Genomic DNA, 72,089 nt, shown 5'->3' with positions numbered 1-72,089 from the left:
CCCTAAATATGGTGAAGTGACATGTAGTCGATGTTCACATGACACCACTAAGGGAATCACAATATACATACTATCAAATTATCGAACACATATCAAGCTCACATGATTTCTCCCTTGGCCTCAGGAACAAGTAACTAGTCACAAGTGATAAACATGCTCAAGATCATAGGGGTATTAAATAGCATAATGGATCTGAAAATATAATATTCCACCAAATAAACCATATAGTAATCAACTATAAGATGTAATCAACACTACTAGTCATCCACAAGCACCAATCTATAGTTCCGGTACAAAGATTGAACACAAGAGATGAACTATGGTTTGAGAGGAGATGGTGTTGTTGAAGACGTTGATGGATATTGCCCTCCCCAAGATGGGAGGGTTGTTGGTGATGATGATGACGATGATTTCTCCCTCCGGGAGGGAAGTTCCCCCGGCAGAATCGCTCCACCGGAGGGCAAAAGTCCTCCTGCCCTAGTTCCGCCTTGAGACGGCGGGTCACCATCCCGAAAGTCCTCTCCTCATTTTTTCTAGGTGAAAATGACTTATATACCAGAATATGGGCACCGGAGGTGGGCCAAGGGGAGCACAACCCACTAGGGCGCACCTGGGCTCCCTGGTGCGCCCAGGTGGGTTGTGCCCACCTGGTGGGCCCCCTCTGGTACTTATTGGCTCCAATATTCCTCATATATTCCATAAAATCTCTGTAAAGTTTCAGCTTGCTTGGAGTTGTGCAGAATAGGTGGCCTGACGTAGCTTTTCCAGGTCCAGATTTCCAGCTGCCGGAATTCTCCCTTTTTGTGTATACCTTGCATATTATGAGAGAAAAGACATTATAATTACTCCAAAAAGCATTATTATGCATAAAAACATCATAAATAACAGTAGGAAAACATGATGCAAAATGGATGTATCACACTTGTGGATGCCTTCATGTCTACTTTGTTTCACCCCGATGTGAAGTAGAGGCTTCCACTTGAATGGACGAAGTACTCTCCTTCACCTCCGTTGGACGGATCTTGCTAATAGACAAATCCTAAATTGCTTCCAAGGGGTCTTTGTCTCCTACATCCATTGGCAGTTGCTCTACTTGCGAGCTGTTAGATTCATCAAACTTCACATCTACCGTCTCTTCAAACTTTTAGGTGAAATTGTTGTAGACACGGTAAGTGTGAGAGTTTGAGCCATAACCGAGTAGAAAACCTTCATGAGATTTAGGAGCAAATTTTGAACGACGATGCTTATCAGGAATGTAACACTTTGAACCAAATACTCGAAAGTATCCAACTTGAGGTTTGTTACGGTGAGTAGCTCGTATGTCATTTTACCGAGAAGCTTGTGAAGATATAGTCGATTTGTAGCATGACAAGTTGTCTGAACCGCTTCCGCCCAAAAGTGTCTGGGTGTCTTGTATTCATCAAGCATCGTTCTTGCCATCTCAATAAGAGTCCGGCTCTTCCTCTCAACAACTCCATTTTGTTTAGGTGTGTACGTAGCCTATAACTCATGTGAAATGCCTTATTCGTCAAGAAAGGTATCCACATTGGCATTCTTGAACTCCGTTGCATTATCGCTCTGAATCTTCTTGATCTTCATTTCAAATTAATTTTGGGCCTTCCTAGCGAAGTTCTTGAAGATCTTTTGAACCCGCGACTTGTCATAAAGAAAGAATACCCACATAAATCTGAAAAAATCATCAACAATGACCAAACCAAAAGAGTTACCTCCAAGGCTCTTATAAGCACTGGGACCAAAGAGATCCATTTGAAGTAGCTGAAGTGGTCATGATGTTCTTCACGGGATGACTTTCTCCAACTTGTTTTCCTACTTGGCAAGCATTACAAAGTCTATCCTGATCAAATATAACATCTTTAACACCAAGGATACGATCACCTTTAATGAGTTTATCAAGATTTCATATGCCAACATGTCCTAAACTTCTATGCCATAAAAAACCTTTGGAAGATTTTGCAATTAAACAAGTACAAGGTTGGGCGCTTCTAGCGAAATCAACAATGTTATGATTTTCTCGACGGAACACTTGGCAATCTACTTTGGTAAATAGAACATCGAAACCAAAATCGGCTAGTCTAGATACGGAAAGAAGATTGTAACCAAGAGATTCAACAAGCATAAAATTTTGTATAGAGCTATCATTGGATATGTCCACCTTACCGAGGCCAAGTACCTTACCCTTGGAGTAATCTCCAAAAGTCACATACTTGCGTGGACCATCATTTTTAGCAAGCTCACGAAACATGTCTTTATCTCTGGTCATGTGATCGGTACATCCACTATCAAGAATCCACTCTTTTCCCCCAGATATGTAATTTTGAAGATTTGCCATGAAACTAAGATTCCTTATAGTCCTCTCACATTCGATGTCGAATTCTTCGTCCTCATCATAATAGCCATGCTCAATATCATCATCAGGCGTGTGACATCACCTAGTTCAAGTGATTCTTTAGATTTATGACTATGAGAATGTGCAAGTTTATAAATTCTGTTAGTTTCCGTGATAATGTTGCTAATGGTTCCAACATCACCCTTAGCACGCATAAGGTCACTGAGCTCAAATAGACATTCATCAAACTTGGGATCATTAGGCTTCACTTAATGAAAGGCAATGGACTTATGAAGAATTTTGTTCAGATTTTTCAAGGAATAATTTGGAAAGTGTTCCTCAAGTTAATTCCATATAGTGTATGCGCATTCAAAGTTTTGCAAGCAAACAAGTACATTTCTAGGCAATCCTCTAATGGTATGATTAACAGTCCTAAGGTTGCGAACCATGTCAAGATACTCATCGGGGGTAGGATGCAAGGGATCAATGGGAGGCACATAAGGGCTAAGAATATACTTGCTCAAATTATATTCATTGAAGATCTCAAGCATTTCATTTTTCCAAGAACCATAAAACTCCCCATCAAGAATAGGCACTCTATGTCTAATACTCCCAAACATAGACTCATCCATCTTCCTCCAATGGTGATTAAACCAAAGCAATGGATACCAAAGCTCTGATACCAATTGAAAGATCGAGAAGAGGGGTCTAGATGGAGATGATTAGATCCTTAACAAGTAAAAGTGGTAGTTTTTAACATTCTTCAGGTTAAGTTTGAGTTTAGCATATGTTAATAGGCACGCAATACATTTTACATAAGCATAGCAAGAGTATGGGCAGCAAAAAGAGTAAATCATGCAAGAGCAAGAATGTAAAGGGATGGGAATTGGAAAGTGCAACGCAATGGAGACACGAAGATTTTTGGCGTGGTACGGATAGGTGGTGCTATCGCACGTCCACGTTGATGGAGACTTCAAAGTCCATGGAGGGCTCCACCCACGAAGGGTTCACCAAGAAGCAACCTTGTCTATCCCACCATGGCCATCATCCACGAAGGACTGACTCACTCGGGTAGATCTTCACGAAGTAGGCGATCTCCTTGCCCTTACAAACTTCTTGGTTCAACTCCACATCATGTCGGAGGCTCCCAAGTGACACCTAACCAATCTAGGAGAAATGACTCTCCAAAAGGTAATAGATGGTGTGTTGATGATTTAATCCTTGCTCTTGTGCTTCAAATGATAGTCTACCCAACACTTAACTCTCTCACGTAGATTTGGCTATAGTGGAAGAGGGATTTGAGTGGAAAGCAACTTGGGGAAGGCTAGAAATCAATGTTCAAATGGTAGGAATGGAAACCCTTGATCTGAACACATGAGTAGGTGGTTCTCTCTTAGAAAATGGGTAGTGGAAGTGTAGGCACGTTCTGATGGGTCTCTTACTTAGTAAGAGGGTGCTGGAGGGGTATATATATATCCTCTACAAGAAATCCAACCGTTACACACTTTTAACCCAACTCGGTGGCACCGATCAGAAATCTCAGTGGCATCGACCTGTGTAAAATATATGAATGTTGGAGGTCTCGGTGGGACTGAATGGAGACAACTCAGAGCGACGGATGTGCAATGGTAGGGTAAAACCTCGCTTCGGTGGTACCAATTGCATCATCTTGGCGAGACTGAAGTAAGTGCAATAAGTAACAGAAGGTTGGCAAGCCATTCCGGTAGCACCGATTGCAAAAGTCGGTAAGACCGAAATAATTGCAATGGGTTACAAAGAGTTGGCAAGGTCATCTCAGTGGGACCGAGATCCATATTGGTGGATCCTATTTGTTAGGGTTTGGTTGTGGCTATGTCTAGATGAACTCGGTGGGTCTGGATGGAGAAGTTTCGGTGGAGCCGAGTTCGAATGTAGGGTTTTGGACTGATTTGGATGGAGAAAGTGGTTGAGGGTTTTGGAGCAATATCACTAAGCACTTGAGCAAATAGATCATAATCAAAATATCATCCCCTTGTAATGGTATTAGCTTTCCTATGGACTCAATCTTAGATCACTTAACCAAAAATGTAGTCTTGAGCTTTTGCCAATCCATGTCCTTAGCATTTTGAAGGGGGTCCACATCCTCTTGTCCTTGCCATGCCACCGTTGAACTTGTCTGAAATATACTAGATACAACTATTAGTCTAACAAAATACATGTTGACATTAATTACCAAAACCGCCAATGGAACACTTGTGATTTCAAATAGTAGCGGCACCGTGACCACCAGGACTAGCAACTCCATACCGTCCCCCGCCTTCTCCCTTCCTCTCCTTTCTGTCTCTCTTTCTCTCACCGGTCTCTCTCTCTCTCTCTCTCTCTCTCTCTTTCGGTGTTCACAGGAAGCCCCGAGGAGATCCATCATCCCCAAGTAGCTCGTCTTCACTGCCCGTACCTCCCTGCCTCGACCTAGTGGCCGCTCGAGTTCGTCAGCAAGCACCCCGACCATGTCAGCCGCTACCTTGCGAGATCGTCCGTCTTGCCTCCTTCCTTTCCCTCGGTCCTATGATCAACCTCCCCTGTTCATCTCCATGAACCTCTCTTTTCCTATTTGTCCCGCCTCACCGCCAAGAGCCTCATGCCGCCCTGTGCCATGGAGTGTCGTCCCATGCCCGGATCTGCCGCGAGCCGCCTCTCCTCGCGGTTGATCTGTGCCAAGCAGCCGCTGCCGCCCGACGTGCCTCTCCAGCGCCGTTTGTTTGATCCTGGCGAGGATCAAGCAATGAAGCGCTCATTGATCCGTGCCGACCACATGGGCCGCACCCACATCCCCCCGAAGCCGCCTAGACTGCCTAGAACCAGCTAGTTCATGCGAATCGGCCCGAAGCATGGCTGGACCGCCCTGGACCGGGCCACAATTCTTCTCAGAACCGTCATCGAGCTGGCCAGTAGACCGCGAGGTGAGTAGCACCGTTATACCCCCGCCCGGGCGTCTTTTTGCTGTGCTGCGCCCGCTGCTATTGGCCTGATCGCCTCAGATTCATCCCATTAGTGTTTTTTCCTCATGTAAATTTGCCTAGTTATCCAGAAAAACAGTTTTACAAAAAAACCCTAATCTTCATGCATATAATAACTAAATAACCGTGCATGAGATTAAAATGAGTTATACATGTAAAATTATTAGAATCTTGTGTAGATTAATAATATGCAACTTTCATCCATGATAAAAATGTTTAAATGTTTCGTTTGCATTAACCGTAGATGACGAGGACATCAGTACCATTCTTACACCCACAACCCCTACTACTACATATACTGGACCAATTAGTAGAGCCCATGAATGCCAATTAAATTATCAGGTACTTTCGTTTCATGGTAATGATTCTAATGTTCATGAGAATATGATGCTGCCTAAATTGGCTACATTTGTTTTGCTTATAAATGAAGGGCCTGGCATGGATAAGAGGGATGAACACTGGAGCAAGACCAAGCATGGAGATGATGGCATGCACAAGGGGAACAAGAACGGAGTTACAAGTGATGATTTCAGGACTTTGAAGCCACCATAAGGATTGCATGAAGCCTTGGACGAAATATACAAGATGCCACTTCATAAATTTCGCCCAGAGGCTACTCTAGGTGCTGTGTCACCTTATTATTGGGCTAGGCCCCTGTAATTTCGAAATACTTAAGTATAGGCTGTTTTTAGAGTCCGTATGTGTGGGGAAACAAGAGTTAGGGTTGGTTTCAGACCCCTCCTCCAAGGGCCACGAAATTCCCCCCTCTTCCTCCATATATACAACCCTTAGGGAATCGTTTACACTTTGGCTTTTGTTTAGATTAAAAGTTTGCCATAGTTGCAACTTCCCGTACTTCGTTTGTGTTCAATGACCAGACAAAGGCGTCATAGAACCCCACCTTCATTAATAAAACCTTCCTCTTATATTCGCAATATCCAGATTGCAATCTCAGTTTTTTGCTTGTTCCTTGTTTGCTCCCAGGAAACAGACCCTCGTGGTCAGGTTGATCGTGCTCCGGCGTGATCAGTAACCCCTCGGAGTTGGTTTAGCGATTGCTAAGGCGTGACGTCCTCACACGTTCGTAGTCAGATCGTGAAGGTCTACTGCTCCAAAACGATAATCACCATCTCATCGAAAGACGAGACACCTTTGCCTCTATCAAGTGGTATTATATTTCCAGTTTGCTCGGTGAGATTTTACAGTTTTTGTAGTTTAGATTGAGTCTGTTCTTCATACCTACAGTCCACGAAAAAGCCACAAAAAATTTAGGGTTAGTTCATCATATCCAAATTAGTCTGAGCCTTTGCATAATCTTTTTAGGGTTTTTGCTTTGTTGAATTTGGGGTTGCATCGTCGTGTCTAGTTGCTGGTTTTAGCGTCTAATCATTTAGAGTTTTGAGTTCTGGTCATAAGTTGTCACGCCGCCGCCGCACCATCATCATCGCCCCTGCCATCTACCACCACTGCTTATCCGTCACCGATCTGTATCCATATACCATCACCAATCCGTATCCATATACCACCACCAATCTGTATCCATACCACCACCACCATCGCTACCATATACCACCACCGCTGCCATATACCACAACCGCTGCTATGTCTTACCATCATATATCACCAATCCGAGTTCTTTTCATACTAGGTTTGTTTTCGAGATCCATCTTTTTTCCGATTCGTGTTTCCTTGCCTTAGTAGGTTTCATATTAGGTTTGTTCTGGAGACCCCCGGGAAGTTTTTAGGCCAAAATTTTGGCAGCCGAAAATATTTTTTCCCTATCCTGTTTTTAGGCTTTTCTGAGTCTTTTGAGACACTCGCCATCATATTGATTTTTTGTCGTACTTTTTCGTCGCCACTGCCCTGATTTCCAAAAAAAATTAGTCAAAAAAATTTCATGCCTATCTTGTCAATTTGACTTGGGAAGAGTTTTGAGACACTCGCCATTATAGTGATTTTTCGCAAAAAAAGAGGAGCACAACAGAAAGAGCGATTTTTTTCCAGAGTAGGATTTTCCCTTGTTTCTGGTGTTCTAGGCTCGCGTCTCTAGTATGGTCTAGCCTAGGACCAGCACAGTACCATCGTTGAGCATTTATACAACTTTGCATCTCTGAATTGATTATTGCTGACCCTTTTTGCTACCATATTATAAGCCTTCCCAGCTCCACATACATCTACATCACGCGTTTGACTCTCCCTGGTAATCTCTCTATCCAAGCTTTGAGAGTTTTGACTACAATGGTTGCCAATCACCAACTGCCGCTTGGTAAGAACTAGTAAGAATTTGAGATTTGGTTGACGGATTTGTGACACACTGCCACTTTCTAGTAGTCTGTAGGATCATATTCTTGTGTGTTTCTATTGCTGCTAACCATGGCAGGACCACAAGCCGACGAGATTGACTAGGAGAACATGACGAAGAAGGAGCTTCATGATAAATTTCAGCAAATGTTGAGTCAACAAGTGGAAGACGTCAAGTCCACTTTCGGAAAGGCACTGGAGAGGATTGATGATGTTGAGAAGACAATTGACACCAAGTTGGACGCCAAGTTCGATGAAGTAATCGCGCGTCTTCCACAACCACCGCCTGCTGCACCTGTCACACCTCTACATCATCATCATCATCATCATCATCATCATCATCATCAACAACAACAACATAACCTTCCAAATCAAGTGGGACGAGCATTGCGCGTTCCCCTTGAGCCTGGTCAAACTTTTGGTGCCAATGTACCTACTGTTGATGCTTCTGTAGCTCCTTCTCCTACTGCAGAGGTGGGGGACCATTACGAGGATGAGGTTGATCAAAATCAGAACTATGTGCAACCACCAGCACCACCACCACCAGGTCGTCCTCATGCATATGATCGCAATGGTAGGGCTGCACCACCACCTGAGATATGAGATCATGACCAGCTTCCTAAACTGAAATTGAATATTCCACCATTTCAGGGTAGATATGTTCCTGATATATATATCTTACTTGGGAGTTAGAAACTGAACAATGTTTTACATGTTTACAATATCCTGAGGAGAGACGTGTTCCTATTGCTGTTTGTGCTTTCACTAGTTTTGCATGTGTTTGGTGGTCTGAACATTGTAGATTATATCCTATTCCAGCTACTTGGGCTGCTTTGAAAAATGCTATGCATACTCGCTGGGTTCCTCCATATTATCAACGTGAATTGCTTCAAAAATTGCCGTGTTTGAGACAAGGAAAAAATTATGTAGAAGAATATTATCAGCAATTACAAACTGGTATGATTAGATGTGGTATTGTTGAGGATAATGAAGCTATGCTTGCACGTTTTATGGGTGGATTAAATAAAGAGATTCACACCATTCTAGAGTATAAGGAATATAATAATATCACTCATTTATTCCATCTTGCTTGCAAAGCTGAACATGAAGTGCAAGATCGACATGCATTGGCACGAACTAACTTTTCTGCAGGTCGACCTTCATCATGGGCACCGCGTGCATCCTCTACTTCCACATGTTCTGCTACATCGTCACCTCCGTCAGCTACCACCTCCAACCGTGATACAAGAAAGCAGGAGCAACAACCACTATCTGCCAAGAGCACACCTTCTGGGCATGCATAGAGCTCTTCTTCATCCATGGCATCAACAGGGCAAACGGATGATATTATTTGTCATCGTTGTAAGGGTGGAGGTCATTATGCGAGAGGATGCCCATCTAAGCATGTGATGATTGTTACTGAGGATGGTGGGTATGAGTCCGCTAGTGACTATGATGAGGAGACTTTGGCTCTTATTACAAGTGAAGAACATGGTGGAGATGATCTGATCATGATACGCAATAGATGGATGCTAAAGATCTTGACATGTATGAATGTTTAGTTGCTCAACGTGTTTTCAGTGTGCAGGTTACACAAGCTGAGCAAAATCAAAGGCATAATTTGTTCCATACAAAGGGAGTTGTGAAGGAATGTTCTGATCGCATCACCATAGATGGAGGGAGCTGCAACAACTTGGCTAGCATGGAGATGGTGGAGAAGCTATCTCTCACCACAAGACCACATCCACATCCTTACTACATCCAATGGTTCAACAAAAGTGGCAAGGTTAAGGTAACACGTACTATTCGTGTGCATTTTAGTATCTCTACATATGTTGATTATGTTGATTGTCATGTGGTATCTACACAAGCATGTTCCTTATTACTTGGTAGACCATGGCAATTTGATAAAAATCATGTACACCATGGTAGAAACAATCAATATACTCTTGTTCATCAGGATAAAAATATTACTTTGCTTCCTATGACTCTTGATTCCATTTTGAAAGATGATATTAATAGAGCTAATAAAGCAAAACACGAGAAAAATAAGAGTGAAAATCAGATTGTGGCAAAAGAATTTGAGCAACAAATGAAGCCTAATAATAAACCATCTAGTGTTGCTTCTGAAATTAAATTGAAAAGTGCATGTTTACTTGCCCCGAAATCTGATATTGATGATCTAGATTTCAGCAAATCTGCTTGCTATGCTTGTGTGTGCAAAGAAGCATTATTTTCTTTCGAGGATGTACCTTCCTCTTTGCCTCCTGCTTTCACTAACATTTTGCAGGAGTTCGCTGACGTCTTTCCACAAGACGTGCCACGGGGATTACCACCTATTCGAGGGATTGAGCATCAAATTGATTTAATTCCCGGTTCTTCGCAGCCTAACCATGCGCCATACCGTACCAATCCAGAGGAGACGAAGGAGATTATGCATCAAGTACAGGAGCTGCTCGACAAAGGTTATATACGCGAATCTCTTAGTCCTTGTGTTGTTCCTATCATACTAGTGCCAAAAAAGGATGGTACGTCACGTATGTGTGTTGATTGTAGAGGCATTAATAATATTACTATTCGTTATCATCATCCTATTCCTAGGCTAGATGATGTGCTTGATGAATTGAGTGGCTCTACAATATTCTCCAAAGTTGATTGCGTAGTGGATACCATCAAATTCATATGAAATTGGGGGATGAATGGAAAACAACATTTGAGTGGTTAGTCATGCCTTTTGGGTTAACTAATTCACCTAGTACTTTCATGAGATTAATGAACAAATTTTTACGTGCTTACATTGGACAATTTGTGGTAGTCTATTTTGATGATATACTGATTTATAGCAGATCTTTGGAGGAACATTTAGAACATTTACGTGCTGTTTTTATTGCTTTACGTGATGCACGTTTGTTTGGTAACCTTGGGAAGTGCACCTATTGCACCGACCGAGTATCTTTTCTTGGCTATGTTGTTACTCCACACGGAATTGAAGTTGATAAAGCCAAGATTGAAGCTACTGAGAGCTGGCCGCAACCCAAAACGGTCACACAAGTGAGGAGTTTTCTTGGCCTGGCTGGATTCTATAGGCGTTTTGTGAGAGATTTCAACACCATTGCTGCACCTCTCAATGAGCTTACAAAGAAGGATGCGCCTTTTGCTTGGGGTACCGCACATGAAGAAAACTCCTCACTTGTGTGTTATTACAAGATGGCAAACCTGTTGCACACTTTTCTAAAAAATTGAGTGCGCCTTGTCCAAATTATTCTACTTATGATAAAGAATTATATGGTCTTGTTCGGACTTTAGAAACATGGCAACATTATTTATGGCCCAAATAATTTGTTATATATTCTAATCATGAATCTTTGAAACATATTAGAAGTCAAGCTAAACTGAATCATAGACATGTGATACGTCTCCAAAGTATCTATAATTTTTGATTGTTCCATGCTATTATGTTATCTGTTTTGGATGTTAATGGGATTTATTTTACACTTTTATATTATTTTGGGACTAACCTATTAACCCAAGGCCCAGTGCAAATTGCTGTTTTTTTGACTATTTCAGTGTTTCGCAGAAAAGGAATATCAAACGGAGTCCAAACGGAATGAAACCTTCGGGGACGTGATTTTTGGAACAAACATGATCCAGAGGACTTGGAGTGGATGCCAAGAAACGGACGAGCAGTCCACGAGGTGAGGGGGTGCCCTCCCCCCTCGTGGGCACCTCGTGGCTCAACCTACCTACTTCTTCCTCCTATATATGTTCACATACCCCGAAAACATCGAGGAGCACCACGAAACCCTATTTCCACCGTCACAACCTTCTGTACCCAAGAGATCCCATCTTGGGGCCTTTTCCGGAGCTCCGCCGGAGCGGGCATTGATCACGGAGGGCCTGTATATCAACTCCATGGACCCTCCGATGATGTGTGAGTAGTATACTTCAGACCTTTGGGTCCATAGTTAGTAGCTAGATGGCTTCTTCTCTCTCTTTGGATCTCAATACAAAGTTCTCCTCGATCTTCTTGGAGACCTATTCGATGTAACTCTTTTTGCGGTGTGTTTGTCGAGATCCGATGAATTGTGGGTTTATGATCAAGTCTATCTATGAACAATATTTGATTCTTCTCTGAAATCTTTTATGCATGATTGGTTATCTTTGCAAGTCTCTTCGAATTATCAGTTTGGTTTGGCCTACTAGATTGATCTTTCTTGCAATGGGAGAAGTGCTTAGCTTTGGTTGAATCTTGCGGTGCTCGATCCCAGTGACAGAAAGGGAAATGACACGTATTGTATTGTTGCCATCGAGGATAAAAAGACGGGGTTTATATCATATTGCTTGAGCTTATCCCTCTACATCATGTCATCTTACCTAAGGCGTTACTCTATTCTTATGAACTTAATACTCTAGATGCATGCTGGATAGCGGTCGATGTGTGGAGTAATAGTAGTAGATGCAGGCAGGAGTCAGTCTACTTGTCACGGACGTGATGCCTATATACATGATCATGCCTAGATATTCTCATAATTATTCTCTTTTCTGTCAATTGCTCGACATTAATTCATTCACCCACCGTAATACTTATGCTATTTTGTGAGAAGCCACTAGTGAAACCTATGGCCCCCGGGTCTATTCTCCATCATATAAGTTTACAATCTATTTTTACTTTGCAATCTTTACTTTCAATTTATATCATAAAAATACCAAAAATATTTATCTTATCATTATTATCTCTATCAGATCTCACTCTCGTAAGTGACCGTGAAGGGATTGACAACCCCTTTATCACGTTGGTTGCAAGGTTCTTATTTGTTTGTGTAGGTACGACGGACTTGCGTGTGGCCTCCTACTGGATTGATAACTTGGTTCTCAAAAACTGAGGGAAATACTTACGCTACTTTGTTGCATCACCCTTGCCTCTTCAAGGGAAAACCAACGCAGTGCTCAAGAGGTAGCAAGAAGGATTTCTGGCGCCGTTGCCGGGGAGTCTACGCACAAGTCAAGACATACAAAGTACCATCACAAACTTTTATCCCTCACATTACATTATTTTCCATTTGCCTCTCGTTTTCCTCTGCCCCACTTCACCCTTGCCATTTTATTCGCCCTGTTTTCCGTCCCCCTTCTCTTTTCCAGTCTGCCTCTTTTTGCTTGTTTCTTGTTTGCTTGTGTGTTGGATTGCTTGCTCGTCACGATGGCTCAAGACAATACTAAATTGTGTGACTTTTCCATTACCAACAATAATGATTTTATTACCACTCTGATTGCTCCTCTTACCGATGCGGAATCTTGTGAAATTAATGCTACTTTGCTGAATCTTGTCATGAAAGATCCGTTTTCCAGCCTTCCTAGTGAAGATGCCGGTACCCATCTAAACAACTTTGTTGATTTCTGTGATATGCAAAAGAAGAAAGATGTGGATAATGATATTGTTAAACTGAAGCTATTCCCATTTTCCCTTAGAGATCGTGCTAAAACTTGGTTTCCGTCTTTGCCTAAAAATAGTATTGATTCATGGAATAAGTGCAAAGATGCTTTTATCTCTAAGTATTTTCCTCCCGCTAAGATCATCACTCTTAGGAACGATATTATGAATTTTAAGAAACTTGATCATGAACATGTTGCACAAGCTTGGGAGAGGATGAAATTAATGATACGTAATTGCCCTACACATGGTTTGAATCTTTGGATGATTATACAAAAAAAATTATGCCAGATTGAACTTTGCTTCTAGAAATCTTTTAGATTCGGCCGCGGGAGGCACTTTTATGGAAATCACTTTAGGAGAAGCTACTAAACTCCTAGATAATATTATGGTTAATTATTCTCAATGGCATACTGAAAGATCTACTAATAAAAAGGTGCATGCTATAGAAGAAATCAATGTTTTGAGTGGAAAGATGGATGAACTTATGAAATTGTTTGCTAATAAAAGTGTTTATTATGATCCTAATGATATGCCTTTGTCTACTTTGATTAAGAATAATAATGAATCTATGGATGTGAATTTTGTTGGTAGGAACAATTTTGGTAATAACGCATATAGAGGTAATTTTAATCCTAGGCCGTTTCCTAGTAATTCCTCTAATAATTATGGTAATTCCTACAACAATTCTTATTGAAATTATAATAATATGCCCTCTGATTTTGAATCTAATATTAAAGAATTTATTAGTTTGCAATCGAGTTTCAATTCTTTGATTGAAGAAAAATTGTCTAAGATTGATGAGTTGGCTAGGAACGTGGATAGAATTTCTCTTGATGTTGATTCTTTGAAACTTAGATCTATTCCACCTAAGCATGATATCAATGAGTCTTTCAAAGCTATGAGAATTTCCATTGATGAGTGCAAAGAAAGAACTGCTAGGATGCGTGCTAAAAAAGATTGCTTCATAAAAGCATGTTCTTCTAGTTTCCATGATAATAAGGATGAAGATCTTGATAATGATGGGATTGGAGATGAGTCAACTTTAGTTAGAAGGCGTCCCAATGATTCGGAGTTTTTAGATCTTGATGCAAAAATTGATAAAAGTGGGATTGGAGAGGTCAAAACATTAAATAGCAATGAACCCACTATCTTGGATTTCAAGGAATTTAATTATGATAATTGTTTTAATAGATTGTATTTCCTTGTTGCAATCCGTGCTAAATTCTCTGCATGCTTATAGTCAAAATAAAGCTTTTACTAAACATATCTTTGATGCTTTAATGCAATCTAATGAAGAAAAGCTTGAATTGGAAGTTTCTATCCCTAGAAAACTTCATGATGAGTGGGAAACTACTATTAAAATTAAGATTAAAGATCATGAATGCTTTGCTTTATGTGATTTGGGTGCTAATGTTTCCACGATTCCTAAAACTTTGTGCGATTTGCTAGGTTTCCGTGAATTTGATGATTGTTCTTTAAACTTGCATCTTGCGGATTCCACCATTAAGAAACCTATGGGAAGAATTAATAATGTTCTTATTGTTGCAAATAGGAATTATGTGCCCGTAGATTTCATTGTCCTTGATATAGATTGCAATCCTACATGTCCTATTATTCTTGGTAGACCTTTCCTTAGAACAATTGGTGCAATTATTGATATGAAGGAAGGGAATATTAGATTCCAATTTCCATTAAGGAAGTGCATGGAACACTTTCCAAGAAAGAAAATTAAATTACCTTATGAATCTATTATGAGAGCCACTTATGTATTGCATACCAAAGATGATAATATCTATATCTATCATTGCTTTTATGCCTAGCTAGGGGCGTTAAACGATAGCGCTTGTTGGGAGGCAACCCAATTTTACTTTTGTTTCTTGATTTTTGATTCTGTTTAGTAATAAATAATTCATATAGCCTCTGTTTAGATGTGGTTTTATGCTTTTAATTAGTGTTTGTGCGAAGTAGAACCTTTGGGAAGACTTGGGAAAGTCTTTGCGATCTTGCTGTAAAAAACAGAAACTTTAGCGCTCACGAGATTTGCTGCCATTTTTTATTGGAGAGTGCTATTTAGTTAATTATTTTTTAAGATGATTAATAGATAAATTCCTCACGTCAAGCAGTTTATTTTAGAATTTTTGGGGTTCCATAAGTATTCGAAACCTACAGATTACTATAGACTGTTCTGTTTTTGACAGATTCTGTTTTTCTTGTGTTGTTTGCTTATTTTGATGAATCTATGGCTAGTAATAGAGTTTATAAACCATAGAAAAGTTGTAATACAGTAGGTTTAACACCAATATAAATAAAGAATGAGTTCATTACAGTACCTTGAAGTGGTGGTTTGTTTACTTTTACTAACGGATCTCACGAGATTTTCTTTTAAGTTTTGTGTTGTGAAGTTTTCAAGTTTTGGGTAAAGATTTGATGGATTATGGAACAAGGAGTGGAAAGAGCCTAAGCTTGGGGATGCCCAAGGCACCCTAAGGTAAAATCCAAGGACAACCAAAAGCCTAAGCTTGGGGATGCCCCGGAAGGCATCCCCTCTTTCGTCTTCGTCCATCGGTAACTTTACTCGGAGCTATATTTTTATTCGCCACATGGTATGTGTTTTGCTTGGAGCGTCTTGTAAGATTTGAGTCTTTGCTTTTTAGTTTAGCACAATCATCCTTGCTGTACACACCTTTTGGGAGAGATACACATGAATTGGAATTTATTAGAATACTCTATGTGCTTCACTTATATCTTTTGAGTTGGATAATTTTTGCTCTAGTGCTTCGCTTATATCTTTTAGAGCACGGCGGTGGTTTTATTTTATAGAAATAATTGATCTCTCATGCTTCACTTATATCATTTTGAGAGTCCTTTAGAACAGCATGGTAATTCACTTGGGTTATAAATTTCAAATGCTAAGAGAAGTTGGGTGCTTGATAGATGGTTTTGAGATATAAAGGTGGTAATATTAGAGGTGTGCTAGTTGAGTAATTGTGAAATTGATGAATACTTGTGTTGAAGTTGGCAAGTCCCATAGCATGCACGTATGGTAAACATTGTGTGACAAATTTGAAGCATGGGTTGTTCTTTGATTGCTTTCCTTATGAGTGGCGGTCAGAGACGAGCGATGGTCTTTTCCTACCAATCTATCCCCCTAGGAGCATGCGCGTAATGCTTGGTTTTGATGAATTGTAGATTTTTGCAATAAGTATGTGAGTTCTTTATGAGTAATGTTGAGTCCATGGATTATACGCACTCTCACCCTTCCATCATTGCTAGCCTCTTCGGCACCGTGCATTGCCCTTTCTCACCTTGAGAATTGGTGCAAACTTCGCCGGTGCATCCAAACCCCATGATATGATACACTCTATCACACATAAGCCTCCTTATATCTTCCTCAAAACAGCCACCATACCTACCTATTATGGCATTTCCATAGCCATTCTGAGATATATTGCCATGAAACTTTCCACCATTCCATTTATTATGACATGCATCATCATTGTCATATTGCTTTGCATGATCATGTAGTTCACATCGTATTTGTGGAAAAGCCACCATGCTCAATTTTTCATACATGTCACCCTTGATTCATCGCAATCCCGGTACACCGCCGGAGGCATTCACATAGAGTCATATTTTGTTCTAAGTATCGAGTTGTAATTCTTGAGTTGTAAGTAAATAAAAGTGTGATGATCATCATTAGAGCATTGTCCCATGTGAGGAAAGGATGATGGAGACTATGATTCCCCCACAAGTCGGGATGAGACTCCGGACGAAAAAAAGAGGCCATAAAAAAAGGCAGAAACAAAAAATGAGAGAAATAGAGAGAAGGGACAATGTTACTATCCTTTTTCCAAACTTGTGCTTCAAAGTATCACCATGATCTTCATGATAGAGAGTCTCTTATTTTGTCACTTTCATATACTAGTGGGAATTTTTCATTATAGAACGTGGCTTGTATATTCCAATGATGGGCTTCCTCAAATGCCCTAGGTCTTCGTGAGCAAGCAAGTTGGATGCACACCCACTTAGTTTCTTTGATGAGCTTTCATATATTTATAGCTCTAGTGCATCTGTTGCATGGCAATCCCTACTCCTTGCATTGACATCAATCAGTGGGCATCTCCATAGCCCATTGATTAGCCATGTCAATGTGAGACTTTCTCCCTTTTTGTCTTCTCACACAACCTCAATCATCATATTCTATTCCAACCATAGTGCTATGTCCATGGCTCGCGCTCATATATTGCGTAAAAGTTGAAAGAGTTTGAAAAGTCTAAGTATGAAACAATTGCTTGGGTTGTTATCGGGGTTGTGCATGATGGGAGAATTTTGTGTGACAAAAATGAAGCATAGCCAAACTATATGATTTTGTAGGGATACATTTTCTTTGGCTATGGTATTTTGATAAGACATAATTGCTTGATTAGCATACTTGGAGTATTACTAATTTTATGTCAACAATAAACTTTTATCTTGAATCGTTCGGATCTGAACATTCATGCCACAATAGAGAAAAATACATTGAAAGAACATGCTAGAAAGCATTCCACATCAGAAATTCTGTTTTTATCATTTACCTACTTGAGGACGAGCAGGAATTGAGCTTGGCGATGCTGATACGTCTCCAACATATCTATAATTTTTGATTGTTCCATGCTATTATATTATCTGTTTTGGATGTTAATGGGCTTTATTTTACACTTTTATATTATTTTTGGGACTAACCTATTAACCCAAGGCCTAGTGCAAATTGCTGTTTATTTTGCCTATTTCAGTGTTTCGCAGAAAAGGAATATCAAACGGAGTCCAAACGGAATGAAACCTTCGGGAGCGTTATTTTTGGAACAAACGTCATCCAGAGGACTTCGAGTGGATGTCAAGAAACAGCTAAGGAGTCCATGAGGCAGGGGGCGCGCCTACCCCCCTGGGCGCGCCCTCCCCCCTCGTGGTCCCCTCATGGCTCAACCGACCTACTTCTTCCTCCTATATATGTTCACATACCCCGAAAAGATCTAGGAGCACCACGAAACCCTATTTCCACTGCCGCAACCTTCTGTACCCAAGAGATCCCATCTTGGGGCCTTTTTCGGAGCTCCGCCGGAGGGGGCATTGATCATGGAGGGCCTCTACATCAACTCCATGGCCACTCTGATGATGTGTGAGTAGTTTACTTCAGACCTTCGGGTCCATAGTTAGTAGCTAGATGTCTTCTTCTATCTCTTTGGATCTCAATACAAAGTTCTCCTCGATCTTCTTGGAGATCTATTCGATGTAACTCTTTTTGCGTTGTGTTTGTCGATATCCGATGGATTGTGGGTTTATGATCAAGTCTATCTATGAAGAATATTTGATTCTTCTCTGAAATCTTTTATGCATGATTGGTTATCTTTGCAAGTCTCTTCGAATTATCAGTTTGGTTTGGCCTACTAGATTGATCTTTCTTGCAATGGGAGAAGTGCTTAGCTTTGGGTTCAATCTTGCGGTGCTCGATCCTAGTGAGAGAAAGGGAAACGACACGTATTGTATTGTTGCGATCGAGGATAAAAAAGATGGAGTTTATATCATATTGCTTGATTTTATCCCTCTACATCATGTCATCTTACCTAAGGCGTTACTCTGTTCTTATGAACTTAATACTCTAGATGCATGCTAGATAGCGGTCGATGTGTGGAGTAATAGTAGTAGATGCAGGCAGGAGTCGGTCTACTTGTCGCGGGCGTGATGCCTATATACATGATCATGCCTAGATATTCTCATAATTATTCGCTTTTCTATCAATTGCTCGACAGTAATTCATTCACCCACCATAATACTTATGCTATTTTGAGAGAAGCCACTAGTGAAACCTATGGCCCCGGGTCTATTCTCCATCATATAAGTTTCCAATCTATTTTTACTTTGCAATCTTTACTTTCAATTTATATCGTAAAAATACCAAAAATATTTATCTTATCATTATTATCTCTATCAGATCTCACTCTCGTAAGTGACCGTGAAGGGATTGACAACCCCTTTATCGCGTTCGTTGCGAGGTTCTTATTTGTTTGTGTAGGTACGAGGGACTTGCGTGTGGCCTCCTACTAGATTGATAACTTGGTTCTCAAAAACTGAGGGAACTACTTATGCTACTTTGCTGCATCACCCTTTCCTACTCAAGGGAAAACCAACGTAGTGCTCAAGAGGTAGCAACATGCTAAATGGGTTGAATTCATTGAGACTTTCCCTTATGTCATTAAAGATAAGAAGGGTAAATAAAATGTTATTGCTGATGCATTGTCTCGTCGCTATACTATGCTGTCACAACTTGACTTCAAAATATTTGGTTTGGAGACCATCAAAGATCAATATGTGCATGCTGCTGATTTCAAAGATGTAATGCGGAATTGTAGAGAAGGAAGAACGTGGAACAAGTTCGTCGTTAATGATGGATTTGTGTTCCGTGCTAACAAGCTATGCATTCCAGCTAGCTCCATTCGTCTTTTGTTGTTGCAGGAGGCACATGGAGGAGGATTAATGGGACACTTTGGCGTGAAGAAGACGGAGGACGTACTTGCTACACATCTCTTTTGGCCAAATATGAGATGGCATGTTGAGCGTTTTGTTGCTCGCTGCACTACATGTCAAAAAGCTAAGTCACGACTCAATCCTGATGGTTTATATATGCCTTTGCCTATACCTAGTGTTGCTTGGGAGGATATATCTATGGACTTTGTTTTAGGTTTACCTAAAACAAAGAAGGGGAGGGATAGCATATTTGTTGTCGTGGATAGGTTCTCAAAAATGGCACACTTTATACCATGTCATAAAAGCGATAATGCTGTTAATGTTGCTGATTTGTTCTTTCGTGAAATTATTCGCTTGCATGGTGTGCCAAATAGTATTGTTTCAGATCGTGATACTAAATTTCTTAGCTACTTTTGGAGATGTTTATGGGCTAAGTTGGGGACTAAACTACTTTTTAGTACTACTTGTCACCCCCAAACTGATGGACAAACTAAAGTAGTCAATAGAACATTGTCTACTATGCTTAGGGCTGTTTTGAAGAATAATAAGAAAATGTGGGAAGAATACTTGCCTCATATTGAATTTGCTTATAATCGTTCATTGCATTCTACTACTAAGATGTGCCCTTTTGAAATTCTGTATGGTTTCGTACCTCGTGCACCTATTGATTTGTTGCCTCTTCCATCTTTGGAGAAGCTTAATTTTGATGCTAAACAACATGCTGAATTGATTTTAAAAATGCATGAGTTAACTGAGGAAAACATTTAGCATATGAATGCTAAATATAAACTTGCTGGAGATAAGGGTAGAAAATATGTTGTGTTTGCACCTGGAGATCTTGTTTGGTTACATTTGCGTAAGGATAGATTTCCTAATTTGCACAAGTCACAGCTAATGCCACATGCTGATGGTCCATTTAAGGTGTTAGAGAAAATAAATGATAACGCATATAAACTTGAGCTGCCTGCAGATTTTGGGGTTAGTCCAACTTTTAACATTGCATATTTTAAGCCTTATTTGGGTGAGGAAGATGAGCTTCCGTCGAGGATGACTTCATTTCAAGAAGGAGAGGATGATGAGGACATCAATACCATTGTTACAACCACAGCCCCTACTGCTACATATACTGGACCAATTACTAGAGCTCGCGCACGCCAATTAAATTATCAGGTACTTCCATTTCTTGGTAATGATTCTAATGTTCATGAGAATATGATTCTGCCTAAATAAGTTACATTTGTTTTGTTTACAAATGAAGGGCCTAGCATTGATAAGAGGGATGAACACTGGAGCAAGACCAAGCATGGAGATGATGGCATGCTCAAGGGGAACAAGAATGGAATTGCAAGTGATGATTTCAGGACTTTGAAGCCACCATAAGGAGTGCATGAAGCCTTGGACAAAATATACAAGATCCCACTTCATAAATTTTGTCTAGAGGCTATTCTAGGTGCTGTGTCACCTTATTATTGGGCCAGGCCCATGTAATTTCGAAATACTAAAGTAGAGGATGTTTTTAGAGTCAGTATGTGTGGGAAAAGAAGAGTTAGGGTTGGTTTCGGACCCCTCCTCCAAGGGCCACGAAATTCGCCCCTCTTCCTTCATATATACAGCCCTTAGGGCATCGTTTAGACTTTGAGTTTTGTTTAGATTAAAAGTTCGCCGTAGCTGCAACTTCACATACTTTGTTTGTGTTCAACGACCAGACAAAGGAGTGATGTCTAATACACAACCTTCTTCTTGTAGATGTTGTTGGGCCTCCAAGTGCAGAGGTTTGTAGGACAGTAGCAAATTTCCCTCAAGTGGATGACCTAAGGTTTATCAATCCGTAGGAGGCGTAGGATGAAGATGTGCTCTCTCAAGCAACCTTGCAACCAAATAACAAAGAGTCTCTTGTGTCCCCAACACACCCAATACAATGGTAAATTGTATAGGTGCACTAGTTCGGCGAAGAGATGGTGATACAAGTGGCATATGGATGGTAGATAATAGTTTTTGTAATCTGAAAATATAAAAACAGCAAGGTAACAAATGATAAAAGTGAGCGTAAACGGTATTGCAATGTGTTGAAACAAGGCCTAGGGTTCATACTTTCACTAGTGCAAGTCCTCTCAACAATAATAACATAATTGGATCATATAACTATCCCTCAACATGCAACAAAGAGTCACTCCAAAGTCACTAATAGCAGAGAACAAACGAAGAGATTATGGTAGGGTACGAAACCACCTCAAAGTTATTCTTTCCAATCAATCTGTTGGGCTATTCCAATAAGTGTCACAAACAGACCTAGAGTTCGTACTAGAATAACACCTTAAGACACAAATCAACCAAAACCCTAATGTCACCTAGATACTCCAATGTCACCTCAAGTATCCGTGGGTATGATTATACGATATGCATCGCACAATCTCAGATTCATCTATTCAACCAACACATAGAACCTCAAAGAGTGCCCCAAAGTTTCTATCGGAGAATCACGCCGAAAACGTGTGCCAACCCCTATGCATAGGTTCATGGGTGGAACCCACAAGTTGATCACCAAAATATACATCAAGTGAATCACGTGATATCCCTTTGTCACCACAGATACGCACGACAAGACATACATCAAGTGTTCTCAAATCTTTAAAGACTCAATCCGATAAGATAACTTTGAGGGGGAAACTCAATCCATTACAAGAGAGTAGAGGGGGAGAAGAAACATAAGATCCAACTATAATAGCAAAGCTCGCGATACATCAAGATCGTGCCAAATCAAGAACACAAGAGAGAGAGAGAGAGAGAGATCAAACACATAGCTACTGGTACATACCCTCAGCCCCGAGGGAGAACTACTCCCTCCTCGTCATGGAGAGCACCGGGATGATGAAGATGGTCACCGGAGAGGGACTGCCCCCTCCGGCAGGGTGCTGGAACGGGTCTAGATTGGTTTTCGGTGGCTACGGAGGCTTCTGGCGGCGGAACTCCCGATCTATTGTGCTCCCCGATCGTTTTAGGGTATATGGATATACATAGGCGGAAGAAATACATCAGGGGAGCCACGAGGGGCCCACGAGGGTGGAGGGCACACCCAGGGGGGGTGGATGCGCCCCCTGCCTCGTGGCTTCCTTGTTGATCCCTTGACATGCACTCCAAGTCTCCTGTGTTGCTTTCTTTTCAAAAATAACTTTTCCGAAGGTTTCATCCCATTTAGACTTCGTTTGATATTCCTTTTCTTCGAAACCCTAAAACAAGGAAAAAACAGAAACTGGCACTTGGCTCTAGGTTAATAGGTTAGTCCCAAAAGTCATATAAAATAGCATATAAATGCATATAAAACATCCAAGGTTGATAACATAATAGCATGGAACAATCAAAAATTATAGATACGTTGGAGACGTATCAGCATCCCCAAGCTTAATTCCGGCTCGTGCTCGGGTAGGTAAATGATAAAAAAAGAATTTCTGATGTGGAATGCTACGTAACATATTTATCCATGTAATTCTCTTTATTGGGCAAGAATATTCAGATCCATAAGATTCCAGACAAACGTTTAATATTGACATAAAAATAATAATACTTCAAGTATACTAACCAAGCAATCATGTCTTCTCAAAATAACATGGCCAAAGAAAGCTATCCCTACAAAATCATATAGTCTGGCTATGCTCCATCTTCACCACACAAAATATTTAAATCATGCACAACCCCGATGACAAGCCAAGCAATTGTTTCATACTTTTGATGTTCTCAAACTTTTTCAATCTTCACGCAATACATGAGCGTGAGCCATGGACATAGCACTATAGGTGGAATAGAATGGTAGTTGTGGAGAAGACAAAAAGGAGAAGATAGTCTGACATCAACTAGGCGTATCAACGGGCTATGGAGATGCCCATCAATAGATATCAATGTGAGTGAGTAGGGATTGCCATGCAACAGATGCACTAGAGCTATAGGTGTATGAAAGCTCAACAAATGGAACTAAGTGGGTGTGCATCCAACTCGCTTGCTCACGAAGACCTAGGGCATTTTGAGGAAGCCCATCATTGGAATATACAAGCCAAGTTCTATAATGAAAGATTCCCACTAGTATATGAAAGTGACAACATAGGAGACTCTCTATCATGAAGATTATGGTGCTACTTTAAGAACAAGTGTGGTAAAAGGATAGTAGCATTGTCCCTTCTCTCTTTTTCTCTCATTTTTTATTTTTTTATTTTTTTATTTTTTTATTTGGGCATTCTCTCTTTTTTTATGGCCTCTTTTTTTATTTGGGCTTCTTTGGCCTCTTTTTTTTCGTTCGGATTCTCCTCCTGACTTGTGGGGGAATCATAGTCTCCATCATCCTTTCCTCACTAGGACAATGCTCTAATAATGATGATCATCACACTTTTATTTACTTACAACTCAACAATTACAACTCGATACTTAGAACAAGATATGACTCTATATGAATGCCTCCGGCGGTGTACTGGGATGTGCAATGATGCATGAGTGACATGTATGAAAGAATTATGAACGGTGGCTTTGCCACAAATACGATGTCAACTACATGATCATGCAAAGCAATATGACGATGATGAAGCGTGCCATAATAAACGTAAGGGTGGAAAGTTGCATGGCAATATATCTCGGAATGGCTATGGAAATGCCATAATAGGTACGTATGGTGGCTGTTTTGAGGAAGATATATGGTGGGTTTATGGTACCGGCGAAAGTTGCGCGGTATTAGAGAGGCTAGCAATGGTGGAAGGGTGAGAGTGAGTATAATCCATGGACTGAACATTAGTCATAAAGAACTCACATACTTATTGCAAAAATTTATTAGTTATCGAAACAAAGTACTATGCGCATGCTCCTAGGGGGATAGATTGGTAGGAGAAGACCATCGCTCGTCCTCGACCGCCACTCATAAGGAAGACAGTCAATAAATAAATCATGCCCCGACTTCATCACATAACGGTTCACCATACGTGCATGCTACGAGAATCACAAACTTCAACACAAGTATTTCTCAAATTCACAACTACTCAACTAGCATGACTCTAATATCACCATCTTCATATCTCAAAACAATCATCAAGTATCAAACTTCTCATAGTATTCAATGCACTTTATATGAAAGTTTTTATTATACCCCTCTTGGATGCCCATCATATTAAGACGAAATTCATAACCAAAGCAAATTACCATGCTGTTCAAAAGACTCTCAAAATAATATAAGTGAAGCACGAGAGTTAATCTATTTTTACAAAATAAAACCACCACCATGCTCTAAAAAGATATAAGTGAAGCACTAGAGCAACAACAAACTACTCCGAAAGATATAAGTGAAGATCAATGAGTAGTCAAATAATTATGCAACTATGTGAAGACTCTCTAACATTTAAGAATTTTAGATCTTGGTATTTTATTCAAACAGCAAGCAAAACTAAATAAAATAAAATGACGCTCCAAGCAAAACACATATCATGTGGTAAATAAAAATATAGCTCCAAGTAAAGTTACCGATAGAAGTAGACGAAAGAGGGGATGCCTTACGGGGCATCCCCAAGCTTAGGCTTTTGGATATCCTTGAATATTACCTTAGGGTGCCTTGGGAATCCCCAAGCTTAGGCTCTTGCCACTCCTTATTCCATAGTCCAGCAAATCTTTACCCAAAACTTGAAAACTTCACAACACAAAACTTAACAGAAAACTCGTAAGCTCCGTTAGCGAAAGAAAACAAAACACCACTTCAAGGTACAGTAATGAACTAATTATTTATTTATATTGGTGTTAAACCTACTGTATTACAACTTCTCTATGGATTATAAACTCTTTTTCTAGCCATAGATTCATCAAAATAAGCAAACAACACACGAAAAACAGAACTGTCTGTAGTAATCTGTAACTAACGCAAACTTCTGGAACCCTAAAAATTCTAAAATAAATTTCTGGACGTGAGGAATTTCTCTATTAATCATCTGCAAAAATAATTAACTAAATAGCACTCTCCAATAAAAAATGGCAGCAAATCTCATGAGCGCTAAAGTTTCTGTTTTTTACAGCATGATCGCAAAGACTTTCCCCAAGTCTTCCCAACGGTTCTACTTGGCACAAACACTAATTAAAAGCATAAAACCACATCTAAACAGAGGCTATATGAATTATTTATTACTAAACAGGATAAAAAATCAAGGAACAAAAATAAAATTGGGTTACCTCCCAACAAGCGCTCTCGTTTAACGCCCCTAGCTAGGCATGATGATTTCAATGATGCTCACATAAAGGATAAGAATTGAAACATAAAGAGAGCATCATGAAGAATATGACTAGCACATTTAAGTCTAACCCACTTCCTATGCATAGGGATTTTGTGAGCAAACAACTTGTGGGAACAATAATCAACTTTCATAGGAAGGTAAAACAAGCATAACTCCTAAATTTTAAGCACATAGAGAGGAAACATGATATTATTGCAATTCCTACAAGCATATGTTCCTCCCTCATAATAAATTTCAGTAGCATCATGAATGAATTCAACAATATAACCATCAGATATAGCATTCTTATCCTGATCTACAAGCATAGAAAATTTACTACTCTCCACATAAGCAAAATTCTTCTCACTCGGAATAGTGGGAGTATCATAAGAAACTCGAATACTATAAATTGTTTCCACATTAAAAGAGTAATGATCAGAAAAAGGGTAATCATAATCATGACAAGTTTTATAAATATAATCATCACTACTTTTTATTGCATATGTATCATCACAATAATTATCATAAGTAGCAACTTTGTTCTCATCATAATCGATTGAAACCTCTTCCAAGATAGTGGAATCATCACTAAATAAAGTCATGACCTCTCCAAATTCACTTTCATAATTATCATAATAAGATTTAACATCTTCGAAAATAGCGGGATCATTACTTCCGAAAGTAGACACTCTTCCAAACCCACTTTCATCAATATAATCATCATAAGTAGGAGGCATGCTATCATCATTATAAATTTGCATATCAAAACTTGGGAGACTAAAAATATCATCTTCATTAAACGTAGCATCCCCAAGCTTGGGACAAACATTAATTGCAGAAAATATATTCTAAAAAATGTCATCTTCTTCAAACATAGCATCCCCAAGCTTGGGCCTTTTCATATCATAAGCATAATCACTTTCATCATCAATAATATGGATAGCACCAATAGTATAGCAATTATCATATTCTTCCAAGCAAGTGCCAAAAAGATTTTCAAGATCATAAGAAGTATCATTATCTTCCCAATCATAATCATCACAACAAGCAATAGGCATAACGAGATCATCATCAAGTGCATTATATTCCACAATTATTTTTGATTTATTTTCATGAGGCACAACAATAATGGGAGCAACATTATTTGGGAGAGATATATTTTTACCTCTCTTCCTTTTTCTTTTCTTCTTCTTCACCTCATTTGTGGGTTCAATCCTCTTTTTGGAGCTCCTTATTAATGAGATTGGTTGAATAGAAGGCTCCTCCTCGTTACCTGATTCATCATAAGAAATAATAGGAGAATATTGGGAAGTCTCTTCCCTTTCGTTAGTATTCTCTTCATCCTTTATTTGTTTTCTTTTCTTTATGTAATTGGCAATATAAGGATTTTCAATGCAATTCACCGCACAATACATATAAATTTCCTCTAGATCAAAACCAAGAAGTCTATAACGGGCAAATTCTGGAAGATGCTTAGTTATACGTTTCATTTCTTCGTAACGCATAAGCAAACTGAGTTCATTATAATGTGCAAGGGAAATCAAGTCATCACGATTTTTGGACATGATTAGATCATGAAACAATTTGCATCGGATAGCTAAATGACCCTGTTTATTGCAAAGTCCACAAGTGCAGCCAAGAAAATTTAAATTTTCAGCACAATCATCTAGCCTTTCTTGCAACAATTTAGTTTCTAAGTACTTATGCCTCTTGCATTATCTATCTTCCCTATTTGGTGCGTACTTACAAACCCAATGCACTCCATAAAAATTGACATGTTTATAGGAGACATTTTCATCATAACTAGTGCAATCATCATTAGTACCATGGATATTCAAGGAGTCCATACTAACAACATTGCAATCATGCTCATCATTCAAAGATTTAGTGCCAAACATTTTAATGCATTCTTCTTCTAACACTTTGGCACAATTTTCCTTTCCATCATACTCATGAAAGATATTAAAAAGATTAAGCGTATGAGGCAAACTTAATTCCATTTTTTATAGTTTTGTTTTATAGACTAAACTAGTGATAAAACAAGAAACAAAAAGATTCGATTACAAGATCTAAAGATATACCTTCAAGCACTCACCTCCCCGGCAACGGCGCCAGAAAAGAGCTTGATGTCTACTACACAACCTTCTTCTTGTAGACGTTGTTGGGCCTCCAAGTGCAGAGGTTTGTAGGACAGTAGCAAATTTCCCTCAAGTGGATGACCTAAGTTTATCAATCCGTAGGAGGCGTAGGATGAAGATGGTCTCTCTCAAGCAACCCTGCAACCAAATAACAAAGAGTCTCTTGTGTCCCCAACACACCCAATACAATGGTAAACTGTATAGGTGCACTAGTTCGGCGAAGAGATGGTGATACAAGTGCTATATGGATGGTAGATAATAGTTTTTGTAATCTGAAAATATAAAAACAGCAAGGTAACGAATGATAAAAGTGAGCGTAAACGGTATTGCAATGTGTGGAAACAAGGCCTAGGGTTCATACTTTCACTAGTGCAAGTCCTCTCAACAGTAATAACATAATTGGATCATATAACTATCCCTCAACATGCAACAAAGAGTCACTCCAAAGTCACTAATAGAGGAGAACAAACGAAGAGATTATGGTAGGGTACGAAACCACCTCAAAGTTATTCTTTCCAATCAATCCGTTGGGCTATTCCTATAAGTGTCACAAACAGCCCTAGAATTCGTACTAAAATAACACCTTAAGACACAAATCAACAAAAACCCGAATGTCACCTAGATACTCCAATGTCACCTCAAGTATCTGTGGGTATGATTATACGATATGCATCACACAATGTCAGATTCATCTATTCAACCAACACATGGAACCTCAAAGAGTGCCCCAAAGTTTCTACCGGAGAATCACGACGAAAACGTGTGCCAACCCCTATGCATAGGTTCATGGGCGGAACCCGCAAGTTGATCACCAAAACATACATCAAGTGAATCACATGATATTCCATTGTCACCACAGATATGCACGACAAGATATACATCAAGTGTTCTCAAATCTTTAAAGACTCAATCCGATAAGATAACTTCGACGGGGAAACTCAATCCATTACAAGAGAGTAGAGGGGGAGAAGAAACATAAGATCCAACTATAATAGCAAAGCTCGCGATACATCAAGATCGTGCCAAATCAAGAACACGAGAAAGAGAGAGATCAAACACATAGCTACTGGTACATACCCTCAGCCCCGAGGGAGAAATACTCCCTCCTCGTCATGGAGAGCACCGGGATGATGAAGATGGCCACTGGAGAGGGATTGCCCCCTCCGGCAGGGTGCCGGAACGGGTCTAGATTGGTTTTCCGTGGCTACGAAGGCTTCTGGCGGCGGAACTCCCGATCTATTGTGCTCCCCGATCATTTTAGGGTATATGGATATATATAGGTGGAAAAAATACATCAGGGGAGCCACGAGGGGCCCACGAGGGTGGAGGGCGCGCCCCCTGCCTCGTGGCTTCCTCGTTGATCCCCTGACGTGCACTCCAAGTCTCCTGTATTGCTTTCTTTCCAAAAATAACTTTTCCGAAGGTTTTATTCCGTTTGGACTCCGTTTGATATTCCTTTTCTTAGAAACCCTAAAACAAGGAAAAAACAGAAACTGGCACTGGGCTCTAGGTTAATAGGTTAGTCCCAAAAATCATATAAAATAGCATATAAATGCATATAAAACATCCAAGGTTGATAATATAATAGCATGGAACAATCAAAAATTATAGATACGTTGGAGACGTATCAAGGAGTCACAGAACCCCAGCTTCATTAATAAAGCCTTCCTCTTATATTCGCAATATCCAGATTGCAATCTCAGTTTCTTGTTTGTTCTTCATTTGCTCACAGGAAACAGACCCTCGTGGTCAGGTTGATCGTGCTCTGGCGTGGTCAATAACCCCTCGGAGTTGGTTTAGCGATTGCTAAGGTGTGACGTCCTCACACATTCGTAGTCGGATCGTGAAAGTCTACTCCTCCGAAATGATAATCACCATCTCATCGAAAGATGGGACACCTTTGCCTCTATCAGTAGCTCTGAATTAAATGAACTACATATGTAAATGGTTTAAAAATGTGTGGATTAACATGGTGCACTTACTTTTCCTGTTTAACAACATTGAAATTATGTTTTAGGAAGAATAGTAGCAAATTGAAAAATTACATGTGGGGATTTTTCGGAATTGTTATTGTGGTTTCCGGCCTCAGTTAAAGTTGCCTAGATATGTAGTTTAATTTTTCTTCAACTCTTGCTATGTTTAATAATATTCAATATGGTTTGGTACCTAAACATGAGTAAACTAAATAACTGAATGTGGAGTTCATTAATATGCAACTCATTGCATATTGAGCTTCACTTAATGCGTAGTGATTGTTTGTGCATTTTTCCATGCCATGCCTATTTAAACTAGACATGCATCATAACATGATTATGCTTGTGTGTTTACCATGTTATTTGCTTCTTTCTAGTTTTCTTCTCTCGTTAGCGTTTGCTACTTCTTGAGCTTGCGTTGATTTTTCTGTTGAAGAGGAAAGGGTGATGTAGCAAAGTAGAGATAAGTATTTCCCTCAGTTAAGAACCAAGGTAACAATCTAGTAGGAGGCACAAGCAAGTCCCCAATATATGCACCTGCACAAACTAACAAACACTTGCACACAACGCAGAAAAGGGGTTGTCAATCCCTTCACGGTCACGAGCAAGAGTCAGATTTAATAGAGATAGGTATAAAAGATAAATAAAAAGGAAAACTAATGTAAATATAAGTAAATTGCAACAAGGTATTTTTGGGTTTTTTGGTTTATAGATCTGCAAATATATGATGGAAAATAGACCCGGGGGCCATAGGTTTCAGTGGAGGCTTCTCTCTTGAAAGAAAACATATGGTGGGTAAAAAAATTACTATCGAGAAATTGATAGAAAAGCGCATAGTTATGACAATATCTAAGGCAATGATCATGAATATAGGCATCACATCGACCGACTCCTGCCTGCATCTAGAGTATTAAGTTCATAAGAACAGAAAAATTCTTTAAGTAATATGACATGATGTAGAGGGATAAACTCAAACAATATGACATAAATCCCATCTTTTTATCCTCGATGGCAACAATACAATACGTGCCTCGCTACCCCTTCTGTCATTGGGTGAGGACAACGCAAGATTGAACCCAAAACTAAGCACCTCTCACATTGCAAGAAAAACCAATCTAGTGGGCAAAACCAAACCGATAGTTCGAAGAAAAATACAAAGATATCTTAATCATGCATGAAAGAGTTCAGAGACGACTCAAATAATATTCATAGATAATCTGATCATAAATCCACAATTCATCGGATCTCGAAAAACACACTGCAAAAGAATATTACATCGGATAGAACTCCAAGAACATCGAGGAGAACATTGTATTGAAGATCAAAGAGAGAGAAGAAGCCATCTAGCTACTAGCTATAACTATCGCAGGATGATGCTAATGCGACACTACGATCAGAGACCCTTTGATGAAACTGTGTGTAATGCAATAATCTCAAATGGTGGTGTAAAAAACCAATCAAAAAGCTGCAAAATGTTTGCGATGACGGATGCATCAAACACGGTTCAGATTTAGGTGCGTGTGCGATGCAGGGCATACGGTTCAGTTCAATTAACTGTTTGCGATGAGGAGTAACAAAAGAAACGGGCAGCCAGATGAAGGTGTGTGCGATACACAACATATGGTTCACTCGGATGAACTGTTTGTGATTAGGCAACACAAAAGAAACGGGCATCTAGATGAAGGTGTGTGCTATGTATAGCATACGGTTCACTCGGATGAACTGTTTGTGATTAGGCAACACAAAAGAAACAGGCAACCAGATGAAGGTGTGTGCGATGTGCATCATACGGTTCACTTGGATGAACTGTTTGTGATTAGGCAACACAAAAGAAACGGTCAGCCAGATGAAGGTGTGTGCGATGTACAACATACGGTTCACTCAGATGAACTGTTTGTGATTAGGCAACACAAAAGAAATGGTCAGCCAAATCAAGGTGTGTGTGATATACGGCATGCGTTTCACTCGGCCTTGTCGTTAGTGTGTGACCTCTGTGGCAATCGTTTGCTCCCCACTAGCCTCTTCTTGTACCGTGGCAACCGTCCACTGCCTCTTCGCCTTTCCCTCTCGATTTGGAACTGCTGTCGCACGCTCTTCCTCCCTCCATTTCCCTTCAACTTTCCTTATGCCATTGTTCAATCATCTTCTCCATGGAGGGAACAGGCCGGGAACGACCCTGTTATTCTTGCCCCAATCTGAAAGATGACGTGGTGGAGGAACTCATTGATCGGTGCGACGTCATCACCTCAGCTAGCATGGCAAGTTCGTTCAAGACCATTCTCGACTCAACTAATAACATCATTACAAGGAACCCATGGGTCCAGGAGTGGTTTGATCTCCCCTATCTTCTTCACGTGACCCTGCTGACTGGCGCGGGGACGAGGGAAGCCTCGCCTTGTGCAAGTTGATGCCGCTTGATAATGATATGTGTGATGTTAAGATGCCATTGCTTGAGGGAAAGGCTCGGGCAGGTGCAAATGGAGATTGGGTTGTTTATATTGGGAACAACTGCGAGTGGGAACTTGTGAATGTGTACACTCGTCACCGGGTTCCACTTCCAAAAATCTCAGACTACCTAGAGGTTGAGTACACCGGTATTCTACGTGAGTTCAAATACGATCATGGTGACTGTCGTCTACGGAAGATAGCAATTTGTCGAGTTCCCAACCGATCTTGAGATTACACGAACTATGAAGTTGTTGCTATCTTCGACAAGCTTGTTTCCATCCTTACTTCCACGCCTCGATGGATATTTCTCAAAAATCAATTTCTGTACACAGATGAGTACTGTGATGCAATTCAATACGAGGATCTTGTGTTTGCTCCCACCACTCATGGCACTGTTTTTGCATGGAATCCTGATGCTTTGGGTAAGTTTGTCTTCCATCGTAATTATAATTGTTTCATCCACATGCATGCGGGTTAGCTAATTTCCCTTTACTAATTAACCTTCTTGTGGTTCCAAGGTCTTGTGAACATTCCGCCACCTATACTTAAAAAAATTTATAACCAAAGGAGAGATGACTATGCGAATGATCACGAGCATGAGGACGAGCAGGACCCATATACTCAGTGGCGCCTAGCAACTTATTTTGATGGATCACCTCTTCTTGTCTGTCTACAAGGCATTGCCGATGTTACTAAGGAAACAGGTGTTGTCTCGCATGGTCGCACTCTCCGGACCTATTCCAACATCCATTGTAGGGTATTCAGGATGGATACTAGTGTACTAGCGCCAGCACCTTCTTCCTGGTTCAGTATTGAAAGTCTTGGAGGAAACTCACTCTTGCTTGGACAAAACTATCCAATGATGGTGGAAGGCGATCCAGCTGCTGTTGACACAACGTTACTACCATTTATGAGAAGCAACTATATCTATACCTTAGACATTTCTATGCTTCCCTACCATCCCAATATAGTCCTGACATAGGCCCCTTCAGCCTAGATGATCAGTCCTGTGTTGGTCCCGAGATTGACAGTAGCTGGCCCTTGCCAGGGAATCACTTCTGGTTCAAAGCAAGCGTTTCCAACGCCGACGAGTGGTTGAGCTGAAGTTCATTTCATCGCTTTGTTATTTGTTGTCTGAGAAAAACTTTACTTCACTAGAATGTTTTGTTGGAAATGATCTATAATCCAATGTGTATTCTCATTGTCGTTGTGAGTTGATGACTTGTTGTATGTAATCAATGGTACATTTGCATATGCGTCCATCAACTCACGCCTGCTAGTGGTGTCCATATGAACAGTGCTAGTGATTTTAGTTGCAAAAATTAGATAGTGCTAGTGATTTTTAGCTGCATATTATGACAAATCGCAGTGTTACAAGGTTGACAAATGGCAATGTTACTAGATAAACAAATGTTAATATTTCCAGTTTGACAAATGGCAACATACCCAAAATTACAGTTGCTAATCTTACCCAATTGTTTCTACGTGGTTGCACACGGTCATGCAAAACAACTGTTTGCGTTGAAGGGATGCACAAATCCTGCATTGCGAGGGAAGACCATAGCTATCACTTTGCATACAGGTGTTCTATCTAAAACGTTTGCGACCAAGACCTGCAGAAATCCTACTCGGAACATTTTCCCTTGGCTTCCTGAGGAAGCTATCGGTTTGCATACGGGTGTTCTAACTAAAACGTTTGCGATGAGTGTTTTATATTTAAATACCATTGACGTTTTTTTTTCAAAAGAAAAGCATTTGATAAGTCCGTACATTAAGAGAGAAAAATGCAAGTTCGTTCAAACCATATCTTTCATTCAGTCACACTGCGAATTTATATTCATATGATCGAGAATTCGAGATACAGTATTAAACCCCCAAAAAGCTATTTCCGGCAGCGACGGAGGCGGCGTGCCGCGCCGTCGTTATCGTTGTCGTCCTCCGGGACGCCGTTGTTGAAGTATTCAAGGCATCACAAAATGTTATTCACTTGTAAATCAAACATCATGTCATCACGCGATCGACGAGCGAGGCGCGGGAGGACGGCAACCGGTGCAGCTGAGAGGTAGCAGTCAACGGAAACGTCCCATGCCACTGAGGGGGCCGCGCGCATGGGCACATGCATGGGCACGACAGGTGCAGCCAAACGCATGGGGACCGGCGCCGCGGTGGGTGGAGGGGCGCGCACGGGCAGGGGCAGGGGCGCGATGGGTGCAGCCAAACGCATGAGGGCCGGCGCCACGGTGGGTGGAGGAGCGCGCACGGGCGCTGGCGCTGGCATGTACAAGAGCTCACACGGGTCCGTGGAGACCTCATCGACGCCCGCATCTTCCAGCTCTGCGATAGTGCTCGGCGACCAGCCCGTCAATGCTACGGGGATGGTCGCTGGCACGGGTGCGGGGATGGGAGCTGGGACGGGAGCGGGGCAGCAACCGCCGCGGCCAGCTCATTCCGGGCCATGTCCATGAAGCCCCATTCCTCCTTATTTTCTATCTCCTCCGGCTCGGAGTCGACTTCACCAAACTTGAAGACTAGTGGCAGATGATCATTCAGCGCCATGGTGTTGGTGGAGGTCTACGGGAGGGAGGGGGATGGGAGGCGAACAGTAAGGCCTCCCGTATTAAACAGTGGCTCGGGCGCCATTAATGGAGAGGAAGGAGGGCGGCCATGGAAGTCAAAGGGCTTGCTTCCCAATGAGCCTACACGCTTCCCGGTGAGCCTGCGCATTGGAGGTTAACTTGCATGCCTCTCGATCAGCCTGCGCACCAGACACCACTCGCACGCCTCCCGTTCAGTCAAGGTCAAGCAACTGTCCGCACAACACCTCCTATAGCCTTTAAAATGAAGACACGCGGCATCACGTGAATTGTTAACAGAACAAACATGATTTGAATTATACAACCGTTTGAGATATTAAAGTGGTAGCTATTTTTTCAAAATGCCTTTGTTGGCTATTATTCGAGTGCGCCTTCTCTCAAAATGGACACGAAAAATACCACAACATGTCGGGTGCCATTCCATGAAAGCATGCCAAGTTTCATGAATTTCAGACGAGTTATGGATTTACTAGAATTTAAAAACAAAGCATCTCAATGTTTTGCCGGCAATCAACGGTGCCCTGGTGTTTGAAATTCATTCCCATTTCTTGCATAGGACCTAAGCATGCACCCAAGGACACATATTTGATTTTCAACCAATTTATATGCATTAGAGCATGTGCATGTAGTTCAAATTTGAATTATGCACATAAATGCATTGAAAAATCAATTAATGCATAAAAATGTCCAAACGAACCCCGGAAAATCCCAAAAATTGACACAAGACTCCTGTTGTTCTATGTTGACATGAGAAATTTTTTGAAAGCAATAAGAGGCAAGGGATATCGTTTCGTCCCCAAGGGTGGGACGTTCCCTACCGAAACCATCACGCTTGTTGTGAGAAGCATATCCCCAAACCAGCCCCAAATGGGACAAAAAATTTACCATGACATGTTGATGCCGCTCCAGGATAGTATGCCAAGTTTCATGAATTTCGTACAAGCTTTGGATTTACTAGAATTTAAAAACCAGGTATCTCAATGTTTGCGGCCGAGTGACCGTGGCAGGGTGTTTGACATGCATTCCCATTTCTTATATGGGACCTAAGCAAGCTACCAAGGACACATCTTTTAATTTTCAACCAATTTATATGCACTAGAGCATGTGCATGTAGTTCAAATTTGAATTATGCACATAAATGCATCGAAAACTCACTCAATGCATAAAAATGTCCAAACAAACACCGAAAAATCCCAAAAATTGACACAACACTCCTGTTGTTCTATGTTGACACGAGAACATTTTTGAAAGCAATAAGAGGCAATGGATATAATTTCGGCCCCAAAGGTGGGATGATCCCTACCGAAACCATCAGGCTTGTTGTGAGAAGCTTTGGTTTGTGAGAAGCATATCCCCAAAGCTGCCCCAAATGGGACAAAAAATTTACCACGACATATTTATGCCGCTCCATGATAGCATGCCAAGTTTCATGAATTTCGAACGAGCTTTGGATTTACTAGAATTTAAAAACCAGGTATCTCAATGTTTGCGGCCGAGTGACTGTGGCGGGGTGTTTGACATTCATTCCCATTTCTTCCATGGGACCTAAGCATGCAATCAAGGACATAGATTTGAATTTTCAACCAATTTATATGCATTAGAGCATGTGCATGTAGTTCAAATTTGAACTATGCACATAAATGCATTGAAAACTCAGTTAATGCATAAAAATGTCCAAACGAACCCCGAAAAATCCCAAAAATTGACATAATACTCCTGTTGTTCTTTGTTGACACGAGAATTTTTTCGAAATCAATAATAGGCAATGGATATCGTTTCGTCCCCAAAGGTGGGACGTTCCCTACCGAAACCATCAGGCTTGTTGTCAGAAGCTTTGGTTTGTGAGAAGCATATCCCCAAACCTGCCCCAAATGGGACAAAAAATTTACCACGGCATGTTATGAAGCTCCATGATAGGATGCCAAGTTTCATGAATTTCAAACGAGCTTTGAATTTACTAGAATTTAAAAACCAGCTATCTCAATGTTTGTGGCCGAGTGACCGTGGCAGGGTATTTGACATTCATTCCCATTTCTTGCGTGGGACCTAAGCATGCAACCAAGGGCACAAATTTGAATTTTCAACCAGTTTATACGCATTAGAGCATGTGCATGTAGTTCAAATTTGAATTATGCACATAAATGCATTGAAAACTCAATTAATGCATAAAAATGTCCAAACGAAGCACACAATCGTTCAAAGTGAATGGTCCGGCGGCACCGCGTGCAAAGTTTCCCGCCACATTTCCAAAATTTTGGCCTACCGCCAAAATATCTAGCCCCGCCACCTCCCCCCTTCCCCACCCCTTTTCTCCCCAACCACAACTCATGTTTCCCCTGTTTTCTCCTTCCTTCCTAAGCTATAGCCGCTTCCTCGCTCTCGTCGTCTCGCATCCTACCGTCGGGGCCGCCATGGTCTTCTTCAAAGACCTCTCCAGCGGTTCCTACTCCGGTGATGACTCCTTCACCACCCGGGTATCCCTCTCTTCTCTCTCTCGGGCTATGACTTGGAGTGAAGGATTTTTTTACCAGGCGGTCTATTTGAGTCATTTCTTCCTCTTGTAGCTCCCTAGGACCATCAGTGGCAACGAATGGAGTGGGGTGGCTGAAGATCTATCTGCTCGTTGTCACCATCAATCTCCATGCGTGAAGCTAGTTGCGTTTGAATCTGTGGACAGTGGGAGGAAGTTTCTGGCATGTGCAGAGATGTGATTCATAAACTATCATGGTCCCAACCCATTCATACCGCACCTTCAACCAAACGCATCCTAAGACAGTGTCACAGTTTGTACCTGGTATCTTAAATTGTTGCCATCGCATCAACGGTGCCATTAGAAAATTATTTGGCACCCGTTTAGTAGTTTGTGCAGCCAACTTTGGTCAACACATCCGAGCAGCCAAGCAGCAAAATACTAAATCTTTATGGCACGAAGGAACTGGGCATCAGAGCAACTATGTGCTCTGGAGTTCGGGTCCCTGAATTTTTTCCGCCGCATCGGCTCGCCACTTCAGGGCACCGGTGCGATATGTAGCAACAGTTGTCTTTACCCCAGTTTTGGCATACATAGTGGACGTCCTTAGTGCTATTTGTTCTATGTTACTAAATTTGTGCACGTACACACTTGTTAGTATCATTTTGCTGTCGTCCAAACACTGTCGATATGCTGTTGCAGTTATATTTACCTTCCTCATAAAATGTCCAATTTGTTATTTATTGTACATGAGTAAGAACTTGTAGTGTTGTTGTAGTTAATTATAGCTTCTGATGTTCCAAAATTTGGTTGTTGTCTCAGTAGCAATTAATTCATTTGCACGTTGATCTTTTTGAGATGATATGTCATAATTAACATGCTTCTTTAGTTTTTCAAAATAAGCATTGGTGATTTCCTATGTTGCTATAAACCCATTTCCCCTACAATTGTTACTGATCTAGTTTTAAATATTATAGGATGAACGAAAGTGTTCTTACCTGGAGTGGGTTGATCAAGAGTGGCCACAGTATTTGAAGATGTGCCTAGCGAAGCTCTGGAGCATGTATGAGGAAGACAACAGATGTAGGCTTAGAGAAACTGTTGTCAACGCTGAAGAATATTTGAAGATGTGGGATAAAAAGAGGAAGGTGGAGAATGAGCTTAGATTTTTTAAATCGGACTTTGGTAAGATAGTGTTGGCGAAGGAGGAGGCACTTTCCTAGTTGGCCAGTGCAAAACAGGTTCTTACTGAACTAAAAGTAGAGGTGGATAAGATGAGCCAGGATGATCTCGATTAGGGAAATGAATATATTGTTCTTATGAAGTTGAACTGGCTATATGTTGTACTGTGTTGTTTTCATGTAGCTATTGTACTGTGATGTTATAATATATTTATGTGCCTGATATGAGGGAAATGAATATATTGTTCTTATGAAGTTGAACTAGCTATATGTTGTACTATGCTATTTTCATGTAGCTATCGTACTGTGTTGTTAATATATTTATGTGCCTGATATGAAATTGGCAAACAGTTGTTCGATATGAAATGTGAATTTGCGTAATACTGGAATTATTAATTGTAAACTAATAAACCTGCTAAATGTGTCATGGACCTTTGCAAATGGTTCTAGCAGTAAAAGACCTTGCGATGGATAGCCCAATGCCATGCAGTTTTGTTCATCAAATCGTGTGTGACGCAGTTGATAAAAGCAAATAGTTAACCAAAGCAGACCGTGTGTGATAGTTACACCTTTCACACACGAGCCTACACATAAAATTGTGTGGGATGTACATACGAACGGAAACGTTTTCCCTAGTTGACTGTGTGGGATGTACATAAGAACGGAAACGTATTCCTTGTATTGACTGTGTCTGATATACAGAACTACGGAAATGATTGGGTTTCGATGCCTCGCCCGATCGCACACGGCCCTAGCCTGTGTCCTAGGAGGGCCTATCCCCGACGATTTCTGGGTCGTGTGGGAAGGACCCCCTATCGTCCACACTCACTTGGTGACGGTTCCAAATGTCGTCGTGGAAAGGGGTTAAAAACCGTTTGTATAGCACCGATGCGTACTAGTTTATGGACCCTTAGGTCTGTGGTAAACTACTCACGCTTCGGAAGGAAGGGTACCAAGGTTGATGTAGAGGCCCTCCTTGATCGAATCCCCCTCCGGTAGGTTGCCGGAAAAGGCCCCAAGATGGGATCTCACAGGAACAGAGGCTTGCGGCGGTGGAAAAGTATTTTTGTGGACGCCTCTGATGTTGGGGGAATATTTGACAATACATAGAGGTGGAATTAGGGTTGGAGGGCACCCGAGGGGCCCACAAGCCCTCAGGGCATGCCCTCCCGGGGCGCGCCCTAGAGGCTTTTGGCCTCCTCGAGGCTCTTCTGGCCCTCTCTCCAAGTCGCGCAGGTGTCTTCTGGTCCAAGAAAAATCATTGTAAAGTTTTATTCCGTTTGGACTCCATTTGATATTCCTTTTCTGTAAAACTCAAAAATAAGGAAAAAACAGAAACTAGCACTGTGCTCTAGGTTAATAAGTTAGTCCAAAAAATAATATAAAATTGTATATTAATGCATATAAAACATCCAAAATTGATAATATAGTAGCATGGAACAATAAAAAATTATAAATACATTGGAGACGTATCAAGCATCCCCAAGCTTAATTCCTGCTCGTCCTCGAGTAGGTAAATGATAAAAATATATTTTTTGGTGTGGAATGCTACTTACCATATTTATCAATGCAATTTTCTTTATTGTGGCATGGATGTTCAGATCCATAAGATTCAAAACAAAATTTTAATATTGACATAAAAACAATAATACTTCAAGCATACTAATAAAGAAATCATATGTCTTCTCAAAATAACATGGCCAAAGAAAGTTATCGCTACAAAATCATATAGTGTGGCTATGCTCCATCCTCATCACACAAAATATTTCACCATGCACAACTCCAGTATTAGTCAAGAAATTGTTTTATACTTTAGTTTTCTCTGACTTTTTCAACTTTCACGCAATACATGAGCGTGAGCCATGGATATAGCACTATAGGTGGAATAGAATATGGTGGTTGTGGATAAGACAAAATGAAGGAGAAAGTTTCACATCAACTAGGCAAATTAATGGGCTATGGAGATGCCTATCAATTGATATCGATGCAAGTGAGTAGGGATTGCCATGCAATGTATGCACTTGAGCTATAAGGGTATGAAAGCTCAGAAAAGGAACTTAGTGGGTGTGCATCCAACTTTCTTGATCATCAAGACCTAGGGCAATTTGAGGAAGCCCATCATTGGAATATACAAGCCAAGTTCTATAATGAAAAATACCCACTAGTATATGGAAGTGACAAAATAGGAGACTCTCTATCATGAAGATCATGGTGCTACTTTGAAGCACAAGTGTGGAAAAAGGATAGTAATATTGTCCCTTCTCTCATTTTTTGTTTGGGCTTCTTTGGCCTCTTTTTTTATTTGTGCTTCTTTGGCCTCTTTTAGTTTTGATAAAATCTAGAGACTCATCCCAACTAGTGAGGGCATCTTAGCTTCCATCATCATTTCCTCACATGGGACAATGCTCTAATACTGATGATCATCACACTTTTATTTACTTACAACTCGATACTAGAGCAAAATATGACTCTATATGAATGCCTTTGACGGTGTACTCGGATGTGCAATGATCAAGAGTGACATGTATAAAAAATATGAACGGTGGCCTTGCCGCAAATACTATGCCAACTACATGATCATGCAATGCAATATGACAATGATGGTATGTATCATAATAAAAAGAACAGTGGAAGTTGCATGGAAATATATCTCAGAATGGCTATGGATATGCCATAATAGGTAGGTATGGTGGCTATTTTGAGGAAGTTATATGGTGGGTTTAATGCACCGGCGAAAGTTGTGCAGTACTAGAGAGGCTAGCAATGGTGGAAGGGTGAGAGTGCGTATAATCCATGGACTCAATATTAGTCATAAAGAACTCACATACTTGTTGCAAAAATTTATTAGCCTTCGAAACAAAGTACTGCATGCATGCTCCTAGGGGAGAGGTTGGCAGGAGTTAACAATCGCGTGCTCCCGACCTCCACACAAAGGATGACAGTAAAAAAATAAATCATGCTCCGACTTCATCACATAACGGTTCACCATACGTGCATGCTACAGGAATCACAAACTTCAACACAAGATTTCTACCAATCCACAATTACTCACTAGCATGACTCTAATATCACCATCTTTATATCTCAAAACAAATGCAAGGAATCAAACTTCTCATATTATTCAATGCTCTTTATATGAAAGTTTTTATTATATCCCTCTTGGATGCCCATCATATTAGGACCAAATTCATAACCTAAGCAAATTACCATGCTGTTTAAAGACTCTCGAAATAATAAGTGAGGCATGAGAGTTCAACAGTTTCTATAAAATAAAACCACCACTCTGCTCTAAAAAGATATAAGTGAAGCACTAGAGCAAACTACCTAGCTCAAATGATATAAGTGAAGCACATAGAGTATTCTAATAAATTCACGATTAATGCGTGTCCCTCTCAAAAGGTGTGTACAGCAAGGATGATTGTGGCAAACTAAAAATCAATGACTCATATCATACAAGACGCTCCAAGCAAAACACATATCATGTGGTGAATAAAAATATAGCCTCAAGTAAATTTGCCGATGGATTGAAGACGCAAGAAGGGATGCCATCCAGGGCATCCCCAAGCTTAGATGCTTGTTTATCCTTGAATATTACCTTGGGGTGCCTTGGGCATCCCCAAGCTTAGGCTCTTGCCACTCCTTATTCCATAGTCCATCAAATCTTTACCCAAAACTTGAAGACTTCACAACACAAAACTCAACAGAAAACTCATAAGCTCCGTTAGTATAATAAAATATGATAGAGGCAAAGGTGTCCCGATGTTTTGATGAGATGGTGGCTATCGTTTCTTTGGGAGTCGACCTTGACGATCCGACTACGAACGTGCGAGACGCCGCGCCTTAGCAATCACTAAACCAACTTCCGAGGGGTTATTGACCACGCCGGAACACGATCAACCTGACCACGAGGGTATGTTTCCTGCAAGCAAACGAAGAACTAGCAAGAAACTGAGATTGCAATCTGGATATTGCGAATATAAGATGAAAGCTTTATTGATCAAGGTGGGGTTCTGTGACATCTTGGTCTGGTCGTTGGACACAAACGAAGTACGCGAAGTTGCAGCTATGGCGAACTTTTAATCTAAATAAAACCCAAAGCCTAAACGATGCCCTAAGGGTTGTATATATGGAGGAGAGGGGGGGATTTCATGGCCTTGGAGGAGGGGTCCGAAACCAACCCTAACTCTTGTTTCCCCACACATACAGACTCTGAAAACAGCCTATACTTAAGTATTTTGAAAATACATGGGCCTGGCCCAATAATGTGACGCAGCACCTAAAATAGCCTCTGGACGAAATTTATGAAATGACATCTTGTATATTTCGTCCAAGGCTTCATGCACTCCTTATGGTGGCTTCAAAGTCCTGAAATCATCACTTGTAACTCCGTTCTGGATCCCCTTGCGCATGCCATCATCTCCATGCTTGAACTTGTTCCAAGGTTCATCTTTCTTGTCCAAGCTAGGCCCTTCATTTGTAAGCAAGACAAATGTATCCAATTTAGGCAGCATCATATTCTCATGAACATTAGAATCGTTACCAAGCAACGAAAGTACCTGATAATTCAATTGGCGTGCGCGAGCTCTAGTAATTGGTCCAGTATGTATAGCAGCAGGGGCTGTGGGTGTAACAATGGTATTGATGTCCTCATCATCCTCCCCTTCTTGAAATGAAGTCGTCCTCGACGAAAGTTCATCGTCCTCACCCAAATAAGGCTTCAAATCTGCAATGTTAAAAGTGGGACTAACCCCAAAATCTGCAGGCAGCTCAAGTTTATATGCATTATTATTTATTTTCTCTAACACCTTAAAAGGACCATCAACACATGGCATTAGCTTTGATTTGCGCAAATTAGGAAATCTATCCTTACGCAAATGTAACCAAACAAGATCTCCAGGTGCAAACACAACATGATTTCTACCCTTATCTCTAGCAAGTTTATATTTAGCATTCATACGCTCAATGTTTTCCTTAGTTAACTCATGCATTTTTAAAATCAATTCAGCACGTTCTTTAGCATCAAAATTAGCCTTCTCCGAAGATGGAAGAGGCAACAAATCAATAGGTGCATGAGGTAGGAATCCATACATAATTTCAAAAGGGCACATCTTAGTAGTAGAATGCAACGAACGATTATAAGCAAATTCAATATGAGGCAAGCATTGTTCCCACATTTTCTTGTTATTCTTCAAAACAGCCCTAAGCATAGTAGACAATGTTCTATTGACTACTTTAGTTTGTCCATCAGTTTGGGGGTGACAAGTAGTACTAAAAAGTAGTTTAGTCCCCAACTTAGCCCATAAACATCTCCAAAAGTGGCTAAGAAATTTAGTATCACAATCTGAAACAATAGTGTTTGGCACACCATGCAAGCGAATAATTTCACGAAAGAACAAATCAGCAACATTAACATCATCATCGCTTTTATGACATGGTATAAAGTGTGCCATTTTTGAGAACCTATCCACGACAACAAATATGCTATCCATCCCCTTATTTGTTTGAGGTAAACCTAAAACAAAGTCCATATATATATCCTCCCAAGGAACACTAGGTACAGGCAAAGGCATATATAAACCATGAGGATTGAGTCGTGACTTAGCTTTTTGACATGTAGTGCAGCGAGCAACAAAACGCTCAACATCCCATCTCATCTTTGGCCAAAAGAAATGTGTAGCAAGTATATCCTCCGTCTTCTTGATGCCAAAGTGTCCCATTAATCCTCCTCCATGCGCCTACTACAACAACAAAAGACGAACAGAGCTAGCTGGAATGCATAGCTTGTTAGCACGAAACACAAATCCATCGTTAAGAATGAACTTGTTCCAAGTTCTCCCTTCCTTACAATTCTGCAATACATCTTTAAATTCAGCATCATGCACATATTGATCTTTGATGGTCTCCAAACCAAATATTTCAAAGTCAAGTTGTGAAAGCATAGTATAATGACGAGACAATGCATCAGCAATAACATTTTCTTTACCGTTCTTGTGTTTAATGACATAAGGAAAAGTCTCAATGAATTCAACCCATTTAGCATGTCTACGGTTCAGTTTTGCTTGACTTTTAATGTGTTTCAAAGATTCATGATCAGAATGTATAACAAATTCCTTGGGCCATAAATAATGTTGCCATGTTTCTAAGGTCCGAACAAGAGCATATAATTCTTTGTCATAAGTAGAATAGTTCAGTCTAGGCCCACTCAATTTTTCAGAAAAGTATGCAACAGGTTTCTACCATGGTGTATAGAATTTTTATCAAATTGCCATGGTCTACCAAGTAATAAGGAACATGCTTGCATAGGTACCACATCACAATCAACATAATCAGCATATGTAGAGATACTAAAATGCACACGAACATTATGTGTTACCTTAACCTTGCCACTGTTGTTGAACCATTGGATGTAGTAAGGATGTGGATGTGGTCTTGTGGTGAGTGATAGCTTCTCCACCATCTCCATGCTAGCCAAGTTATTGCAGCTCCCTCCATCTATGATGACGTGAACAGAACGTTCCTTCACAACTCCCTTTGTATGGAACAAATTATGCCTGTGATTTTGCTCAGCTTGTGTGATCTGCACACTCAAAACACGTTGAGCAACTAAACATTCATACCTGTCAGCATCTTCAGGAGCCATGTATTGCGTCTCATGATCAGAATCATCTCCACCATGTTCTTCACGTGTAATAAGAACCAAAGTCTCCTCATCATAGTCACTATCGGACTCATACCCACCATCCTCAGTAGCAATCATCACAGGCTGAGATTTGCATTCTCTCGCAAAATGTCCTCTTCCCTTACAACGACGACAAATAATATCACTTGTGTGCCCTGTTGATGCCATGGAAGAAGAAGAACTCTGCGCAGGCTCGGGAGGTGTGCTCTTGGCAGATAGTGGTGGTTGTGCCTGCTTTCTTGTATCACGGCTGGAGGTGGCACCTAATGGAGGTGCTGGTGTAGTGGAAGTAGAGGATGCACCTGGTATCCATGATGAAGATCGACCTGCAGAAAAGTTAGTTCCCGCCAATGCCTGTCGATCCTGCACTTCACGTTCAGCTTTACAAGCAAGATGGAATAAACGAGTGATAGTAGTATACTCCTTATACTCTAGAATGGTCTGAATCTCTCTATTTAATCCACCCATAAAACGTGCAAGCATAGCTTCATTCTCCTCAACAATACCACATCTAATCATGCCAGTTTGTAATTCTTGATAATATTCTTCTACAGAATTTTTTCCTTGTCTTAAACGCTGCAATTTTTGAAGTAATTCACGTTGATAATATGGTGGAACCCAAAGAGTACGCATAGTAGTTTTCAAAGCAGCCCAAGTAGCTGGAATAGGATATAATCTACAATGCTCAGACCACCAAACACATGCAAACTAGTGAATGCACAAATAGCAGCAGGAACACGTCTCTCCTCGGGATATTGTAAACATGTAAATCATTGTTCAGTTTCTAACTCCCAAGTAAGATATATATCAGGAACATATCTACCCTCAAATGGTGGAATATTCAATTTTAGTTTAGGGAGATGGTCATGATCTCGTACCTGAGGGTGAGCCCTACCATTGCCATTATTTGCATGTGGACGACCTGGTGGTTGCTGTGCTGGTGGTGGCACGTAGTTCTGATTTTGATCAACCTCATCCTCGTAATCTCCCGCAAAATCCTCCTCCTCCGCATGAGCAGTAGGAGCCACAGAAGTATCAACAGCAGCACCAACAGTTTGGCCAGGTGCAAGAGGGAGACGGCTCGCTCGGTGAAGGGCTGTTTCGTGATGTGGAGGTAGTCGTTGTTGTTGTTGTTGTTGTTGTTGTTGTTGTTGTTGTTGTTGTAGAGGTGCGTTAGGTGCAGCCGGTGGTGGTGGTGGAAGACGCGCGAGCAATTCATTAAACCTGTTATCGAGCTTTGTTTCGAACGTCTTCTCCATGCCATCTATCTTCTCCATGGCCTCTTCAAATCTGTTTAGCACATATTGCACCTCTCCACTCATCATTTGCTGAAATTTATCATGCAACTCCTTATTTGTCATGTTCTCCCAGTCAGTCTCATCGGCTTGTGATCCTGCCATGGTTAGCAACAATAGAAACACACAAGAATATGATCCTACAGACTACTAACAAGAGGTGGTGGTGGTGTCACAAATCCGTCAAGCAAATCTCAAATTCTTACCAGTTCTTACCCAACAGCAGGCGGTGATCGGCAACCGTCATAGTCAAAACTCTCAAAGCTTGGATAGAGCGATTACCAGGGAGAGTCAAACACACGACGTAGATGTATGTGGAGCTGGGAAGGCTTATAATATGGTAGCAAAAAGGGTCAGCAATAATCAATTCAGAGATGCAAAGTTGAATAAACGCTCAACGACGGTACTGTGCTGGTCCTAGGCTAGATCGTGCTAGAGACGCGAGCCTAGAACACGAGCCTAGCACACTCTGAATTTTTTTTTCTGTTTTTTTTTTCACTTTTTTCCTCTTTTTTTTCTTTTTTTTTGCTCCGCAACAATTTTTTCGAAAAAGTCTACAAATGGTCTAAAAACTGCCTAGCCAGAATTTTCCGCAACAATTTTTTTTAGTTTGGAAATATTTTTCTTCTGCGGGTAGCACGTAATCTCGGGAGTCCTACTCTGTCACGACTCAGAGTATGGCGTGATCTAGAACTCGAAAATAAAGCAACAAATACTGGACTCGGACTAGGACTGGTGGCGGAGATGAATCTGGTGGAACTCGGACTGTGGTGGTATATCTGGACTCGGATTGGTGGTGGTATATGGCGATGGTATATCTGGACTCGGATTGGTGGTGGTATATGGCGATGGTATATCTGGACTCGGATTGGTGGTGGTATATGACGATGGTATATGTGGACTCGGATTGGTGGTTGTATATGGCAGCGGCGATGTATATGGTGGGGTGGTGTTATATGGTAATGATGATGACGATGGTGCGGCGGCGGCGTGACAACCTGTGAACAGAACTCGAAACTCTAACGGACTAGACGCTAAGACCAGCAACTTGACACGACAATGCAACCGCAAATTCAACAAAGCAAATACAGAAAAGATTATGCAAAGGCTCAGATTGGTTCGGATAGGACGAACTAACCCTAATTTTTTTTGGCTTTTTCGTGGACTATAGGTATGAAGAACAGACTCGATCTAATCTATGAAAAACTGTAAAATCTCACCGAGCAACCTGAAAATCTAATACCACTTGATAGAGGCAAAGGTGTCCCGATGTTTTGATGAGATGGTGGCTATCGTTTTCTGTGGGAGTCGACCTTGACGATCCGACTACGAACGTGCGAGACGTCGCGCTTTAGCAATCGCTAAACCAACTTCCGAGGGTTATTGACCACGCCGGAGCACGATCAACCTGACCACGAGGGTATGTTTCCTGCGAGCAAACGAAGAACAAGCAAGAAACTGAGATTGCAATCTGGATATTGCGAATATAAGATGAAAGCTTTATTGATCATGGTGGGGTTCTGTGACGTCTTGGTCTGGTCGTTGGACACAAACGAAGTATGCGAACGTGCAGCTATGGAGAACTTTTAATCTAAACAAAACCCAAAGCCTAAACGATGCCCTAAGGGCTGTATATATGGAGGATAGAGGGGGAATTTCGTGGCCCTTGGTGGAGGGGTCCGAAACCAACCCTAACTCTTGTTTCCCCACACATACGGACTCTAAAAACAGCCTATACTTAAGTACTTCGAAAATACATGGGCCTGGCCCAATAATAAGGTGACGCAGCACCTAAAATAGCATGTGGACGAAATTTATGAAGTGGCATCTTGTATATTTCGTCCCATGCTTCATGCACTCATTATGGTGGCTTCAGAGTCCTGGAATCATCACTTGTAACTCCGTTCTTGTTCCCCTTGCGCATGCCATCATCTCCGTGCTTGAACTTGCTCCAAGGTTCATCTTTCTTGTCCAAGCTAGGCCCTTCATTTGTAAGCAAAACAAATGTATCCAATTTAGGCAGCATCATATCCTCATGAACATTAGAATCGTTACCAAGAAACTAAAGTACCTGATAATTCAATTGGCGTGCGCGAGCTCTAGTAATCAGTCCAGTGTGTATAGCAGCAGGGGCTGTGGGTGAAACAATGGTATTGATGTCCTCATCAAAATAAATCACCACTTTTGTACTATTGTGAACTCATTCTAAATTTATATTGGTTTAATATCTACTGTATTCCAACTTCTCCATGGTTCATACCCCCATATGATGTAGGGTGGAAACCCTAGGGACGATCTTTCACAATTGGAGCGGATCCTATGAAGAACACGAGGGGAAAGACGAGGGGAAAACAAGAGGAAACACTCAAATCAACGACAACAGTCACACATGTGCTAGATCCATGAACATAGTGAGTGATACAAGATCCAAACACAACAGAGGATGATACAAGAGGCGGTAGTTCTTCTCCACGAGGGGGTCTTGAGGGGTCTTCCCGTTTGGGGTCTTGAATCCACTTGGGGGATCTTCTCTGTAGAGGTCGTGAACTCCGATGGAGAAGGTATCAAGTGGATGAGCAAAGCTCTATCTCTCAAATGAGATAATCCTTCGCTAACCCTAGAAAGAGGGAGGAGGAGGGGTTTATATAGTCTAAGGGGCGAAGGGGTACATGTGTCTCGGCCCATTCACTATGCGTAGACATGCGGAGCCGGACATCCGGGCGTCGGACCGGATGTCTGGGCCTTCACGAGGAGCCGGATGTCCGGGCATGGGGGCGGATGTTAGGGCCTTGGCGAGGAGCCGGATGTCCGGGCAGGGGGGCGGATGTCCGGGTTGGCGGGGTTGCTTTCTGAGCTCTCTGGATAGACGGAATCCGGAATTACGGGCCAGAGGCTAGATGTCCGGCGGCTCATGAAGAGCCGGATGTCCGAGTTGGTGGAGTCCAGCTTCGGTGGTGTCCTATGATGGGCGCCAAATTTCTGGGCGGGGGCCGGATGTCCGGGCTTGCATCTATCTGGATGTCTGGGACCTGGGCCTGACATCCGGCCCTGTAGCTCGATGGCTGGGCGGCTGCTGGTGGCACTCCCAGGGGTCGGATGTCCGGGGCTTGGGGCCGGATGTCTGGGTCCTGGAGACTTCTCCGATTCCTTCCGTCATTCCTATTCATCCATAAACTTGGGGACTTGTCTATCTCCACATGCATCTTCGAGAGGGCCTTCTTGGTACCTGATCATGCACAACATTTCAGACTTATGTAGTAACCATGTCTCAGGTGGATCATATGGAATATCACTAAGGAAGGAAGTCACCTCGGTCTCGAGGGCTCTAGCTCGTGCTCATGTGATTGGTATTTTTGGTACTTGATGAGACAATGGTAGGTCCATGGGTATTGACCGTAGGATGCTCCGCATCATCTCCCCTCCCTTGGGAAATATCCGACCTTGGATCGAAAGCCTCATCGCCATGGTAGGGAGAGAGATCCTTGACATTGAATATGTCGCTCACGGGATACTTGTCGCGTGGGGTGTCAATCTTGTAAGTGTTGTTGTTGTAGCGTTGAAGCACCTCAAAGGGTCCATCGGATCATGGGAGAAGTTTGGACTTGCGTTCATTGGGAAAGTGTTCCTTGCAAAGGTGTAGCTACACAAGATCTCCAATGTTAAATATCATGGGTTGCTTGTTGTTGTTGAGCTTGGTTGTGAGTTGTTGTACTTGGCGCTTGATGGTGTGCCTTGTATCTTCATGCATCTTCTTGAGGTAGTTCACTCATGCACTCCTATCCATGTTGACGCGCTCTTGTAGTGGTAGAGGAAGAATGTCTAATGGGGACAACGGGTTGAAGCCATAGACGACCTCGAAGGGGGACTTGCTGCTAGTAGAGTGTCGTGCTTGATTGTTGGCGTACTCGGTGATGGGTAAACACTCTCCCCACTCCTTGATGTTCTTCTGTATTAACACACGTAGTAGAGTAGATTCGTCCAGTTCGTCACCTTCGTTTGGCCATCGGTTTTTGGATGGTATGCCGAAGAGAACAAGAGCTTGATTCCAAGCTTGGCACATAAGGTATTCCAAAAGTAGCTCAAGAACTTGACGTCGCGGTCCGAGACAATAGTCTTTGGCAGTCCATGTAGGTGCAAGATTTCCCTACAAAAAATATTTGCAACATGTGAAGCATCGTTAATCTTGTTGCATGGGATGAAATGTGCCATTTTAGAGAATCGGTCCAGAACAACAAACAAGAAATCTTTGCCATTTTGAGTTCTAAGCAAGCCAAGCACAAAGTCCATACTGATATCTTCCCATGGGTGATGTGGAATAGGAAGTGGCATATAGAGACCATGGGATTGAGCTTTAGACTTAGCTTTATGTCATATAGAGCATCGGTTGGTGAAGCGTGAGATGTCGCAAAACATCTTGGGTCGAAAGTAGTTCTTTAAGACCGTAGCAAAGGTCTTGTCGCATCCGAAGTATCCCATAAGTCCTCCTCCATGTGCATCTTGCAAAGGTAACGAACAAAGAGAAGACTCGGGAATACATAGTTTGTTAGCTCTCATAAGATAATCATCCTTGATGTAATAGCATTCCTAAGACGTATGCGTCAAACATTTGGCATAAGGGATAGCAAAAGTAGGATCATGTGCATATAAGTCTTTTATGTGCTCAAAGCCAAATAACATTCAATTGAAGTTGGGTAACAAGCATGCATCTATGGGAGAGCGCATCCGCCACAACATTTTCTTTGCCTTTGATATACTAGATGACATAAGGAAAAGACTCAGTGAATTCACTCCACTTAGCATGACGCTTGTTCAACTCAATTTGACCCTTAAGATACTTAAGTGTTTCATGATGCGTGTGGAGAATGAACTCATGAGGGCAGAGATAATGCTCCCAAACATGCAAGACTCGCACTAAAGCATATAGTTATTTATCATAGATGGGGTAGTTAAGTTGTGCTCCGGAAAGTTTTTCACTAAAATAAGCTATGGGGCGCTTCTCTTGCATCAATACACCTCCTATGTCATACCCACTAGCATCACAATGGATCTCAAATGGTTTATCAAAGTTGGGTAATGCAAGGAAAGGAGCATGTGTAAGAAAATTCTTAAGCTCGTTGAATGCGGTATCTTGAGATGGTCCCCAAACAAATGGTGCATTTTTTGCCTCAAGGCATGCAAAGGTAAAGCAATGGTGCTAAAATCCTTCACAAATCAATGATAAAAATCAACTAAGCCAAGAAAACTACGCACTTGTTGCAAGTTAGTTGGTCGGGGCCAAGTTATAATAACTGCAATTTTAGATTCATCTACATGAACACCCTTAGAAGACACAACGAAACCCAAGAAAACTAGCTTATCAACACCAAAAAGGCATTTCCCATATTAGCATAAAGGCGCTCTTTTCTAAGAGTTTGCAAAACGGTTCTAAGATGGGTGACACGATCTTTGAGAGATTTGCTAAAAACAAGAATATTGTGAAAATAGACCACAACAAATACACCAATGTATGGGCGAAGAACAAAATGCATCACACGCGTAAAAGTGTCGGGTGCTTCGGATAAGCCCATAGGCATGACCAACCATTCATATAAACCAAACTTGGTTTTGAAAGCGGTTTTCCATTCATCACCTTCTTGGATGTTGTGGCACCCCAGCTCAGAGCAACCAATTTACCTTGCATTCCAGGGCAGAGATCAAGTCTTCTGGCAACACACAACAACTTGGTATAGAAAACAACCGCTTTATTGATGCTAGCGGAAACATAGGTTCGATATTACATCAAGTAGCGAGGCCAAGCAGCACACACGGTGCGGCTAAACAATATGTACATTATTTAATGAACATGAAGGGGCCTCGATCACGATAACTACGCGGTAGCGGAACGACGACGAAGCGGAACTCCATAGCACAGGGACACCGATGTGGACACGATCTAGACACGGGAAGCACTCCGATCCGGTAAGACTTTCCTGAAATCTGGCATGACATGCCAGGTCGGTACATTGAATGTACTTGCAGGCTCATAACAAGCATAAGCATAATGATAAACAATATCATGACAATTAATGAATTTAAATGCAATGCAATAACATACTACGGATGTAGTGAATCAAACTTGTGCACCGAGTCCCTCGGACTCTCCTACCAAACGGGTTACCTCGTAACCAACATCATCATACGATGATCACGCCCGGATCACAAACTAACCAACACTTTGGTTCCCACGATAATGACCATCTTCATGGTCCCACAAATCCCATCACATAATCGGAGCCAAGCATATGATTTTAGTACGCAAGATTACTTAATCATGTTGATCCATGGTGTGACCTACTGACGAGCTGTGTCCGTAACCGAGGATGTGTCTATCGATAGATTTAATAAACACTCTATAGAGGTAGTACACTAGACCCACACTACGGAACCCATGGCCTCGCACTCCCATTCGGGTGGACCGACAACATTCCGACAGAATCCTCCCATTGCCATGACACTCTCCCGGCCAGTTCGACCAACTCCCCTCTGGGCTAAGTCATGGGTGGCCCCGATGCCTACCAAAGATATCCAACGGCCACCGTCGTTGCAAAACAAATAAACGGTCCCAAATGGGGACAAGGTACCATAACACCAACGGGCACACAAGGTTAGATCTGCTTACCGGGCCAGGGTACTACACGCCCATGACCTTCCCTCGTTGGAGGTACCGACCAGAGGCACGACAATAGACCGAATAAAGGCCTTCCCATAAAGGCAAATGTGGTTGCATTGGGAAAAACTCGATTCAGTGGCACCATGACTCGATCAACATTATGTTCAAGTTGAATTAACATCAGGTTTAACTTGAAATTAAAATAACTTGAGTCACAATATGCCATGAACATGCAACTATCCGACATGCATCACATTCACATATCACTTAAAGTAAACAGATCAACATCATATGTGCTTTCTACTTGCACTAATCATCGAACTTCACTGATTTCACTTTACTGGTTTTTAACACTCATCATTTTTAGTTAGGTCATAATATATTAAAAGCCATAAATCTCATATGGAAGAAATGCTACCGATCATAACCAAATCATAACCATACTTTCAAAACTACTTATACTGCCTCATACTAGTCCGAGCATTCAAATCTACTGTAAACTAAGCATTTCAGACATGACAGAGTAACTAGCATAAGAAATATTCATTTAATAATTAAATGCATGAAATAACCCATATTCAAGTTGGAAATCATAAATATTGAAATGACACCATGCAAATGTTGGTGTGGCTTGCCTTGGTGTAGAGGAGGTTCACACTCCTCCTGGTTCTCTTCAAGACAAGCTTCTCCCTCTGAAAATAATTAAAAATAACAAAAGAAAATATCAAGAATCATTATGAAATTCACCAGAAATTCTAGACAGCAGAGAAAAATCTCCAAATTGGTGTGCTGCTAGAATATTCCAATACAAACACAATGCAAAAAGAATCAATTCATTTGGATTTAAGGTTTAAAAGTTATGGCCGGTCAAAGTTGCTGGTCAAAATATTTGAATTAATTTCAAATAAAAGAAAACCAGGGGAGTGACACCAAAGACATATTCCAGCGTGGCACCACCACTCATACCGCTTCGATTACGACTAAATGGCTGACAATGGGCCCCGGCGGTCAGGTTTGGGAGAGGGGAGAGGGAAAGAGAGACGACGGCGCTTCACCGGAGCTCTCTCCGACGAGGAGGGTTCGGCGGCCGATCTGAGAGGGATATATGGAAATAGGGGGTCCTGGCGCACCTGCCTGTACCCGAGGCTTGGCGAGAGATGGCCGGAGCATCTTGGAACCAACGTCTCTAGCGGTGGCCGTAGACTGATCCCGCCGGAGATGAAGAAGACGGTGGGAAGCAGCGGTTCCAGGGGCTCCAACAGCGGGCACCAACGGACTACCAGGGAGTCGCCGAAGAAGGAGCTAGAGCTCGAGGAGCAGTGGAGAGGTGGGAGGCAAGCAGAGGGGATCGCCAGTGAGCTCCGGCTGAGGACGGCAGCTTGTGGCCTGCCCGGTCGGGCTATGGCTTCTCTACTGCTTGTGGGAGAAGGTGGATTGGTTTGATGAGCTCGGAGAAGCTAGGAGGGTCGCTATTTAGAGGAGGAGGGGGTGGGGGTTCTCGGCTCCACCAAAGGGCTTTGGAAGGCGGCGCACGGCGATGAGGAGCACCAGGGAGAGGTGGAGAGGGCTCCGCGATCATGCGACAACTGTGGAAGCTCGCGAACGAGCACAGGACGTGGGCGCGGACGGAGACAGTGACACGGGTGCACTGTGCTCTTGGCCGTGTCGAGCCCGTGCTTGCTGCAGTGGCTACGGCGTCGGCGAGCGGCAGGGAGGGGTCAAGGGTGATGCTACGAGGCAGGTGGCGTGATGCGGCAGTCGGCGGCGAGCGCTAAGACGGGCACACGATGAACAGAGGCTCGTTTGCAGCGCAGAGCGCGTCGAACGCGTGCCAGAGCCCGTTTCCACAACCGGTCACCACACAAACTCGGCCAAACTTATGCCCAAGTGATGCCAAACCATGTCCAGCATGTTGTCCGTGCAGTGTTTGGTCTAGGAGAAGAGATGTCACACTATGAGGCCGACCGGATTGAACAGGAGATAAGCAACAAGTTTCTGGACAGAAACTTGTGCAATGTTTTTGGAGGGGTTCTAGAAGGAGTTTAGGGCTAATCTCTTGGGGTTATGGTTTTCTTAGGAGGGTAATGAAGCTCAAAAAGTTTCAGCTCCATTGGGTTAAGGAAAAATGCACTTCCTGTAGAAACTGCATTTTGAGGCCAGAAAGCAAACGATTTTCTGTCGCAAAAATATTCCAAATACCCATGCAATGTTTTTGCTTAGGGAGGTGTGCCAAGGTCCAAAGAATATTTCGGATTTTTCTCAGATTTTTGGGAGCAAGAAAAATGAGGGTTGCTTTGGAGCATAAGTGACTGAAATGATTTTCAGAGAGGAAAATGAATATTTTTCATTTATGAAAAATATTCCTAGGGCCATTTTGAAATATATCAGAGAACAAATGATGGTTTTGAGAGAGATGTGTCACTTGGGTGAAAATCAAGGACATGCCCAAGTGTTTAAGTCGAAGTGAGTTGATTCAAAAACTCCAACTTCAAAACCAAAGGCAAAGAAATCCGGCAAAAGAGAGGGGGCAAAAACCAGGCTGTCACAAACCTCCACCACTTAGCATGAATCTCGTCCTCAAGATTCATTTGCTTGGGAAAACAATTCTTGATAGGCAGCATTTAAAAATTCCACTCTTTCCGAAGTTGCTTCTTCCTTGTGTGATGCTCCCACTGAACCTTATAAATTTTTATCACCTTACTGCGAGTGACCCTTATCCAATATTCGTAACAGTCTCTCCTCATAGGTTAAATCCTTAGCAAGCTCTATCTCTGCCATATTAGTCCTTTTCTCGGGTGGCCAGATCCACCTTCTCAGCTGTGAGACATGGAACACACTGTGCACTTCTCACAATTTTGGCGGCAATTCCAACTGGTAAGCAACGGTACCAACTCTGGTCATAACTAGGAATAGACCAATATATCTGGGTGCTAGTTTTCCTCGGGTCTGAAATCTCTTGACTCCTTTCATGGGGGTGACTGGGAGGTACACATACTCTCCGGGTTAAAAGCTGGTCTGATGGTGCTTTGAATCATAGTAACTCTTTTGTCAGGACTTAGCCAATTGCAATCTGTCTCGGATCTCCTTGACTTGGTTTTCAGCCTCCATCTAAGTCAGTTCCAAAAATGCGGTTATCTCCGGTTTGAGACCAGTTTAGCGGAGTGCGGCACTTACGACCATACAAAGCTTCATATGGTGACATCTTCAGGCTGGTCTGGAAACTGTTGTTGTAGGAGAACTCAACATACGATAGACAATCTTCCCATTTGGGCCCTTGGGCCAAAGCACATGCTCGGAGCATATCTTCAAGCATTTGATTTACTCGCTCAGTCTGCCTGTCTGTCTGGGGATGATAGGTTGTGCCGTACTTTAGTGCGGTCCCCAAAGCTTGATGGAGACGTGACCAGAATGCTGAGGTAAAGAGTGAACCTCGGTCTAAAGTGATAGTTATTGGCACTCCATGCAAACTGACGATTCTGGACACATATAGCTGAGCGAGTTTATCGGCTCGGTAAGTGGTTCGGATGGGAATAAAGTGAGCTACCTTTGTCAGCGTGTTCACCACAACCCATACTGCATCCTTTCCTCGGTGAGTTCTTTGTAGACCGGTGATGAAATCCTTGCAGACATCGTCCCACTACCATTGTGGAACGGGTAGAGGTTGAAGAAGTCCGGCGAGTTTCTGGTGTTCTGCTTTCACTTTGTTGCATATATCGCAGCAAGCAACAAAATAGGCGATGTCTTTCTTCATTCCATCCCACCAAAATATCTGTCGAAGGTCTTCGTACATTTTGGTACCTCCTGGGTGAATGGTACCTCCTGGGTGAATCGAGTACGAAGATTCGTGTGCTTCTGCCAAGATCTTCTTTCTCAGGTCCACTTGCTCAGGTACGCAAATCCGCCCTTGAAACCTTAGAGTGCCTTGCTTATCCTTAGAGAAATCCTGGGTCTTGCCTTCTTAAATACGGTTGACATGGTGTTGCAGGGCCGAGTCATCTTGCTGGGCCATGCGGATCTCATCCTCGAGGGTTGGAGTAACTTCCAATATATTGGCAAGCCCCACATTAACAATAACCAGGTTAAGCTGAGTGATCTCTTCGTGGAGTTCAGGAGGCAAGGACTCCATTAAGGCATTCAAGCTGGCAGGCTTGCGGCTGAGAGCATCGGCAACAACATTGGCCTTACCGGGATGGTAATTGATGCCAAGATCATAATCTTTGACCAACTCGAGCCATCTTCACTGTCGAAGGTTTAAGTCTGGTTGAGTGAATATGTACTTGAGACTCTTGTGGTCTGTAAATATTTGACATCTTTTTCCAATAAGGTACTGTCTCCAAATTTTCAAAGAGTGCACAACTGCGGCCGACTCCAAATCATGTGTAGGATAGTTCCCTTCCTGGGGTCGTAGCTACCGAGAGGCGTAGGCTACAACCTTGCCATCTTGCATGACTACACATCCAATACCTCTCTGGGATGTGTCACAGTATACATCAAAGCTGTTGTAGATGTCTGGAAGGGTCAACATAGGTGCTGTTGTCAGTCTGGTCTTTAACTCATTAAAGCTTTTCTCACAATCCTTAGTCCATTCAAATTTCTTATCTTTCCGTAGGTATGTGCATCCCACACGGTGAATCCCAGAAAATCATTTCCGTAGGTATGTACATCCCACACGGTGAATCCAAGAAGATCATTTCCGTAGGTATGTACATCCCACACGGTGAATCCTAGAAAACATTTTCGTACGTATGTATATCACACACAATTCTTTGTGTGGAAACATTTGTGCAAGGTGGCCTAACACAAACAGTTCGCTGGCGGAAGGCATGTGTGATTGTTAGTTGATCGAACACGCCTACTTTCTAGAAATCGTGCGGGTTGTTTGAGTTCATCACCCACGGTGCTGTCTGAGTAACCGTCTGCAATAGAAAACCCCAATAAGCAAGGTAATTAGCCTATTATTGATAATCCATGTACTAATCAAACTGATAATTCTTATAAAACATGCCATATATTTCATATCCGTATAAAAGCAACCAAGATTCCATAATCGAATTACATCAGACAGCTTCGACACTCAGTTATGCCATTACACAACAGCACCAAGTTTCACATGCAACATCAAAAACCTTTGGAAAGTAGCATCGTACACGGTAAATAGACAGATGAATCTCATCTGGGAAACTGCAGAAGCAGAAGGCAAATATTGCTCCTTCAATGATGTTGAATGTCCTTGCAACTTTAGGCCAGTGGCTATGGATAATTGCCCGCCCATCCTTCGTCCTCTTCAGCAAGACTTCAATATTGTACCATGGGGTGTTGAATGAATACCTTGCTCGCCTCTTGACCATGCAGGTGGTTTGAGAGGTAATCATCAGTGAACTGCTTTGAAAAGTACTGAAAACAAAGCTATGCATAAATCGCTGTTGTAAATTTTGAAATGGTGCAAGGGGTAAAAACAAGGTAAAAGAGTTGGTACCATCCTATAGTTGACTGATGTCTTCTTCATTGTGCGAATAAAGATCTTGCTGTTATTCATCCCAAGTTTCTTCATCCTAACAATCTTTCTGAGTTTCTTGACTTGACTGATATTCATAGACATCTCATTTCCCCATATGCAAAATGGGTCCAACAGTGGGTCTAAGCCTCTGACAGCAGGACCTACATGTGCAAGACCAAATTGTAAGAAACCTAAATATTAGAATGATTCCTGCAACTGCACAATAATGTGCTATTAGCCAAAGGACCCTGCTTGAACAAACCTCGATGGTAAACCGCAGTGTCTCCCATTGTTTCCCTGCAACACACATAAGGAAAATCTTGATCAGGTTAACTGAGAGTTGCCATACTATCAGTAGAATGTGTATTGAGTACAGACAAATTCGATTGGTGTCACATGCATAACAATACAAAATTGTGCCCACAGCAAATGAAAATCAAATTGCAGAACTGAACCAAATAGTTAAATGGACAGCTGACCAAATGAACCAAAATAGTTAGCTGAGCACGACATTGCAGAATGGAAACATGTACTAGAAGATAAGAAAGTTAACAAAACAAAGAATGTTTGAGAACAGTACTATGAAATGTAGCAATTGTTGGACCAAAGTGTTAACGAAACATTACATTTCAGACGACCAAACTGTTAACTGAACATCATATTGCATATTAACATTACAGAGGACAAATCACTAGAAGGCACGGGCGGTGGCCTCGAGAAAATAGCACGAACTGTATTTTAAAGTAGACAACCACGTGGCGGTGTCGATGGTGGTCTTGAAGATGAGGTGCTCCTCCAAGATCTGGCGGTCGACACGCATGGCAGCCATGGCGACCTTGTGCGCACATGCGTCCGCATGCTACTGAGCTCCACATTATACTGCCTGCAAAATGGATGTTGGTGGTGCCTAATTGGAGGAGGGGGTAGTGATTTCGGTGGAAGGTGTCGCGCTGTCGGTTGGGACATGTGGGACGGGAAAGGAGGAGGATGGTGTGGGTGGGGTGTGAATTACCTGACCATATCGATGAGGCCGCGCAGCAAGAAGAAGGGTCAGCAGCGAGGAGGCCGCGCAACAAGAAGAAGGCTCGCCGGCAAGGAGGCGGCGCTGCAAGAAGAAGGGTCACCGGCGAGGAGGCGGCGCTGCAAGAAGAAGGGTAGCTGGCGAGGAGGCGGCGCTGCAAGAAGAAGGGTCTCCAGTGAGGAGGTTGAGCTGCCAGTAAGTAGCAGTGAAGGTTTGAACTTGGAAAGCAAGGAGGAATAGTGGAAATGTGGCTTCTGAGAAACTTGGTTTTTTAATTCCTGTAAATCCAAAACATGCCTCAAAATCATGAAACTTGGCATGGTGTCATGACATGGCACCAACAAGCTGCGGTATTTTTTTAGCCAAATTGGGACAAGCTTTGGTGTAAGCTTCTTGCAAACTGGAGCTTCCCTCAAGAAGGCTCGTGGTTCCGAGAGGGAACGTGTCACCTCCATGCGCGAAACGGGATACGTACTATGCCTTCTCCCGCCTTAATATTTTTACACAGGAAGATTAGACCAAATAGAAGTACCGTGCTAATTTTTGGAATTATTCTGGGTTCGTTTGGGCTTTTTTATACATTAATTGAGTTTCTACGCATTTAATGTGCATAATTCAAGTTTGAACTACAAGCACATGCTCCAATGCAGCAAAGTTGGTTCAAAAATCACATGTGTGTCCTTGGGTGTATTTATAGGTCCCATGCAAGAAATGGGAATGAAATTCAAACATATGGGCGTCGTGGCTGAGCCGGAAAGATTGAGAAACTTGGTTTTTTAATTCCTGTAAATCCAAAACACGCCTGAAAATCATGAAACTTGGCATGGTGTCATGACATGGCACCAATATGCTGCGGTAATTTTTTTGGCTGAATTGGGACAAGCTTTGGTCTAAGATTCTTGCAAACCGGAGCTTCCATCAAGAAGGCTCGTGGTTCCGAGAGAGAACGTGTCACCTCCGTGTGGGAAACGAGATACGTACACTGCCTTCTCCCGCCTTAATTTTTTTACACACGCATATTAGACCAAATAGAATTATCGTGCTAATTTTTGAAATTATTCCGGGTTCGTTTGGCCTTTTTATACATTAATTGAGTTTCTACGCATTTAATGTGCACAATTCAAATTTGAACTACAAGCACATGCTCAATGCACCAAAATTGGTTGAAAACTCACATGTGTGTCCTTGGGTGTATTTATAGGTCCCATGCAAGAAATGGGAATGAAATTCAAACATATGGGCGTCGTGGCTTGGCCAGAAAGATTGAGAAACTTGGTTTTTTAATTCTTGTAAATCCAAAACACGCCTGAAAATCATGAAACTTGGCATGGTGTCATGACATGGCACCAACATGACACGGTAAAGTTTTTGGCCGAATTGCGACAAGCTTTGGTGTAAGCTTCTTGCAAACCGGAGCTTCCCTCAAGAAGGCTCGTGGTTCCGAGAGGGAACATGTCACCTCCGTGTGCGAAACGAGATACGTACACTGCCTTCTCCCGCCTTAATTTTTGTACATAGGCAGATTAGACCAAATAGAAGTATCGTGCTAATTTTTGGAATTATTCCAGGTTCGTTTGGGCTTTTTTATACATTAATTGAGTTTCTGCGCATTTAATGTGCATAATTCAAATTTGAACTACAAGCACGTGCTCCAGTGCACCAAAGTTGGTTGAAAAATCACATGTGTGTCCTTGTGTGTATTTATAGGTCCCATGCAAGAAATGGGAATGAAATTCAAACATCTAGGCGTCGTGGCTTGGCCGAAAAGATTGAGAAACTTGGTTTTTTAATTCCTGTAAATCCAAAACACGCCTGAAAATCATGAAACTTGGCATTGTGACATGACATGGCACCAACATGCAGCGGTAATTTTTTGGCCGAATTGGGACAAGCTTTGGTGTAAGCTTCTTGCAAACCGGAGCTTCCCTCAAGAAGGCTCGTGGTACCGAGAGAGAACGTGTTACCTCCGTGTGCGAAACGAGATACGTACACTGCCTTCTCCCACCTTACTTTTTTACACAGGCAGATTAGACCAAATAGACTTATCGTGCTAATTTTTGGAATTATTCCTCGTTCGTTTGGCCTTTTATATACATTAATTGAGTTTCTGTGCATTTAATGTGCATAATACAAATTTGAACTACGAGCACATGCTCCAGTCACCAAAGTTGGATGAAAAATCACATGTGTGTCCTTGGGTGTATTTATAGGTCCCATGCAAGAAATGGGAATGAAATTCAAACATATGGGCGTCGTGGCTCGGTCGGAAAGATTGAGAAACTTGGTTTTCTAATTCCTGTAAATCCAAAACACGCCGGAAAATCATGAAACTTGGCATGGTGTCATAACATGGCACCAACATGCTGCGGTAATTTTTTGGCTGAATTGGGACTGTTGGGGAACGCAGTAATTTCAAAAAAATTCCTACGCACACGCAAGATCTATCATGGTGATGCATAGCAACGAGAGGGGAAGAGTGTTTTCCATGTACCCTCATAGACCGTAAGCGGAAGCGTTTTGACAACGCGGCTGATGTAGTCGTATGTCTTCACGATCTGACTGATCCTAGTACCAAAAGTACGGCACCTCCGTGATCTGCACACGTTCAGCTCGGTGACGTCCCACGAACTCTCGATCCAGTTGAGTGTCGAGGGAGAGTTTCGTCAGCATGACGGCGTGATGACGGTGATGATGAAGCTACCTACACAGGGCTTCGCCTAAGCACTACAATGATATGACCGAGGTGGATTATGGTGGAGGGGGGGCACCGCACATGGGTAAGACAATGATCAACTTGTGTTTCTATGGGGTGCCCCCTCTCCCGTATATAAATGAGTGGAGCAGGGGGAGGGTCGGCCCTCTATGGTGCGCGCTGGAGGAGTCCTACTCCCACCGGGAGTAGGATTCCCCCCTTCCCTAGTTGGACTAGGAGAGAAGGAAGAGGGAGAGAGGGAGGAAACAAAGGGGGGCACCGCCCCCCTTCCTAGTCCAATTCGGACCAGAGGGGGAGGGGGTGCGCAGCCTGCCCTGGTTGCCTCTCTCTCTCCACTAAAACCCATTAGGGCCCATATACTTCCCCGGGGGTTCCAGTAACCCCCCGGTACTGCGGTATATGCCCAAATTTACTCGGAACCATTCCAATGTCCAAACATAGGCTTCCAATATATTGTTCTTTATGTCTCGACCATTTCGAGACTCCTCGTCATGCTCGTGAGCACATCCGGGAATCCGAACAACCTTCGGTTCATCAAAACACATAAACTCATAATACCGATCGTCACCGAACGTTAAGCGTGCGGACCCTACGGGTTCGAGAACTATGTAGACATGATGGAGACACGTCTCTGGTCAATAACCAATAGCTGAACCTGGATTTTCATTTTGGCTCGCACATATTCTACGAAGATCTTTATCGGTCAAACTGCATAAAAACATACGTTGTTCCCTTTGTCATCAGTATGTTACTTGCCCGAGATTCGATCGCCAGTATCTCAATACCTAGTTTAATCTCATTACCGGCAAGTCTCTTTACTCGTTCCGTAATGCATCATCCCATAACTAACTCATTAGTCATATTTCTTGCAAGGCTTATAGTGATGTGCATTACCGAGAGGGCCCAGAGATACCTCTCCGATACTCAGAGTGACAAATCCTAATCTCGATCTATGCCAACTCAACAAACACCATCGGAGACACATGTAGAGAATCTTTATAGTCACCCAGTTACTTTGTGACGTTTGATAGAACACTAAGTGCTCCTTCGGTATGCGGGAGTTGCATAATCTCATAGTCATAGGAACATGTATAAGTTATGAAGAAAGCAATAGCAACAAACTAAACGATCATCATGCTAAGCTAACGGATGGGTCAAGTCAATCACATCATTCTCTAATGATATCATCCCGTTAATCAAATGACAACTCATGTCTCTGGTCAGGAAACATAACCATCAATGAATCAACGAGCTAGTCAAGTAGAGGCATACTAGTGACACTCTGTTTGTCTATGTATTCAGACATGTACTAAGTTTCTGGTTAATACAATTCTAGCATGAATAATAAACATTTATCATGATATAAGGAAATATAAATAACAAATTTATTATTGCCTCTAGGGCATATTTCCTTCAGTCTCCCACTTGCACTAGAGTCAATAATCTAGATTACATTGTAATGATTCTAACACCCATGGAGTCTTGGTGCTAATCATGTTTTGTTCGTGAGAGAGGCTTAGTTAACGGTGTTGGGGAACACATTAATTTCAAAAAAATTCCTACGCACACGCAAGATCATGGTGATGCATAGCAACAAGAGGGGAGAGTGTTGTCCACGTACCCTCGTAGACCGTAAGCGGAAGCGTTATGACAACGCGGTTGATGTAGTCGTACGTCTTCACTATCGACCGATCCTAGTACCGAAAGTACGGCACCTCCGTGATCTGCACACGTTCGGCTCGGTGACGTCCCACGAACCAACGATCCAGTAGAGTGTCGAGGGAGAGCTTCGTCAGCACGACGGCGTGATGACGGTGATGATGATGCTACCCGAACAGGGCTTCGCCTAAGCACCACTACGATACAACCGAGGTGGATTATGGTGGAGGGGGGCACCGCACACAGCTAAGGGATCAATGATCAACTTGTGTGTTCTAGGGTGCCCCCTGCCCCCGTATATAAAGGAGCAAGGGGGAGGCTGGTATCCTTGGGTCGCGCCAAGGAGAGGGAGGACTCCTCCTCCTAGTAGGAGTAGGACTCCTCCTTTCCTAGTCCAACTAGGAAGAAGGAGGGGGAAGGAAAGAGATGGAGAGAGGGAGGGAAAGAGGGGGCGCCGCCCCCCTCCTTGTCCAATTCGGACTCCCTAAGGGGGGCGGCCAGCCCTATGGCCCCTCCTCTCTCTCTCACACAAGGCCCATGTTGGCCCATTAGTTCCCCCGGGAGTTCCGATAACCCCCCGGCACTCCAATAATTATCCGATGACCCCCGCAACTCATCTGGTGTCCGAATATAGTCATACAATATATCAATCTTTATGTCTCGACCATTTCGAGACTCCTTGTCATGTCCGTGACCATATCCGGGATTCGGAACTACTTTCGGTACATCAAAACACAAAAACTCATAATACCAATCTTCACCGAACTTAAGCGTGCGGACCCTACGGGTTCGAGAAGTAGGTAGACATGACCGAGACATGTCTCTAGTCAAGAACCAATAGCGGAACCTGGATGTTCATATTGGCTGCCACATATTCTATGAAGATCTTTATCGATCAAACCGCATAACGGTATACATTGTTGCTTTGTCATCGGTACGTTACTTGCCCGAGATTCGATCGTCGGTATCTCAATACCTAGTTCAATCTCGTTACTGGCAAGTCTCTTTACTCATTCCGTAATGCATCATCCTGTAACTAACACATTATTCACCTTGCTTGTAAGGCTTATAGTGATGTGCATTACTGAGAGGGCCCAGAGATACCTCTTTGACAATCGGAGTGACAAATCCTAATCTCGATCTATGCCAACTCATCAAACACCATCAAAGACACCTGTAGAGCACCTTTATAATCACCCAGTTACGATGTGACATTTGGTAGCACACAAAGTGTTCCTCCGGCATTCGGGAGTTGCATGATCTCATAGTCATAGGAACATGTATAATTATGGAGAAAGCAATAGCACCAAACTAAATGATCATCATGCTAAGCTAACAGATGGGTAAAGTCAATCACATCATTCTCTAATGATGTGATCCTGTTAATCAAATGACAACTCATGTCTATGGTTAGGAAACGTAACCATCATTGATTCAACGAGCTAGTCAAGTAGAGGCATACTAGTGACATTCTGTTTGTCTATGTATTCACACATGCACTAAGTTTCCGATTAATACAATTCTAGCATGAATAATAAACATTTATCATGATATAAGGAAATATAAATAAGAACTTTATTATTGCCTCTAGGGCATATTTCCTTCAAACGGGTCTGCAACATTCAGATCCGTATGTATCTTGCAAATCTCTATGTCTCCCTCCTTGACTTGATCGCGGATGGAATTGAAGCGTCTCTTGATGTGCTTGGTTCTCTTGTGAAATCTGGATTCCCTTGCCAAGGAAATTGCACCAGTATTGTCACAAAATATTTTCATTGGACCCGATGCACTAGGTATTACACCTAGATCGGATATGAACTCCTTCATCCAGACTCCTTCATTTGCTGCTTCCGAAGCACCTATGTACTTCGCTTCACATGTAGATCCCGCCACGACGCTCTTCTTGGAACTGCACCAACTGACAGCTCCACCATTTAATAAAAACACATATCCGGTTTGTGACTTAGAGTCATCCGGATCAGTGTCAAAGCTTGCATCGACGTAACCGTTTACAACAAGCTCTTTGTCACCTCCATATACGAGAAACATATCCTTAGTCATTTCCAGGTATTTCAGGATGTTCTTGACTGATGTCTAGTGATCCACTCCTGGATTACTTTGGTACCTCCCCGCTAAACTAATAGCAAGGCACACATCAGGTCTGGTACACAACATAGCATACATGATAGAACCAATGGCCGAAGCATAGGGAATAACTTTCAATTTTTCTCTATCTTCTGCAATGGTCGGGCATTGAGTCTGACTCAATTTCACACCTTCTAATACAGGTAAGAACCCTTTCTTTGCCTGATCCATTTTGAACTTCTTCAAAACTTTATCAAGGTGTTTGCTTTGTGAAAGTCCAATTAAGCATCTTGATCTATCTCTATAGATCTTAATGCCCAATATATAAGCAGCTTCACCGAGCTCTTTCATTAAAAAATTCTTATTCAAGTATCCTTTTATGCTATTCAGAAATTCAGTATCATTTTTGATCAACAATATGTCATCCACATATAATATCAGAAATGCTACAGAGCTCCCACTCACTTTCTTGTAAATACATGCTTCTCCAAAAGTCTGTATAAAACCATATGCTTTGATCACACTTTCAACGCGTATATTCCAACTCCGAGAGGCTTGCACCAGTCCATAAATCGATTGCTGGAGCTTGCACACTTTGTTAGCACCTTTTGGATCGACAAAATCTTCTGGTTTCATCATATACAACTCTTCTTTAAGATATCCATTTAGGAATGCAGTTTTGACATTCATTTGCCAAATTTCATAATCATAAAATGCGGCAATTGCTAACATGATTCGGACGGACTTAAGCATCACTATGGGTGAGAAGGTCTCATCGTAGTCAACTCCTTGAACTTGTCAAAAACCTTTTGCAACAGGTCGAGCTTTGTAGACAGTAATATTACCGTCAGCGTGAGTCTTCTTCTCGAAGATCCATTTATTCTCTATGGCCTGCCGATCATCGGGCAAGTCAACCAAAGTGCACACTTTGTTCTCATACATGGATCCCATCTCAGATTTCATGGCCTCAAGCCATTTTGCAGAATCTGGGCTCATCATCGCGTCCTCATAGTTCGTAGGTTCATCATGGTCAAGTAACATGACTTCCAGAACAGGATTACCGTACCACTCTGGTGCGGATCTCACTCTGGTTGACCTACGAGGTTCGGTAGTAACTTGATCGAAAGTTTCATGATCATCATCATTAGCTTCCTCACTTACTGATGTAGGAATCACTGGAACTGATTTCAATGATGAACTACTTTCCAATAAGGGAGCAGGTACAATTACCTCATCAAGTTCTACTTTCCTCCCACTCACTTCTTTCGAGAGAAACTCCTTCTCTAGAAAGGATCCATTCTTAGCAACGAATATCTTGCCTTCGGATCTGTGATAGAAGGTGCACCCAACAGTCTCCTTTGGTTATCCTATGAAGACACATTTCTCTGATTTGGGTTCGAGCTTATCAGGTTGAAGCTTTTTCACATAAGCATCGCAACCCCAAACTTTAAGAAACGACAACTTGGGTTTGTTGCCAAACCATAGTTCATAAGGTGTCGTCTCAACGGATTTAGATGGTACCCTATTTAACGTGAATGCAGCCATCTCTAAAGAATAACCCCAAAACGATAGCGGTAAATCAGTAAGAGACATCATAGATCACACCACATCTAGTAAAGTACGATTACGACGTTCGGACACACCATTGCGCTGTGGTGTTCCGGGTGGCGTGAGTTGCGAAACTATTCCGCGTTGTTTCAAATGAAGGCCAAACTCGTAACTCAAATATTCTCCTCCACAATCAGATCGGAGAAACTTTATTTTCTTGTTACGATGATTTTCCACTTCACTCTGAAATTCTTTGAACTTTTCAAATGTTTCAGACTTATGTCTCATTAAGTAGATATACCCATATCTGCTCAAATCATCTATGAAGGTGAGAAAATAATGATATCCGCCGCGAGCCTCAATGTTCATTGGCTAACACACATCAGTATGTATGATTTCCAATAACTCTATTGCTCAGTCCATTGTTCCAGAGAACGGGGTTTTAGTCATCTTGCCCATGAGGCATGGTTCGCAAGTACCAAGTGATTCATAATCAAGTGATTCCAGAAGTCCATTATAATAGAGTTTCTTCATGCTCTTTACACCAATATGACCCAAACGGCAGTGCCACAAATAAGTTGCACTATAATTTTCAACTCTGCATCTTTTGGCTTCAATACTATGAACATGTGTATCACTACTATAAATATTTAGTAAAAATAGACCACTCATCATGGGTGCATGACCATAAAAGATATTACTCATATAAATAGAACAACCATTATTCTCTGATTTAAATGAATAACCATCTCGCATCAAACACGATCCAGATATAATGTTCATGCTCAACGCTGGCACCAAATAACAATTATTTAGGTCTAAAACTAATCCCGAAGGTAGATGTAGAGGTAGCGTGCCGACGGCGATCACATCGACTTTGGAACCATTTCCCACGCGCAACGTCACCTTGTCCTTGGCCAATCTTCGCTTAATCCATACCCCCTGTTTCGAGTTGCAAATGTTAGCAACTGAACCAATATCAAATACCTAGGCACTACTGCGAGCTTTAGTAAGGTACACATCAATAACATGTATATCAAATATACCTTTCACTTTGCCATCCTTCTTCTCCGCCAAATACTTGGGGTAGTTCCACTTCCAGTGACCAGTCCCTTTGCAGTAGAAGCACTTAGTCTCATGCCTAGGTCCAGACTTGGGTTTCTCCACTTGAGCAGCAACTGGTTTGCTGTTCTTCTTGAAGTTCCCCTTCTTTCCTTTACCCTTTTTCTTGAAACTGGTGGTCTTGTTGACCATCAACACTTGATGCTCCTTCTTAATTTCTACCTCCGCAGCCTTTAGCATTGCGAAGAGCTCAGGAATCGTCTTATCCATCCCTTGCATATTATAGTTCATCAAGAAGCTCTTGTAGCTTGGTGGCAGTGATTGAAGAACTCTGTCAATGACACTATCATCAGGAAGATTAACTCCCAGCTGAGTCAAGTGGTTGTGGTACCCAGACATTCTAAGTATATGTTCACTGAGAGAACTATTCTCCTCCACCTTGCAGCTGTAGAACTTATTGGAGACTTCATATCTCTCAATCCGGGCATTTGCTTGAAATATTAACTTCAACTCCTGGAACATCGCATATGCTCCATGACATTCAAAACATCGTTGAAGTCCCGGTTCTATGCCGTAAAGCATGGCACACTGAACTATCGATTAGTCATCAGCTTTGCTCTGCCAGGTGTTCATAACATCTGGTGTTGCTCCTGCAGCGGGTTTGTCACCTAGCGGTGCTTCCAGGACGTAATTCTTCTGTGCAGCAATGAGGATAATCCTCAAGTTACGGACCCAGTCCGTGTAGTTGCTACCATCATCTTTCAACTTAGCTTTCTCTTGGAACGCATTAAAACTCAACGGAACAACAACACGGGCCATCTATCTACAACAACATAGACATGCAAAATACTATCAGGTACTAAGTTCATGACAAATTAAAGTTTAATTAATCAAATTACTTAAGAACTCCCACTTAGATAGGCATCTCACTAATCATCTAAGTGATCACGTGATCCATATCAACTAAACCATGTCCGATCATCACGTGAGATGGAGTAGTTTTCAATGGTGAACATCACTATGTTGATCATATCTACTATATGATTCATGCTCGACCTTTTGGTGCCAGTGTTCCGAGGCCATATCTGCATATGCTAGGCGCGTCAAGTTTAACCCGAGTATTTTGCGTGTGCAAAACTGGCTTGCACCCGTTGTATGTGAACGTAGAGCTTATCACACCCGATCATCATGTGGTATCTCAGCATGACGAACTGTAGCAACGGTGCATACTTAGGGAGAAAACTTATACCTTGAAATTTAGTGAGAGATCATCTTATAACGCTATCGCCGAACTAAGCAAAATAAGATGCATAAAGGATACACATCACATGCAATCAATATAAGGGATATGATATGGTCAGCATCATCTTGTGCTTTTGATCTCCATCTCCAAAGCACCGTCATGATCACCAGTGTCACCGGCTTGACACTTTGATCTCCATCGAAGCATCGTTGTCGTCTCGCCAACTATTGCTACTACGACTATTGCTACCACTTAGTGATAAAGTGAAGCAATTACATGGCGATTGCATGTCATACAATAAAGCGGCAACCATATGGCTCCTGCCAGTTGCCGATAACTGTGTTACAAAACATGATCATCTCATACAATAAAATTTAGCATCATGTCTTGACCATATCACATCACAACATGCCCTGCAAAAACAAGTTAGACGTCCTCTACTTTGTTGTTGCATGTTTTACATGGCTGCTATGGGCTGAGCAAGAACCGTTCTTACCTACGCATCAAATACCACAACGCGGTATAGTGATTGCCTTTTGATCTTCAGAAAGAACCCTGTTCATTGAATCCGATTCAACTAAAGTTGGAGAAACTGACACCCACCAGCCACCTGTGTGCGAAGCACGTCGGTAGAACCAGTCTCACGTCAGCGTACGCGTAATGTTGGTCTGGGCCGCTTCATCCAACAATACCGCCGAATCAGGAATCAACTCGTGACGGCAAGAAATATGTATATACTCACGCCCACAACTCCTTTGTGTTCTACTCGTGCATATAACATCTACGCATAGACCTGGCTCTGATGCCACTGTTAGGGAACACAGTAATTTCAAAAAAATTCCTACGCACACACAAGATCTATCATGGTGATGCATAGCAACGAGAGGCGAAGAGTGTTGTCGACGTACCCTCGTAGACCGTAAGCGAAAGCGTTATGACAACGCGGTTGATTTAGTCATACGTCTTCACTATCAGACCGATCCTAGTACCGAAAGTACGGCACCTCCGTGATCTGCACACGTTCAGCTCGGTGACATCCCACAAGCTCTTGATCCAGCTGAGTGTCGAGGGAGAGCTTCGTCAGCACGACAGCGTGATGACGGTGATGATGAAGCTACCGGCGCAGGGCTTCGCCTAAGCACTACGACGATATGACCGAGGTGGATTATGGTGGAGGGGGGCACCACACACGGCTAAGACAATGATCAACTTGTGTGTCTATGGGGTGCCCCCTCCGCCATATATGAAGGAGTGGTGGAGGGGGGAGGGTCGGCCCTCTATGGCGCGCCCTGGAGGAGTCCTACTCCCACCGGGAGTAGGATTCCCCCCTTCCCTAGTTGGACTAGGAGAGAAGGAAGAGGGAGGAAGGAAAGGGGGGCACCGCCCCCTGTTCCTAGTCCAATTCAGACCAAAGGGGGAGGGGGTGCGTGGCCTGCCCTGGCTGCCTCTCTCTCTCCACTAATGCCCATCAGGGCCCATATACTTCCCGGGGGGTTTTGGTAACCCCTCGATACTCCGGTATATGCCCAAATTTACTCGGAACCATTCCGATGTCCAAACATAGGCTTCCAATATATCGATCTTTATGTCTCGACCATTTCGAGACTCCTCGTCATGCCCGTGATCACATCCGGGACTCTGAACAACCTTTAGTCCATCAAAACACGTTAAACTCATAATACTGATCGTCATCGAACGTTAAGCGTGCAGACATGACCGAGACACGTCTCCGGTCAATAACCAATAGAGGAACCTGGATGTTCATATTGGCTCCCACATATTCTACGAAGATCTTTATCGGTCAAACCGCACAACAACATACGTTGTTCCCTTTGTCATCGGTATGTTACTTGCCCGAAATTCGATCATCGGTATCTCAATACCTAGTTCAATCTCGTTACCGGCAAGTCTCTTTACTCGTTCCGTAATGCATCATCCTGTAACTAACTCATTAGACACATTGCTTGCAAGGCTTATAGTGATGTGCATTATCGAGAGGGCCCAGAGATACCTCTCCGATACTCG

This window comes from Triticum urartu, chromosome 4 (genome assembly GCF_003073215.2).
Source record: "Triticum urartu cultivar G1812 chromosome 4, Tu2.1, whole genome shotgun sequence".
Classification (NCBI taxonomy): domain Eukaryota; kingdom Viridiplantae; phylum Streptophyta; class Magnoliopsida; order Poales; family Poaceae; genus Triticum; species Triticum urartu.
The sequence above is the reverse complement of the archived record's forward strand: the minus strand, read 5'-3'. Positions refer to the sequence as shown.